Raw genomic sequence first — 68,760 nt, 5'->3', positions numbered from 1 at the left:
GTATCAGAGCCAGGTTTATGGTCAATTACGATTCCATAAAGTTGTGTCAGGTAGAGTTTCTTTTAAGAGTGTGTAGCATGCCACACTTATAAGAAAGAGGCTACAAGGCATTTAGGAATGTTTTACTTTCTTGGTATTCTATTTTCAAGCTTGGAGTCTAAGTTCTGGAACTCTTCTCTAATCCATGGTTATTCACTTTTCAGATCATGCCTCGACAATCTGGAACACAATGAAACTCTTCAAACCCATCTAGGGATAATATTGATGGGTACGTCCTACGTTTGGGGTTCATCTTTAATCTCAGGGTCCTATCACTGATAGTTCTGGAGTTCCTATAGGGTCTACTAGTCCTCCTCAGGGTAAGGTAACTAATGTGGAATTTCACCACTCTATGCATATTATTTGTTTATGTTGTTGTTGCTTAGGATGAGCGGGATCCATCTGTCGGGTTATCTACTAAGGCTACAAGGGTTAGTCAGTTAATGAAACTAAATCCTTCTACTTTTATTGGTGTAAAGGTGGAAAAGGATCCTCGGGATTTATTATTTGAAATGAAAAAGATATTCAGGGTGATGCTGGCTACTAATATAGAAGGCATAAACTTTGAAGCTTATAAGGTCAATGATGTTGCATACCAATGGTACAAAGAGTGGGATAGGAATAGATGATGTGGAGGAATGGTCCTTATGGGATGCCTTTTCTAGTGCTTTCTGGATTATTTCTTTCCTCAAGAGCTAAAGAAAGTGAAGATCGAAGAGTTTGTGAATCTTAAGCAAGGGAGAATACATGTCGAGGAATATGCCTTGAAATTTCATCAATTGTCAAGGTATTCTCCTAATTTGGTGACTCACATGAGAGAGAGGATGAGAAAGTTTGGTAATGGGCTATCTCTAGATTTGATCTTCAAAAGCAAAATTTCTTTGCTAATCAAGGATATGGACATTTTGAGGTTAGTTGTCCACATGCCACAGGTGGAGGATGAGAAGAGAAAATAGGCAAAGTTCGGAGATAGGCAAGGTAAGAGGAGTAGGTTTTCAGACCAAGGAGGTGATTGAGAAGGGGGTAAATGGCTGAAGAAGAACTGGGAGAGTTTTGGTTCCTTCTCTACTTCTAGCACTTTCAAGAATAGGGTGCCCAATCTCAGATGAGTGAGGGTCAATCGAATTCTTCATGCCCTCCTTGCCAGTTTTGTGGTCATATTTATCGGGGTTATTATGATGAAGAAAGGTACAAGTGTTTTAAATATGGCCAGTCAGGCGATATGCTCAAGGATTATATAATTGGTAAGGGATCTTCGATAGCGATCAAAGCTTCGGTTGCTTCATCTTTTGGTCCTATGCTTAGTGGTGCGGCTTTAGTGTTTGCTCCTATTTCTGGTACCGGAACTGGCTAAAATAGTTTGTATGATCTTGCATCTCAGCAGGAATCTGAGGTATCACCTGATGTCATTATTGGTACATTACAACTTTTTTCTTGTGACGTGTATTATCTATTTTATCTGGGGTCTACTCTTTATTATGTGACCCTATTTGTAGTTGTATGTATTGGTTTTGATCCTAAGGTTATGTCAGATCTTTTTTTCTTCCTACCCCGATAGGTTACTCAATTATTGCTAAGAGAGTCTATAGGGGTTGTGTGGTATCGATTTGTAGTAGGATGACTTTGGTGTATTTGTTTTAACTTGATATAATGGATTTTGATATTATTTTGGGGATGGATTGGTTACACTCTTGTTACGTATCCTTGGATTTTCGAACCTGTAAGGTTGTCTTTGGGTTATTAGGTAAATCGGTTATAGAGTAGGAGGGTGGTTCCCTAGATCCTAGGGGGAGGTTTATTTCTTATCTTAGTGCTCAAAGATTAATCACTAAAGGATGTCTTTATCACTTGGTCCGAGTTAAAGATTCTAACTCAAATGGTCCTTCTTTACAGTTAGTTCCGATGGTAAATGAGTTTCTTGAGGTCTTTTTAGATTATCTTCCTAGTGTTCCTCCGGATAGGGAAATAGAGTTTGGTATTGATTTGGTTTTGACCACTCCTCCAATATTTATTCCTCCTCATAGAATGGCTTCGGTTGAGTTGAGGGAACCCAAGGAGAAACTTAAGAATCTTCTGGATAAGGGGTTTACTCATCCTAGTGTATCCCCATAGGGTGCACTGGTATTGTTCGTGCACAAGAAGGATGGTTCTCTTCAAATGTGCATTGACTATCAGTAGTTTAATAAGGTAATGATCAAAAAAAATTATTCTCTTCTAAGGATAAATGACTTATTTGACCAGTTGCAAGGTGCCAAGTTCTTTTCTATGATAGATCTTCGGTCTGGGTATCATCATCTTAAGATTAGGGAGAAGGATATCCTTAAGATGGTTTTTCGTACTAGTATGGGCACTTTGAATTCTTGGTGATGTCATTTGGTTTGACTAATTCTCCGACGGCATTTATAGATTTGATGGACAGGGTTTTCAGGCATTTCTTAGATCTCTTCGTCATTGTATTTAGTGATGACATTCTAGTTTATTCCAAAAGTTAGGTGGATTATGCTAATCATCTCTGTGTGGTATTGCAGACTTTGAAGGAACAAGAGTTGTATCCCAAGTTCTCCAAGTGTGAGTTTTGGTTGAACATTATGACTTTTCTTGTTTATATTTTTTCTAGGGGGGATCATGGTGGATCTTCAAAAGGTTGTTGTGGTTAAAAGATGGCCTAGACCCACGTGACATTCAGAGCTTCTTAGGTTTAGCTGGTTATTATTAGCGGTTTGTGGAGAGATTTTCAATAATAGTTGCTCCTTTGACTAAGTTGACTCAGAAAAAGGTAAAGTTTTCTTGGTTGGATGCTTGTGAGGGGAGTTTCAAGAAGCTGAAAGATAAGCTAACTTCGGCTCTGGTCTTGACATTGCCTAAGGCCAGTGAAAGGCTTATGGTTTATTGTGATGCATCTAGGGTGGGACTTGGTTGTGTTTTGATGCAGCATGGGAAGGTGATTGTTTGGGCTTCTAAGAAGTTGAAGGTACATGAGAGGAATTATCCCACGCATGATTTGGAACTGTTGGCAATGGTTTTTGCTTTGAAAATCCGATGGCATTATCTGTATGGAGTGCACGTAGACATCTTTTTTGATCATAAGATTCTACAGTATGTATTCATTCAAAAAGAGCTAAATCTCTAGAAAAGGAGATAGTTGGAGCTTCTCAAAGACTATGACATGAGTCTTCACTATCATTGGATAAGGCTAACGTGGTTGTTGATACTCTTAGCAGGTTATCCATGGGGAGTTTGTCTCAAGTAGAGGAAAAAAGCGAGAATTAGTGAAAGATATTCACCACTTGGCTAATCTTGGAGTTTGTCTTTTAGACTTCGAAGATAGTAGGGTGATGGTATAGGAAGTGGTTTGGTCATCTCTGGGTGCAGAGATTAAGAAGAAGCAAGTGCTAGATCCTATCTTGATGAAAATCAAGAGTAATGTGGGTATACAAAAGGTAATGGTCTTTAAGATCAGTGGTGATGGTACTTTATGGTACCAAGGGAGGTTGTGTGTTCCTAATGTCGATGGTTTGAGGCTAAGTATATTGACTGTGGTGCATGAATCACGCTATGTTGTACATCCTGACTAGACAAAAATGTATCATGATCTCAAGGAAATGTTTTGGTGGAATGGTATGAAAAGAGATATGGTTAATTTTGTGGCCAAGTGCTTGGTATGTCAACAAGTTAAAGTTGAGCACTGAGACTTAATGGGTTATATCAAGAGATTGTTTTGCCCAAGTGGAAATGGGAGGTAATCAATATGGATTTCGTTACTGGTCTTCCTCGATCTCGAAATCAATATGATACAATTTAGGTTATTATGGATAAAATGACAAATTCTGCTCACTTTTTGCCAGTGAGGACTACATTTTTTATGAAGGACTATACAAAGTTATATCTTCAGGAGATTGTGAAGCTATATAGGGTACCTATTTTGATTATCTCTGATCGTGCTACGTAGTTTTCATACAATTTTTGGCAGTCTTTTTGAAGGGATTGAGTACTAAGATGAGTCTGAGTACTACTTTTCATCCTCAGACGGAGGGGCAAGCAGAAAGAACTATTTAGACATTGAAGGATATGCTTCGGGCATGTGTGATTGATTAGGGTGGTAGTTGGGTTGAGCATCTCCCTTTGGTATAGTTTGCTTACAACAATAGCTATCATTCTAGTATTGGTATGGCCCCTTTTGAGGCATTGTATAGTAAGAGGTATAGATCTCCTATTGGTTGGTTCGAGCTTAGTGAGGCGGATATTTTTAGTCAGGATTTGATGTATCAAGCTATGGAAAAGTTAAAGGTGATTCGGGATAGGCTTAAGGCTGCCCAAAGTCACCAAAAGTCCTATGCAGATGTAAGGCGTAGAGACTTAGAGTTTAAGGTATGAGATAAGGTGTTCCTTAAGGTATCTACCATGAAGGGAGTAATGCGGTTTTGCAAAAAAAAAGAAGCTTAGTCCCTGATATATTGGTCCTTATATGGTTTTACAGAGGGTTGGAAATATTGCTTATGAATAGGAGTTGTCTACTAGTTTGAACTCCATTTATCCAGTATTTCATGTCTCTATGTTGAGGAAGTGTCTTGGTGATCCTTCTTTGATTGTTTCTTTGGAGGGTTGGGTATCTTAGACTCTCTGTCTTATGAAGAGGTCCCAGTTGAGATCTTGGATAGGAAGGTTCATCGGTTGCGAATCAAGGATGTGGCTTCGATTAAGATTTTATGGCCGAACCATAAGGTAGAAGAAGGTACATAGAAAGCAGAGAAAGACATGATGTCCAAGTATTCGCATCTATTTTTTGCTCTTGGGATTCTTGTAGAAGGTATGTGTCTTCAACACATCTTTATTTTTTAAGTTTATTAAAGAAAAGATTAATATTTTTGCCTCTTTGTTTACAAACTTTGTTAAATATTAGAAATATATTTGATAATGCAAATGGCTCGTGCGTAAGAGTACCCCTACCTTATCCATCGTTCGAGGATGAATGTTCCTAGTGGGGGAGACTGAAACACCCTAGTTTCTGGGCCTTAGAAAATTTAATTGATTTTTGATTTCTGGGAAAGATATGACTAAGGGGAATGAGTCGTACACTTGGGTATGGGTAGTATGGTCCAGTCATACGCTAACCAATGTTGGTTGATGGAATGGATTTTGATTCCTGGAATAGGTATGACTTGGTGGTACGAGTTGTATTGGTAGATATGGGTCGTTTGGTTCTTTCACTTAACCTTAGACCTGGTAACTTAAGTTGAATTTGAGTAAGAGTGGCTCACCATGAGCCGTAATCCAGGGTATAAGTCGTACCCAGGACTTGTATGGTAGTCAGTGTTAAAACCTCATGGATTTATTCTGACAAGGGTTTGGTTTATGGGTACCAATCGTACACTTGAATACGACTTGGGTTTAGGTGTGTCATACCTTGAACAGTATTGGGTCCAAGGGGAAGCATAGGGAACGAGAGGTAGGTACCTTGATTAGGGTCAGCCGTACCCTATGACGGGAATTTGATGCAGTCTAAGTGAGGGCAATTGGTACATTTTCCCCTTTATCCTAATATGTTCCCACGACTTATATTGCACTTAGAAGGTTATTCTCCCTGTTATTCTATTCTTAAATGCTTGGAAAACACTCTTAAATCCTCTCTAGAGTTCTTGGGAAAAGGAACCTAAAGTTTCATCTTAAGGAGTAAATTGGAGCTTGTCTTTGTTATTTCTCTCCATCATCATGTTGGTTTAAGGCATGTTCTCTTCCCTCTTTGTTAGTTCCAACTAAAGGCATGGTTTTATACAATGTTTTTATGATTTTAATGTTGTATGATTTTGGGTTTTCAAATATGATTTGGGGGTTTTAGTTATAAATGCTTGGTTATGGTTTTCCCATGTTATAATTATGCTTTTATATGCATTAATGGTGGTTTTGTATTATTTATTACAAGGGAATGGTTCTTTGGTAATGGACTTTGGTTTGAAAATACTATGCCCCCAATGTGTTTGATAAAATGTCTTTAACAATGCTTTCACTATTATATTGGTTTTTCAATGGAACTTATGCATGGTTTAAACTTGGTAATGGAACCCTAAATGATATGAATGGTTTAAATTCTTTTAAATGGATTAGAAAGGCCTTGGTGTCCATGGTTGTGGTTAATTGGAAATCATGTGGGGTACACGGACATCCCCTAAGGATTGGCTAAGGACAATACTTCCAAGTTATTATAGGTATGACGATACCACTACTAATAACCTTGGTTAATAATAAAGGAATAATGGTTTGGTTGAAAAATGGTTTTAATTAGTCTTAAAGGATGGATGTGTAGCAAAACCATGTAAGGTGGGTGTTATAGGGGAATATAAACTGGAAACTCATATTTGTTGGTGTGAGGTTTGGTCCTGGAGACCGTTTTCATGATGTCACACTGTATATTTTGGGGGATGTACTAGTCACCCCAGGTTTTCTTCCTTGGTCGTGCAGTTTCAAGCACTGGGACCCTTTCAGCAAGGGGAGCTGAACCCATATAGCCCATGGGTAGCTTAGGATAGCAAAGTTACACAACTCGAGTAAAGTTTTTAATGGCATGCTAAATCTCGTTCCCTTTCCCGGCATGGTTATATATATTTTATATATATATATATATGAATGGTTGTGTGCATATGGATGATATTTACTTTATTTTATAAATATCATTATTTTATCCTTATCTTGATCTTACGCTAGCATTTACTTGCTAATCCATCTTCGGGCGCTCTATCCCCACGCGATGCAAGAACCGGCTGTTCCACCCCTCCTGCTTAGCATCCAGATATTTGGGGACAACATTTTGATTGAAGTGGTGGGCTTTCATCATTCCGAAATGCTCTATTTCATGGATGTTATTTTATACTTTAACTTGTTTATGGATATTGATTTTGGCTATGGTTGGGGGCATGTCCCAACTGAATTTTGGTATTCTTTTGGTTAGAGACTTTATGGTACTGCTAAGGGTTGGAATAGTCAGGTTGGTATTGGTGTTAGTCTTAGCATTGGTATTGGTATTGGTATTGGGGCTGATATTGAATAAAGATATTGTTAGTTGTTCCATCCCCTTTTATTTTGGGATTAATAATATTATGTATTGGAACTCATTTTGGTTATGGCCCTTGGTTCAATATAGGTTTGTCTTGGTGGTTTGGTTGGTACGGTTTGGTGGACGGGATTACTTTGTAGGGTTGGTCTAGGAATAGACCTATCCCAAAGTCAGTCCTTATCGAGTTACACTATCTTGTTATATGTTTGAAATTTAGCCAACTCAGGGCAGGCGACTGGAGGTTGGGTTTGGTAACAGGGATGGTCTTTGGTCTCGATCGTACTTGGGACACCCATTACAACAAGACACCGGGTCGGGTTAGGCTATTTATCCATCTCATGAAGAAAGATTCTCCTTTCAAATGGGACCAAGCTTGTAGTAAGGCCTTCAAAAGTTCAAATCATACTTGATGAAACCTCTAGTTCTTGAAGCACCTATAATGGGAAAACTATTGATACTTTATATCGCGGCACTTGAAAGGTCAGTTGGAGTACTACTAGCACAAGAAAATGGTAAAGGCAAATTGGCAAAGGAAACTCTTTTTACTATATGAGCAGAATGATGACACCGAATGAGCTGAATTATTTTCCAATTGAAAAGTTGTGGTTGGCATTGGCCTTCTCAATACAGAAGATGAAGCACTACTTTCAAGCTCATGTTATTCGTATTGTGTCTAGGGTAAATCCCATCAAGTTTGTAATGTCGAAACTAGTCCTTTCTGAATGACTTTCCAGATGGTACCTTTAGTTCCAATAGTTTGAGAACGTGTACGTTTCCCAAAAGCCTGTAAAAGGACAAGCATTGGTAGACGACCCGATACCTGATGATTGGGAACTGACCAATGAACTTCCGAATAAAGATACAATAGTTATTGAAGCCAGACCCCCGTGAATATGTACTTTGATGGTGTCGTACATCGAGGTGGAGCTAGTGCTGGTATGGCATTTGTCTTTCCACAAGGAGAGATTATCCCATACTATTTTACCCTGACAAACGTTACTCTAATAATGTTGCTGGATATCAAGCATTAATACTCGGACTTGAGATGACAATTGACATGAAACAACTATAATTACAAGTCTTTAGTGACTCTCAATTGGTAATTAAGCTACTATTGAAAGCTATGAAGTTAGAAAGCCTGAGCTACGACCATATCCTATTTATACTCAGAAGTTAATGGGATGTCTTGGATAAGTAACCCTACAGCATATGCCAAGGAAAGAAAATAAGCAAGATATTGCCCTAGGCACTTTAGCCTCAACTCTAACTCTTCCAAATCAAAGATGAGTTTCTATCTTCCAAGAATGGGTAGTATCGTCAATGAGTGAGGATGAAGATATAAAAAATAAGTTTGATCACCTTATCCCCGTGTCTGAAGCTGTAAAGAAAGATTGGTAATAACCGATCATTGACTACTTGTGCAATGGGATACTTCTAGAGGATCCAACAAGAAGGATTGACATTCGTCGTCGTACGCCTCGCTTTATATATTACAAAGGCACACAATACAGAAGATAATTTTTGGAGTTCTCTTATGATGTTTGGGATAGGAAAAAACAGTTCAAGCTTTGCAAGAAGTGCACTCGGGAGTTTGTAGATCTCATTAGTCTGGACCAAAGCTCTATTTTCACATTAAAAGAATAGGGTATTATTGGCCAATGATGGTGAAAGATTGCTTGGACTATGCTAGAAGATGTAAAGCTTGCCAACTCCATATGAATTTCATACACCAACCTCCTGAAGTATTACACCCAACTATAGCATCTTAGTCAGTCAATGCTTAAGTATTGGATATTGTTGAACCGCTGTCGAAATCTTCTGGTGGACATTTGTATATCTTGACCAGGATAGATTACTTCTCAAAATTGGCCAAAGTTGTTGCTCTCAAGGAAGTAAAGGAAGAAAATGTTGCAAATATCATCTGAGTGAATATCATCTACCACTTTGGAATTCCTCAGTACATAATAATCTATAATGGCAAGCCATTTGATAACAAGTTGATGAACAAGATTTGTGATCTCTTTGGTTTCAAGAAGCATAAGTTTTCTATATACCATGTTTCTGCCAATGGACTAGCTAAAGCATTCAATAAGATTTTATGCAGTTTGTTAAAGAAAGTCATCTCCAAATCCAAACAAGACTGGCAAGAGCAAATGTAAAAAGCTTAATGGGAATATAGAACTACTTATCGCATACCGACGTAAGCAAATCTATAAATACTTGCTATAGAAATTGAAGCAGTCCTGCCACTTGAGCGTCAAATACCTTCTTTAAGATAGGTTATTTAAGAAGGGCTCAATGACGAAGAGAATACTAAGCCGAGTATGGCGGAGTTAGTAGCTCTTAATGAGAAGAGGTTGGAGGCTCAGCAAAATCTCAAATGTTATCAAGCCCGTCTATCTTATTTATTCGACGAAAGAGTCTGCTTGAGGTATTTTCAAGTTGGAGATCAAGTTCTTGCAGTAAGAAGGACAATTATTACTTCTCATAACTCTGGGGGGCAAATTCACCTCAAAGTAGGATTGTAACGCCCCGAGTCTGTACCTCGGATGCTACATGGTGCTCACAATCCCGAAGGACCATAAGCTAACCCATGACTGATACCTGCTGCAATAACTGAATAGTAATACTGTAAATATGCAGAAATTAGGTAGAAAATATGTCATAAGGTTCAATACTATAGTAAAACTGAATACGGTATAAAAATACAAATACTGAAACATCTGTCTGAAAATACTCTAGTCTGAAAGCCTCTAAACTGTCTGAAATATGGAGTTGATGGGACAAGTCCCCAACTAACTTTCGGCTACTAAAATAAATTGAAATGAAGAAATAATAATCATGTCCTCGAACTATGAGGACTCACCACTAACTCTAACTGCTTAAATCTGTAACTGTTAGGGATGATCGAGAGCCCGTGCATCTGAACCTATGATATAAAACATCATAGAACAAAAGAAAAATATGCATCAGTACTTTGAATGTATTGGTATGCTAAGTGAGGTAAGATGATATGCATGTGTTCATAAGCATGAACAATACTGACTTAATAACATGAATATAAATGAATGAGAGTACATGCGTAAATACGTAAACTATAACTGAGATTGTGATAACACTGGATACTGAATTCTGAATTAATGATTTACTAATATCTGAGTTTATTGATACTGTGTAACTAATAACTGAGTGACTGTATCTGATAGTTTTGATCCTGTGGAACTATACTGAGTTTCGTACTGAACTGAGTTACTGTGCCTGACAACCTTGAATCTGTAAAACTGAATTGAGTTATATTCTGAGCCTGGAACTAAAACTAAGACAGTGGGAGGTAATCATCTAACCAACATGCCCCTCTCTGAACTAATTGGGGTCCAACCTGTAACCCCAGTTGGAAGGGTGTCAATACCGTCCCACGGATAAAGACAAGTTATGAGTTAACCTCTCTAATAGGAAGTTCTTTCGTCAACCCTTGCTGGCAGGAAAAACTCATATGAGATGTATTAACCCTCATAATATCTAGCAGGAAGATATCTCAACCAATGCTAGCTACGTAGTTCTATAATGCAGGGATCGCTACTAAGGGTCAAACCCTCTGCTGGTAGGAATGCCCTCATCCCTGGCCTAGCTCAGTGCTGAATCCTACTCCCAACTGAATAGACACTAAACTAATTTTCCTAGTTCATACTAGGCTTGACAAAACTGTTACTGAGTTTATTGAGTTCTATTAAATGAAGGAATACTACTTAATTCTATTAACTGATTGAGTTTACTGGGGTCTGAACTGAATGTTGGACTAGACTGGACATGATACTGAGTCTACTGAATTTTCCTGAGTCTTGTAACTGACTAAGAGTACTACTGATCGTAATGTGATTGAATTCTACTGATTGAGGCATTATTGAGATTATTCTGTAACTGACACTGGCTCTAGGTAAACAGCTAAGTTGTCGGGTATTAAATATCCCCAAGACTCGATAGCATAAAAAGTAAAGCATCACATGATCTTGCATAGCATAAAAATGCACACTTGCTCATAATGTATCTATAGAGGCATTTTATCAAACACTTGCAGGGCATAATATAATACTAAACAACATGTGAGCATCATGATTCAATTCTAATTTCACAATTTCAAGGGTTTAATCATGGATTCACACGAATCTATACACATAATAATTAATTCCACATAAAACATATAATAAATCATTAAATAGGAACCTTATTCAAATAATAATCATGAATACACATAAATTCCAATCATTGAAATCATGAAATCAAACTACTTGAGGTTTAAAAGAGTTTCTTGGACTCCAAGGGTGGAAGGAACCCTTGGATGAACACTTCACATACCTTGGTTACTAAATTCTTAAAGATTAATGGTGGAATCATGAGACTTGAATTTGAAATTCAATCACCTAGGGTTTTTGTTCTTGATCAATTTGAGAATAATAAATGAATTTAGCCTCTAAAGGGGATTAATCTCATATTTTGGGGGCTGATAAATGTGGGAAAAAGTCCCTATTACCCCTGAGAATATGGGTTTTTAATGACTGGAAACTGAACTGTCGACACGTAGACCGATGCGCCATATTGTTGGCATCAACATGATAGCCAATGCGTGTCGAGTTCGCATCAGTTCACTGGAAATTGCCACTGGGAGCCAAGAAAAATATTGATCGATGCGATGGCCAATGCACCGCACTAAGATGCATCGAGGCACTATTTTGGATTCCCAAACGTGGTTCAAACAAGGTCCAAAAAATATGAAAATCATTTGGAAATACCTACTGACATTCCTAACATGAATTAATCTAAAAATCGATACTTTAAGGTCATAAGAGTCGTGAAATAGAGTTGCCAACTTACAAAGACCAAAATAATACTAAGTCTAAATACTTAGCTAAAATTTTTTAAGTTTGGGACCACTTAGCAAGCTTAAAAGACTGAGTTGAGCTTAGGATTTTGTGGGGTCTTACAAGGATGGACCATATGTCCTACAAAAAGTATATTCAAATGTTGCTTACAAGCTTGTCGATGTAGATGGCATGAAAATTGTTCCTACCAACACCAAGTTATTGAAAAAGTACTATCCTTGATGGAAGATGACACTCCTTAAGGCAGGAGTATAAACTTCATGTTCACTCCTTGAATACAAGAGTATAAACTATGTATGACTCAAAAGAAAAAAGAGTTTTCTAGGATGAAAACCTCAAAAGAGGTGGCCTAGGCAAAAGTTAGGATGCAAAAAAAACACTCACCCAAAACTACATTGTGACTTGATCCTCTTCACTAAGGTATGTAGGCACTTGGAATTTTAGTTTGTGTTTAGTTGCATAAGCCCTAATAAAAATACGTTCCCTCTTGATCTATCATATAAAAGTTAAGTCTCCAAGTATACTCATCAAATTTTGGACTTGCACCAAGTATTGTTGGCTCAATGGGGACAAACTCCAATGGAATATAAGCTTCGTTCACAGAAGTTAAATTTTTCAAATTTACCAAGTCTTCAAGTTGGAATTTGCAAATTTGAAACATCAAAGCCTTCAAAGTCTAATAGCTAAAATCTTTAGATGTCCAATGTCTATAAGTTGAACGCTTCAGAGTTTACATGCTGGAACATTCAACGTCACCATATTGAAGTTACATGTTCAAGAGTTTATCCTTAAAAGGATATCAAAATTCCCATGCCCTAAGGTGGACAAAATTTGTCCCTTTGCATCTTAAGTTGTCCTCTCGCGGGTTTATCCTTAAAAGGATCTCAAAATTACCATGCCTTAAGGTGGACAAAATTTATTCCTTTTCACCTTAAGCTGGACTCTCGCGAGTTCATGCTTAAAAGGATCTCAAAATTTGCATGCCTTAAAATGGACAAAATTTATCCCTTTATACCTTAAGATGGCCTCTCGCGGGTTTATCCTTAAAAGGATATCAAAATTTTCATGCTAAGGTAAACAAAATTTATCCCTTTGCACGTTAAGATGACCTCTCGCAGGTTCATCCTTAAAATGATCTCAAAATTTTTCTGCCTTAAGGTGGAAAAAATTTGTCTCTTTGCACCATAACTGGGCCTCTCATGGGTTCATCCTTAAAAGGATCTCAAAATTTTCATGCCTTAAGGTGGAAAAAATTTGTTCCTTTACACTTTAAGTTGGCCTCTCACGGGTTCATCGTTGAAAGAATCTCAAAATTTTTATGCCTTAAGGTGGACAAAATTTGTCCCTTTACACCTTAAGCTGGTCCCTTCATGGATTTATCCTTAAGTATATTAAAATTTTCATGCCTTAAGGTAGATAATATTTTCCCTTTTGCTCATGCCTTAAGGTAGATAATATTTTCCCTTTTGCTCATGCCTTAAGGTAGATAATATTTGCCCCTTTACACCCTAAGCTGACATTTCGACATATTTTTTATGTAAAGGGCTCATACTTAAGGAAGACCATTGCATAAGTACATCGGTGAAAGGGACTATACTTAAAGACGAACTCATTAGGTCGCAAGGTGATGGAGGGGAGGTAAAAATCTCATTCCTCAAGCTGACCTATCGTTAATTTCATTTATTTCAATCCTACAAAAAAGGAGCGGAAAAGACAAATACAAAAAAAAACACAAATAGAAGAGATATTACCTGTAGAGTGTTACACCAACTTGGATTGACATATGATGTTTTGGTGAGAATGAAGCCCTCAAAATTTAGTTTGAAGCAATCAAAACGCCCTTTGATAGTGATGTTCTCATATCAAAATATAAATTATTTGGTGGGGCGATGTAATAACACTCAACTTACACGTCAATTAAGTGCAAGGCGATCGTCGTTAATATATTTACCCAACTTTGGAGCTGAGGCCGAATCCACGGGGAACAATATGAGTGGCAATCAAACTAATTCAAAATGATAGATACAAGTTAAATTCAAACAAATATTACAAGAAGTTAAAATGGGGTAGATAAGTTCCTACACTAGTATTTCTTTTTGAGTTTTTCTAGTATTTATTTCTTTTTGAGTTTTTCTAGTATAAATCTGGGGCTACAGATAATTAGAGTTTTAACTACTATGCATGGATATTAGGATTATGCATTACTAAGGAGTGACATATGGGAGATAATTGTCAACATCACTTCAATAATTCATATATGGATAGGCTTGGTTATAAGTTTTTATGTTAGTTATTCAACAAAACACCGAATGTTCACCCATTGATTCTTTCGAATACCAAATGGTGTGTTCAACAATTAGCAACCACAATCTCAATCAGGGCATCCCTATTTCTAGGATGACACCCATGGCATAGTTAACCTCACATTAACCCTTATGTCTAAGATAGTGAAAATTTAGCAAACTACACGCATAATTGTTTATCATTCCTTTGGTCCCCATATCCCTCTTTTGAAGATGATATAGATTCCTAAAGTTCACCTAAAACCCTTCTTTCAAAGATGGCATTGAACTCTCTAGATCTTGGAGATTTCACTCATCAAACCCATGTGGGTATTTGGAGCTTTGACCCAACAAAAAAGCATAGCAATAATAGAACCTATAAACATGAATTACCAAAGAGATGCTAACAATAACAACCCATACACACTTTAACCCCTATTCACATATAACCCCAAGAGGGATATTTAGCTACAGATAAGATAAATAAGCATAGATATACCTATAATCTCCATTGAATCAAAGCTGTGGAAGATCTAAGCGAATGTTACTTCAAACTAGGCTCTCCCAAAATATCAACAGTGGACGTGAGAAAATCTTTCACTTAGAAAGTCTCCAATGTATTCTTCACCAAAAATTTACTCAATATTTTCTTCTCCAAAAATAGAGGCTACAAAGTCTAAAGCTAAAACCAAGAAAATTAGGGAAAAAGAAATGTGATAGAATAAATGAAACATGAAATTAGGGTTTGAGTCTTTTTATTCAAGTTCAACTCAGCACATGCAATTACAGTTTTACCCTTAGGCTGAATATTTCTGCCAAGCCGCGATCGTGCAAGTCTAGCTATGACCATGGCTATGTGACCGCGATTGAATTCTGTGGGCGTGGTTGATTTACCATCTTGACTGACCTCGACTGCGGCCAATAGACCGCGACCACGATAACTGAGGGTATTTCACTGCAAGTCTTCATCTGTACTTTTTCTGCTCCCTTTTGATCATTTCAAGCTCCAATCCACATCTCTTTGTCTTTTCAACTCCTATACCTGTGAAGAGTGGATATTAGTGCATTAAATCACAATTATGTCTCATCTACTCATTTGAAACAAGCTAATGTGTACTAATACTGAGTGCGAATGAGTGGTAAAATCACCACTCATCAACACCCCCAACTTAAAGCATTTGTTTGTCCTCAAACAACACTAACTTATACCAAGAGACATAATTATTTATGCCCAAACTTTATGCCTTAAAGGTTATAGCAACTTCGATTTGAATCGCAACCACAAGTAGTTCATTGCACATGTGCTATACTAATTTCCCAACACCCCTCATTATAAAATGCAATACTCAAGGAATACATAAGACTTGAACGAGCAATCAAGAAACAAAGACTCATACTTTAGAAGTGGCTTATCTTTGAATAGTACTGAACTATACTCTATTCGACTCATTGTTCGGGAGGTGATAAAAGTCACTCACCTCAACTTGTTTACATGTCATCCTCATAAGAAAGAGAATTTCCACACACCAAACAACCGAATAGGCAACAAGAAAATTTAAGTGCAAGAACTCTCCCCTCACAAAAGAAATCCCAATGCAACAAGTATCATGCCATAGGCTTGCCCCTATTTTCAATCACCACTACAAAGAAAGTAAATGGTCGGAAATCTCAAAGGTCTTTCTAAGGTTTTAACCTAGGTTCATGTTAGGATTGTATATCATTTAGGAACAATATGACTACACCCTACCTTGAACATCTACGTCACACTTCACAATCTTTCTCTCTCGACTAAGGGCCACTCTTTTTTATTTATTTTTTTTGTTTGTTAAACACCTACCTTTTTTCCTTTGTTCACCACTACTCTTATACTTTCGTTTCCTTGCACTCTTGTGCAATTCATTCTTTTGTGGGATCCTTTTTTTTCTAAACATTAGTTTTCAACACTTGGGTACATTTGGCATTCCACTAATACTTTATGGCCCCAAACTCACTCCCATCGATCTTTTATACCCCCAAATTAGGCTTTTAGTCTCAAATTTCTTTTTTGAGTTCAAGGAGGGTGTGGTTCAAAAGAGGGATTAAAGAATGGTTTATGACTTATAATGCATTTGCCAAAGAAAGGTCCAACAACTCAAAGTGGGTAACTAAGGATTTTCTTTATGCATGGGAAGGATTTTTAGGCTAGAGTGGGTTCCAAAATCACAAGTACGGCCTAAGATCATTTCTCCAACCAAATACAATAAAAATTAGTTTTAAAATACTAATAGGGAAAGTTCTAGATAACATAAGTATACAAGATATAGATGCAATAGTCTTACCACATATGGCAAGCCAAATTCGCTAGGGGAGCTCAAATGTCCCTCCCAATAGAAAAAATCATGGAGTATCTATTTCTAATTTACAAGTCAAAATCTATGAAGCCATAAAAAGAGAAAGGGATGTGTTATCACATTGCTCACGTCCATGCCCTTGATTTTTCAAAATATTTGGATTGGGGGGGGGGGTATTTATTATATTGAAATAGCAACACACACAATTTACTAAACTATGGCTCCAACCAAAGCCTTAGTCTCACATCTTGGCTCAAGAATGGGTAAAATAACTATATGGCTACTCAAACTTTGCTGATAGTGTGTAAACTGATCCTAACTTTTACAAAATGCAATGCCACAGGTACTCAAACTTCCCTTGCATTCTTGACATATATGCTACGGGTAATTATAATTCCCCTACACCTATGTCTCAAAACTCAAATGCAACGCTAGAAAAAAGCGAAAATTCAAAATTAAACAAAAACTAAAACTAGCATGCAAAACATAATAATCATAAAAGCAGGCACTATCAACATTCCCAAAAGTATAGTATCCACAGCATAAACTAAAAATATTATCCAAAACATCATACCAAAACAAGCAAAGTAAATATCCAGGGCACATCCCCAACTTAAAGAATGCAGTGACCTCACTGTAAGTGCAATCAAAGAAAGTAAAAAGGGGCTCCCTGGATATGCATCACCAGTCGCTCTTCTCTGTTGACTCTGAATCTTCACCACCATCCTCAGCATTTGACCACTCAGTAGGTGCCTCATCATCACTGTCAAGATTGGAAGAAGGGAGTTTGGCATTAAGCTTCAGGCCTTTAACCCCTTTTTATAGTTTGTTGAAGAATTTATCCCTTTTCTTCTCTTGCTTCAGCATATTCTCGTATGAGGTCTTGAGATACCTGTGAGATGATACCAGGGCTAAGTAGCTCTCTCTAGACTGGCAACTGTAGCACTCTATGTCTCCTGTTCCTCTTTGTATTTCTTATAATCTACCACAGATACATATGAATGATGTCTAGTGGATGGCTCCCCTGGTCCTTGAGGTAAACTACTAATAGCTCTCTAATGGCTCTGGCATCAACATTCAAATTATCTAAAGGTCCAGTTATGGGTGGCCTACAAGATTTGGGCTCCTCAACTGCTGACCTTCCTAAGTCAACTTTTTGTTTCTTGTTATACCCAGATGCATCTTTACCCATTATTTTGAGTGGAGTGATATGAGTACTTGGTTTTACCCAGGTATATATAGGATATTGTTCTACCTCTGTTCTTTTGGACAATTCAGTAATAAGTGAAGGGAAAGAAAGAAGTGTACCACCCTAAATCTTGTATTGCCTCCATTCCTCAAGTATAATTTGGCCCACATTCATATCAATCCCAATCATCAGGCATGCCACCATGCAAGCTTGCAACTCGATGATAGATGTCATGTGGGTGAATAATGAGACCCTACTATAGATAATGTGTAACCAGATTTTAACCTCTGCAGAGAATTTATTCGTAGTGATCCCTCTCTCGAAAGTAGCCTAGAAAACCTCTCTATCTGGGCAGAGAATGTTAGCCATCTAGGTGACTGGATCATGAACCTTTTCTTCAAAATCTTCTATGTTAGTATCCTGAAGCACGTGTACTTTATTAACTTGTTGCACTCCAAAATGCACATGCCTTCCCCGAATCTTCATCACTAGGTTCGCGAGGGAGATAACGCTCAGATTTGCATAAAACTCCTACACCTATTGTTCATTTGAATCACAAGTATCCAAGACAAATCATATCCATCCAGATGCATCAAGCCTGTTAAAAAATCCTGGATACTATTCTGGGACCCCCTCGATGTTGGTGCCTCTCTCCAATAATAACTTGGCTCTTTGAAGGTCATTGTCGTACTGCTTTTGACATTCTGGGGACATAAATTGTGTGTTTTCATAATCTCCCATTATGAGACTTAGAACCTATAAGCAATTCCACTCAGGAAAATATCAGCATCATTACGCTAAAAACAAGCTAACACTAGCAGATGAGTGCATGTGGTAGTGTTATGGGAAGCTTTGAGGGTAGCAAAGAATTTGTAGAAATTTTGAAGTCTTCCAAAATTAGCCTTCAGGTATAGTGATTGTGGAGTATTATCCATAATTATGGTGATGAAATTGTGGTCATTGGAGCCGCGATCGCGGTACTCGAGGCCTAGGGTGGCAGTTTCTGCCCAGTATTTAAAATTCAATCTTGACCCTAATTCTTCAGTTAAACTAGGCTGGACAAAATTAAAAACAATGAAATTAAATCTAGAGTGCATGTTCATGGCCACGAATTTAAGAGACATGCACATAGAAGTTAAAGGGGCATTTGATCGATCACACGGTCTACGCTTCAATATATGCATTTTAGGGCCTAATTTTTGGGTACTCATGACTTCCTCAATCATGTGTGCACCAATTACAATCGCTAACCATGACACTAATCATTATCAAGAATACATTTTGTAACGGAAATGCTAATTTGGGCTATTTTCTACACTATAAGTTCTAAACATGCAATTTCACATCAAAATCAAAGGGAGTTCGACAACTTATTGAATTAGTCAATGCAAACTGATCAATTGGTGCTTAAAGATGCAATAGGATCCCAATAATTGAGAGGAATTTGAAAGAGGGGTATGAGAGAAAATGGGCGAATGGTGGTCTTTTAAATTGAATTGATCGCGGTCGCGGTCCTAGTTCTATGATCACAGTCAAGCGGCCTCCGTGATCGCGGTGGCATGGACCACAAGTTGCGGTAACTGAGACCTATCAACAGAGTTTTCTGCATATTTTTGTTCAATCCAACTTACCAATTTCACACGTTTCTTTCTCAAATTCGATCAAAATATCTCGGTACCCACATTTTATGGATTATGCATGCACAAAAACAAGAATAAAAATGAACTCTACTCTAACATGCATAAATATAAAGGATACGTGCCACTTTTCATAGAATGATTGGTGCCTCCCATCGAGCGCTTAGTTTAATGTCATAGTACAACACCTTCATTCCTCCTTTTTGTGTTTCTACTTAGAAGATTTGAATCTCCGACCCAGATTTCGTTCACCATGCAGTGAATGGCAAAGGGGCAAAAAATTTAAATCTTCTAAGATGAAACTTGGAAGATGTGGAGAAATGAAAAGAAAGCTTCGATCTTGCCATTTAAAGATTTGAACCTTTTACCCAATTTCACATCAAATTTTCGAATTGGTTCTGTGGGTAAAATCATGTACATCAATTAGTCGTTCCTTATGCTTCGAAAGTTGATTTTCTTGTCCATTGATGTGTAGGGCTCCATATGCTCCATTGGAATGTCAAATTTCAAAATATAAGGGTGGAACTTCCTCTCTCCAAAATTCATCTTTAGCTTGAGTAGATAGACTTTCGTCTAATACAACAAGCATAATATTTAAAAGTGGTTAGAATGGGGTCCCTCCCTTAATTTAGGAATTACACCCAACTTAGCATAGTCACCCCGAAATAAGCTAGAGTCATTATAAGGGATTTGCTTGGCTTCTTCTTCTAACTCTAGTCCCATTTTCTTTATTATGGTTTCTTCTCCCTCATATGAGTTGGACGATTGGGAAGCCATTGAGGAATCTTCATCGAATCTTTTCTATCAAGCTCATTATCATAGCTTGGCTTTTCTTCATGATAAAATTCCTCTTGAGCAATGGAAAAGGTAGTGATATTTTCAAGCTTTTCTTATTTGCCCATTATCTCTTCTTTGACACTTGCCCATTCCTTATACATGTATTTTATATCCTCCCCCATTGCATCTACTCAATCCAAGATGTCTAGTAACCTTGGGTCACAGCTATTGGACTCGTTGCATTTCTCTTCCGATTTCTCATCATATGACCTAATAAAATCATAAGAAGAACTAGCAATTCGGTTAGTATAATAGGGGGATGGGGTGTTTGGACGCTCATCCCAATGCCCTTGTAGACGTCCACGCATGGGCAACCATATTCCCAACGAAATGATATGGAGAAATCTCTCCCCGAGGAGCATACCTACAATCTCTCCTGAAGTATGGTCTGTAACAATACGAACATGGAGGGTCACGATATGACTTTCAACTATTCAACTCACATTTGTTAGAAGATGCCATCAAGAAAAGTAAAAATAAAATAAAATCTACCTACAAAGAAAAAATCACAAACATATATATACAAGATTGAATTCAAGCAAGTAGTTAAAATTTCAAACTAACTTAATACACCAAATGTTCCCCGACAACAGCGTCATTTTTTATAACGCTCAACTTACACGTCAATTAAGTGCAAGGCGGTTGTCGTCAATATATTTACCTAAATTTGGAGTCAGGGTTGAATCCACAGGGAACAATGTGAGTGGCGATCAAATTAATTTGAAATGATACATACAAATTAAATTCAAACAAATGTTACAAAAAGTTAAAATAGGGGGATAGGTTCCTACACTAGTATTTCTTTTTGCATTTTTCTAGTATAAATTTGAGGCTACGAATAATTAGAGTCTTAACTATTATGCACGGATCTTGGGATTATGCGTTACTAAGGGAGTGACATATGGGATCTAATTGTCAACATCACTTTAATAATTCAAATATGGATAGGCTTGGTTATAAGTTTTTATGTTAGTCTTTCAACAAAACACCAAACGTTTACCCATTGATTCTTTCGAATACCAAATGGGTGTGTCCAACAATTAGCAAGTACAACCTTAATCAAGGCATCCCTATTTCTAGGATGACACCCATGGCATAGTTAACCTCACATTCACCCTTATGTATAAGATAGTTAAAATTTAGCAAACTGCACGCATAATTGTCTATCATTGCTTTGGTAACCATAGCCCTCTTTCAAAGATGATATGGATTTCTAAAGTTTACCCAAAACTCTTCTTTCAAAGATGGCATTGAACTTTCTAGAGCATAGAGCTTTCACTCATCAAACCCATGTGGGTATTTGAAGATTCATCCATCAAATCCCAACCAAAATAGCATAGCAATAATAGAACCCATAAATATAAACTACCAAAGAGATGCTAAAAATAACAACCCACACACACTTTAACCCTTATTCACACATAACCCCAAGAGGGAAATTTAGCAACACATAAGATAAATAAGCATAGATATACCTATAATCTCCATTGAATTAAAATTGTAGAAGATCTAAGTGAATGTTACTTCAAACTAGGCTCTCCCACAATATCAACAATGGATGTGAGAAAATCTTCCACTTAGAAAGTCCCCAATGTATTCTTCACCCAAAATTTACAGAATATTTTCTTCTTCAAAAATAGAGGCTACAAAGTCTCAAGATAAAACCTAAAATATTAGAGAAGAAGGGATGTGATGGAATGAATGATACATGAAATTAGGGTTTGAGTCTTTTTGTTCAAGTTAGGCTCAGCACATGCAATTACAGTTTTGCCCTTGGGCTAAACATTTTCGCCAAGCTGCGATCGCACAAGTATGGTTACGACCGCGGCTATGTGATCTCTATTGACTTCTGCGATCGCAGTTTATTTACCATATTAATTAACCATGACCGCGGCCAATGGACCACGACCGTGGTAATTGAGGCTATTTTACTGCAGGTCTGCAAATGCACTTTTTCTACTCCCTTTTGATCATTTCAAGCTCCAATCCACATCTCTTTGTCTTTTCAACTCCTATACCTGTAAAGAATGGAAATTAGTGCAATAAATCACAATTATGTCTTATCTACTCATTTTAAAAAAGGTAATGTGCACTAAAACTGAATGCGAATGAGTGGTAAAATCACCACTCATCACGATATAAATATAAAATTTTCCGCTAGGCAGAATTTAGAATCGACTTTAAAATTTTTATATAGAATGATCCATGAGGCTTTAAACTTTGAATCTTGTATATTTATGATATCTATAGAATCAAGCGGATCATGATATCGATACTCCCGAATTAAGATATAAATTTTTTGGTGTCTTCGCGCAAATCTGAAATTGCTGGAACATCAGAATCCAATGTTGATTTTGGGGTAACACCTGAAAAGATCTTGAAGGTATTAAATTTTGAATTTTAGTTATGTTATATATCTTTGTGTTTATCTTCACAATAATTAAGCGTCTTGTGATTTCATCCCTTCTACTTCAAGCTATGAAAGTTTTGACAAAGACGCGCAGATCTGAAATTTTCAGTATGATAAAATTAAGGGTTAACTTCAAAATATTATTGAGAATTATATTGAATGATTTTAAATCTAAATTTTTTTTATGTTACAGATCATGAAGTCTAGTTTTTGTAATATCAAACGTTTTATAATTTTGATATTACTACAATGAGTTATGAATTTTCAACCACTAACATGCTGGGCTGAAAAAAGGTGACGAAAAATAAAAGATAAATAGAAGGGAAAGAAATTACCTCAACATTATTCATGGCTTGGAAACCCCAAAATTGATATTGAAAAGTTTGGGAACCTACATCCTTTTATAGAGTTATTAGGTGGTTGTTTCCTTCTCCAATATAAATTCAAATTGAAAGAGTTTCCGTTTCCAATAGAAATTCAAATTGGAGATTGTTTCCTTCTTCAATATAAATTCAAATTGAGGGTTGTTTCCTTCTCCAATATAAATTCAAATTGAATATGTTTCCATCTCTAATATAAATTTAAATTGGAGGTTTTTTTCTTCTTCAATATAAATTCAAAGTGAAGGTTGTTTTCATCTCCAATATAAATTTAAATTCAAAGAATTTTATTTTCGATTAAGTAAAGTGATGAAAAGTTATTCAAAATCTATTTGGAATTGGACAAAGTCAAGATATCCTAGTGGAAGTGGACATCATTAAGAAATTCATTATTGGAGTTGGATATCATGTCTCACCAATGGATCTTACGTATAGAAATTCATAAAATAAAGCGGGACTAAAAAAAGAGAATTTTTGAGAGACAATATCAATATGCAAATTGCATGGTTCATCTTTAAATTTTCTCAGCTAATGAAATGGGGTGTTCATATGTATGAAAATCTTTGAATCACAAAGGAAGTATGTTTAAATAATCATACTTCGAGTCTAGTCACTAAAGTATAGACTCAACCAGTCTTCAAGTTGGGGATATTTTGTGGGCAATGAAATTTTATTAAATTGAAATCTGTACGAAATTTGAATTATACTAATTTCAAAATATATTACTCCCAAATTGATATTGTGGATTTATATAATTATTTGGGACTAATATAATTGGATTAATTATTTAAGTCCAAACATTTATGGATTTAATAAAAGTTCAGTTTTTATTGGACTAGCCCATTCATTTGAGCTACAAATGATGAGTCCACTTTGCTAAGCCTCGGATATTTTCATAATCTTGAGGCCCAAATAACCATCACGTGTCAAATGGCATGGCATGTCAAGTCAAGTGAAGGAATAAGATCATGTCATATGTCAAAATGATGCAGCAGACCTAGTGAAATCAAAAACCCATAAAAGTGTCATGTCACTTAAATCTGATTAGTTAAAAAAAGTTCATCTTCACCACGACTCTTTCCTTCCCACAACTATAACTTGGGGTCTGATAACTGAGAATGAAATCAACAACTCTAACAAGAAGCAAGAGAAAGCTCACGGGTCAAACGTCACAATTCCTCTACAAAGCTCAAGAATTCAAATTCAGTTCATCAAGATTCAAGATCAAGATCGCAAGATTCAAGAAAAAGCCCAAAATCCCTTGAATTCAAGAACAAGTCACGATCAAATCCATCATATCAACAAATCAAGTTCAAATTCAAGATCAAGTTCGAAGCCCTTAAATTTATATTTGAAAAGGCGAATCAGAGAAATCATAGAGAATATAACACTCACATATTGAAATCAATAAAACGATTGTTGCAATATTTTTCTTATCGCGATTATTTATTTTCTCGATTTTGAAATTTTATTGTCTAACAATTTTAATTGGCCCTTATTGATTTAGCACTCCCCTTAAGAAATATTTAATAGAGGTTTATTTTACTAAAGTAACTCTATTAGTTATGCATTGAAAATACAAATTTGAATATATACACTTTACATAGTCATTTAATGATAAGCATAGTATTGAAAAAACAAAATAAACTTCTCTTGATTTTAATTATTGGACAACTAAAATAAAATAAATATTTTTAGCAAGAGGACTAACTAATATACTCCCTCCGTCCCAAATTACCCATTCCAAATTGAGATGGCACAAGTATTAAGAAAATAATGATTAGTAATGTAATTTTACCATTTTTCCCCTATTAATTATGTCATGCTGTTAGTTCCAATATTGATGGAGTTATTATATGGCTGGTAGCAAAGCATTTTTTGCATGGATTATTAGGATTATAGGATTACCAAAGTCTTTACCATATTTTAAAGATTTGATAATTCAATGCTAGTAACAATAAGTAATCAATTACTAAGGGTATAATGGAAAGAAAAATTGTCTTGTCTTGATTAATAAAACAAGACAAGTAAAATAAGAAATCAAATTAGAAAATTTGAGATGGGTAATTTGAGACGGATTAAGTAAAAAGGTGGGAATACTATAAAAATGCACATAGCCCAATACTTTAAATTGATAGCTTGTTTGGATGTAATAATTGTTGACACCTAATTTTTGCCCCTCGCGACTAAGTTTATTTTCGAGTTTCTTCGATTTTTGAATAAAATTACAACATTTATTTTATCTAAATAAAAATCTTTTCTAAGTATTTATTTAGGTAAATTTATCATTTTAAGTAGCGATTATATATTATTGTATTCAATTATATAAAATTTTATAATTTTGTTACTTAAATATTTATTTTACAAAAAATCAAATTTTAATCAAGGCTTATCTTGAAAATAAATTCAAATGATTAAAATCTTGATTTAAATAGAATTTATTCTCAAAAATAATTTATTTGAATAAATATATGTTTGATTTATCAAGAAGTTCGGAATTAAAAGAAGTATTAATTTGTATTGAATTTTAATTTAATTTAGCCAATCTATTATATTTGGCCATAATTGAAATTAAATTGGCCATAATTGCAATGCAATCCGTTAATTGATTTTAAAATTGGTCAAAATTTAATAAATATGGCTAAATGTTAAATCTCAATTGGGGTTATATTTTAAATAACTCCAAAATTTCCAAAACTCTCATAACTTCTACCCAATTCCCATCAAAAAATAATTTTAAATTGTACTACATTATACTACTTCCTCCCAACTTTGCCCTTTCCCAATTTTGAAATTCAAAAAATGTATTAGATTGTACAATTCCCCCCAACCTTTTTCCTTTTTCCAAATTCCAACTTGAAATTCAAAAATTGTACTACATTGTACAATTTTCCTCCATATTATCTTCCACCTCACCTTATGTTCAATTTTAAAATTTCAAAAACACCCCTAAATGGCTTTTCTCCCACATTGGTGGATGACAAGAAATAAATCTTCATCTTTTCCTATAAATACTTTTCTCCCACATTAGTGGAGGAGAGGAAATAAAACTCCATTCTCTTCTATAAATACTACCACTACTTTGATAGAAAGGGTGGTTGAAAAGTAATAAAAAAAAAAGGTTAGAAAGGTGAAAAAATTCTTTTGAGCAAAATAGTTATTTTTATTTAGTAAAAATTTTTGTTTCATAGAGTTGGTTGGCTAATCAAAATTTTGAGTTGCCGGCAATGTTTTTCGGTGGTGGTTGATTCCAATGAAGCTCGTAGTCTCGTTTTGCTATCCCCAAAAAGGTAAACACACCATTCCTTTTTTTAGTTTTATTATCGTTTTCTTCTTCGTCTTTTTCTTCTTCGTAGTTCGTAGTTATAATTTTATTTGTTGGGATTGTTTGTTGTAGATTTCCTTGAAGGCCATAGGACGTTATGGTATCGATAATTTAATTATTTTCATGATCATGATATATAAATGAGCTAGCAATAGTTATACGTGTCTTTTTTTACTTTATTCTTTGATTATTATAGATAAAGTTTCAATCTTTGCTTAAAAGATGTACTTATGCTTTGTTTAAACTCATTGTTAGTGGATATGTTTGTTTTTAGCATGTAAAGTTATTTTCTTTATGTTGAAAAGAATAGTTAATATTGATTGTTTCGTCTTTTCACATTTTTCTTTGATTATTTGGGATAAAGTTTAGATCTTTGCTCGAAAAACATATTCATGTCTTATTTAAAATCAATGTTGGTGGATATGTTTATTTTTAGCATGTAAAGTTATTTTCTTTATGTTGAAAAGAATAGTTAATATTGATTGTTTTGCCTTTTGACTTTATTCTTTGATTATTTTGGATAAAGTTTAGATCTTTGCTAAAAAAACATACTCATGTCTTGTTTAAACTCATTGTTGGTAGATATGTTTATTTTTAGCATGTAAAATTATTTCCTTTATGTTGAAAAAAATAATTAATATTGATTGTTTTGCCTTTTAACTTTATTCTTTGATTGTTATATATAAAGTTTTGATCTTTGCTCAAAAGACAAACTCATGTCTTGTTTAAATTCATTGTTGGCAGATATATTTGTTTTAGCATGTAAAGTTATTTCTTTTATATCGAAAAAATAGTTATTATTGTTTGTTTCACCTTAATAAAAAATAGTAATTGATTAAATCAAGAATTTGTCATTTGCCTGTTAATTATTTTAAGGGATTTCCAAAATTTCCATATAAAAGATGAAGTGCTAGCTTTATTTTCCATCCAAGATGTTTATTCCTTTTTTTTGTCGCATGTTATTTTGTTAAAATGATGAGGAAGTTCAGATTTTTGTGGCTAAATAGAATTATTTAGATATTTTTGAGTCATGCATAGTTTGATTGTTGAACGATATTTCACTTTTAGAAATGCTAAACTTTTATTCTAATTTTCTTTCACCTTTGGATTGTTATATGTGTTTTTTATGTGTGTAAAGATTTGATTTGTGTCTTTCTTTGATTCATAATATCAAAAGAGAATCAACAATGTCTTAAAAATATAAATCATAGGTCCTTACACGTTTTTTCCTAAAATGTTGGTTGAAATTTAGATGTATGAATTTTCGTTAATGTCGCCTTAATTGAAATTTAAAGATTCTCTTTCTTAAAAAGTTAGCCTTTATTTTATTTTGTTATATGGTTAGTGTCTGTGTTTGTTCAATTTTAGAATTCATGATTATTTTTCTTATTGCCTCATTCCTCTACTTTCGCAAGCTTACGTTGTTTGTTTCTCGCATTAATTTATTGAATATGACATTCTTCCTTTTACCTTTATTCATTCTTAATATGAACATAAATCATGAGGCATACAAGTGGGTGTCTTTGCTTTGCATTTTATCTATTGACTTTCATTCTTGTTATACATGTGCAAGTGTGCTTATCATTGTCATTCAAAAATTGATTCTTGATAATTTCTTTTGCTTTGAAATATGTCAAATTTATGCCTTGAACGTATATTAATTTCTTTATCTTTTCTTTGCATGCAAAAAATGTCTTGACTCCAAATGGACTCCTCTTCTCTTGTATTTCGTAATGGGCCAATGAGACTCACCTCTTTGAGTCAAGTCTGAAGTTTAAACCCGAGGTTCACTACATGGCGTGAGGGTGCTAGAAGATAGATGAAGAAGGAAAATGGGTCAAAATCCATTGATGAAGTCACTAAGAGACTTGAAAAGTCTCGATTTTTGTTATTGTCTTCTTTTTATTTATTCATTTAGCCATTTATTTATTCATTCATTTGGGCCTGGAAGCCAAAGTTGTATTTTAATACAGGTGAAGCGGGTTTTGGGCCAAAAGGTCTAGAGAAAAATAGTTTAGGACAGGTTACGGGTCAAGGCCCGACATTTAGATTAGGACATGTGCAAGTGGGTCAAAAGCCCAATTAGATTAGGACAGAGTCTATTGATATGGGCCCAATGACCTAAGTTTTTTTTTTTCTCTCTTCCCCCCCCCCCCCCCCCGCCCCTTTTACATGCTTTGTTATTAGTTTGTTTAGACTTAGTTAAAATCCCTACCAAGTCGTCCAAATCTATTTTACACAAGTTTTTTCCTAAAATCAATCACCTTTTCAACAATCAATCTTTTTGAAGTTAGTCAAAAGATATTTTCAAACAGTTCGGATAACCGCAAGTTAGCAGACGTTTTAGGTGCCTTAAAACCTTCCTAAAGCGTTAATAGGAACCATTTACCTAAAATCTCTAACTTAAATGATTTTTTCCTGTTTTGAACCATCTAAGTACTTCATAAAGGTGTGCTTAATTTCTTTTCAAATAAATTAATTGACGACTCTCAAATAAGTCAAAATTTCCTCAAAACAATAATTTCTTTAAGTTTGCGTGTTTATTTGGTGCATAGGTTGATTATGGGAAGAAGCTGGTTAACTCTCCCTGGTTTGTATTTCTCTCTTGGTGATTTAATGAAATCTTTAATTGCCAAAAATAAATAAATAAATAAATATCACTACAAGAAGTTTGAAGGACTTGAAGGAAATGATCTTGAGAAAGAAAATATTTTGTTTCCTTCAATGACCCACGACATGAAAAAGCAATAATAATATACTATTCAATTTAATTTCACAATTCAGAGATTGATACGTACACAATCTTATTCCTATTTCATGAAGATAGAGAAATTATTTTTGATAGACCTCAATTCATGTAAAGCATTACAAGAAGCATAAAATTAATATTACCAATAAATTTGACAATTGGTAACGTTAACTTGTAGAGTTAAAAATCAATCAATCATGTTGAATTCGGCAAGTTTTCAGCCCGGAAGAGTTTGAACCTTCTCAATTGATACTGCTCAAATCTCTGTCTGGCATGTTTGACGTAGTCAAAGCTATCATCATTCCTTGCATTTGTAACCTGAATAAGTAACATAAAATGGACAATAATTTAGGAAAAAGCAAAATTGAGAGAAAAAAAAAAATACTATTTCCTCAGTATTATATTAGTTGTAACATTTTTCTTTTAATTTGCAAGTCCGATTAAAAAAAAAAAAAAATAGCAGTTATTTTTGTACTTGTAATTTACCAAATTATGCATTCTATTTAAGAACAAGACTAAGCTAAATGTTTTTATTGGTATTTGAACAATTATGGTGCCAATAAATTATTAGTTGTTTAATTATTTTATGCAATCTACTCTCTTCGTCTAATAATTTTATCCACTATACTAAATATAGATGTCCAATGATACTTATTCAGTTTGAAAAATTATTGGATAATTTATATTTTTCTACCCATTTTCCCTTGCTTAAATATTGTTCATCACTCAAATACATTTTTCAAGACATTAAATTTATTATATTCAAAGAATGATATAGTAAAATTATTCTTATTATTTATTATTTTTTAACCTATGTGTCAAGTTAATAATGGACATGTATTGTTGAACGGAGTGATCAATATCGGTTACTTTCAAGAATACTTGATATTTAAAGCAAAATACAATAAAATTGATTAAATTTATTCTGACTTTCTTAAATCATGACAAGTAATTTCGGACAAATGAGTTTTACTGATTCAAATTTCAAAATACATGTAATTTTAGAAAATCAAGAATTAATTATTTTTTCTCCTCCTTTATTTACTCGAGAAAAATTGAGAGGGCAGTACATGTGATAGTTTATATAATTTAAAAAATTCACTACGAGAAGAATAACACAAGATAATAAATAACATTGAAAATATAGAATTAGATATACATTACAGTACAGATAGGATAAATTATTATACAGAAATTTGTAACTCTGCAATTACTACAGGATAAAATAATTAATGAATATATCTTACGAAAAAAGTAAATCATTAAAAGATATTGAAACAAAATTTAAGAAATATCCACGCACAAATAAAAATAAATTCACTAGAAACCTAATAAATCTATTAGATCTATTAAATCCGTGCAACCCCTTACAAATGGTATCCCATTTTTTAAATTTAAATAAAAAGTGTGAGGTATAGTGAGGTGAAGGCTTTTCTAAAATCTATCTATATTCCTTTAAAGTCTTTTTTTATTTACCTAATTCACTAAGTCGTTTGGTTGGAAAATAGTTATCTCGAAATAATTAATTTCAGGATTAGTTATCTCGAGATTATCAGGGATAACTTATTCCACCATCCATATGGGATAACTTATCTCATCACTATACTGTTAGGGGTCGTTTGGTTGGGAAATAGTTATCCCGAGATAACTAATTCCGGAATTAGTTATCCCGGAATTACCCAGAATAACTTATCCCACCATGCATATGGGATAAGTTATCCCATCACTATGGTGTAAATGGTGGGATAAGCTATCCCTGTATTAATTAATCCCTCCAACCAAACATGGGATAAAATGATACTTCATTTTATCTCAGAATTACTTATCCCTTATACCTCATACCAAATGACCCCTAAATGATGGGATAAGTTATTCCGGTATTAGCTAATACCTCCAACTAAACATGAGATAAAATAATCTTTCATTTTATTCCGAAACTACTTATCCCTTATACCTCATACCAAACGACCCGAACTAGTTTTCAAAATATACACCAGCCCCTTTCTTTCTCTTCTTTAATTCAACTCATTCATGTTTTCTTCTTTTTCAAATTCTCGATCTCTCCATAGCCTTTTGGCATTTGAGTCTTTCTCAAATTAAGAAAATCCTCATCTAATTCAATAAAATGTTAGAAATTTAATAATTGGGCATCTAAGTTTTCTTCAATTAAGAAAAAGCTTCTCCAAATTCAACAAAACGTCAGAAATTTAATAATTGAACATCTGAATCTTTCTCTAATTAAGCAAAAATCTTCATCAAATTCAACTTTAATAATTGGGCATCTGAGTCTTTCTCAAATTAAGTAAAATATTCACCAAATTCAATAAAATACTAGAAATTTAACAATTGAGCAAATGGGTTTTTCCAAAATTAAGCAAAATCTTCACCAAATTCAATAATGGAGGAATAATGCGGTTCATAAATTTGCAATGACACCGACTAGTTGTCCCTAATTTTGAGGAATCAACAAAATGGGTACGATTTCAAAATGTTAATTTCTTTCAAAAATTTGAAAGAAAAGAAAAATTATTGTAGACACATAACTTTTTGTCCTCCTTTAATTTTTACCTAATTTTAGCATCAAAAATTTAGTTTTGTCTAATATTTTTTTTTTTCAACTTTTATTTTCATTTTGAATAGATTTTATTTGAAAATTTGTACAAAAAGATTTTCTATAGAAAATAGAGTTGCATTTTAGGATATGTTTTATTTTTAATTAAAAATAATAAGAAATTTTTTAAAAATATGCTTTTCTTTTAATTTAGATTTTAATAAATAAGCTAGTAATTTTTATTATTCTCTTAATTATATTTTTTTCTAGGCTAATTATAAACTTTTCATATATTTTCTTAATATAAAAAAATTAAGTAACTAATATTTTTATCATCATCATCATCAACATTATTATTATCATTTACTTTTTTATCTTTAAAAAAAATAGTAAAACTATCCAACTTCCCCGCACATTCCCCAACACATGCATGTGTGTGTGTTGTGACGTGTAGATAAAAGATTTTAAATGATACTTGACAACTTAAGGGCAAATATTAATCCAAAATTGAATGTTAGGAGCAAATATAATCAAAAAGTATAATGAAGGGAAAACATGACCTTTTTGAATGTACAAGAGTAAATGTAATCCTTTTTTCTTATTAAAATGAGAAAAGACATGATTTTCCTCCTGAACTTGTCGCCTCAACTCATTTTAACATTTAAACTAAACTTCTGTTTATTTACCCCCTTAACATCTTTAAAGTGTATTAGTTTAACCCCTCAAAATTGAATACCACTTTCACAACGGAGAGTGTGTTACACTCGCCTACACATCATCGTCACGTCAACATCACGTCGAAGCCTTGTCATTGCCACGTAAGAAATTACTATTTTCCTAAAAAAAAGTTAATCTCCCACTTATTATTTTTATATATTTTTTAAATAAAATATATATATATATATATATTATTTTATTTATATAAAAAAGATATATATTATTTTATTTATATATATATATATATAATTATATATATTTAAATAAAAAAGGCATCCCCACCCCTATTTTCTTTCTTCTTCACACACCCTCACCCCACCATCCTCACCCGCTACCCCCACCCCCATTTTCTTTCTTCTTCACACACCTCCCACCCCGCCCACCCCACCCTCTCCTCTTCCAGCCCTCATCCTCCTACCCTGCCAGCACAGCCCTCCTTCTTCTTCCCTCAAAAAGTTCATTCCCTTTCTTCTTTCCTCAAAAAATCAATCAAGAGCTCATTGATGGCGGATCTCAGCCAGAAGCAACTTGTTTACGATTTCTGTAACCATCTGCAGTCTAATTCCTCCACCACAGATATGGTGGTTCCCTTCATGATCCATATCCCTAAACCAAAACCAAAAGTGCCATCATCTTCTAAAATGTTCTCTTGTCTCTATTGTTCTCGCAAATTTTGCACTTGGAGGACACCAGAATGCTCATAAGCGTGAAAGAGTCGCTTCTCGCCGTAATATGTTCTCCACCACTTTTACTACTACAGAATCTTCTGACCATATGATCCGACTTCATTTTCTTCAGAACAACCACAATAACGACATGGACCCCTCTTCAAACATTAACCCCTTCTCTTCTTCTTCATCTTCTCATGATGGTTTTTATACTCCTCCACCACCACCAAATCTTGGACATCATATATTTATGAATTTCCAGTGACAATTTTCAGTAATATTTCAATGGAGGAAAATGTTTTGCAGAAGAAAGAAGAAAGGTGTTCATTTTTTTATTTTTTATTTTTAATTTCTATTATATTTTAAATATATTATTATTGAAATTAATTTTTTTTATAAATAAACGCGCCTTTTTTTAATTGAAAATGTCACGTCAGCATTAGGGGTGAAACTAATACACTTTAAAGATGTTAAGGGGGGAGGGGGTAAATAAACAGAAGTTAAGTTTAAGTGTTAAAGTGAGTTGGAAGGACAAGTTCAGGAGGAAAAAAATGTTTTTTCTCTATTAAAATTGATAAGTTAAAGTGAACAAAGAGAGAGTATTTGTACAAATTCTTTCAATCAACCCGTCTAGTATAAACTATTATGGTATATTGAGAATTATAAATGAAGGGCTTAAAAGACAGGTAATATTTATTTATAAATTAATAAACTAAAATTAGACACAATTTTTTTATTCATGAATTAATATATCATAGACTGCAATCAAGCATGAGAGTATGTTAAGAATTATAAGTAAAAGGCTAAAAAATAGGTAATACTTATAAATAAATAAAATTAGACTAAATCTTTAGTTACTCTTGTCAATTAATCAGTATATCATAGACCGCAATCGAACATGAGGGCATATTAAGAATTAGGATGTATGATTTAAGAAAATAAATAAATAACTAAATAAATAAATACATAAATGAGCAATCACACTTCAAGAATTGTAATACTACTTATTACAATATAATATAATCCACATAAATTGACGAGGGTGATAAAAATAATTTTTGGATGATTAATGGTATTATAAACCTTGTAAAATGAATAAAAGGGATAATAATTAAACAAATAAAATTGAATGGATAAGCATCACTTCAAACATTGTAATAATACTTATTACAACATATGATAGTCCATATAGATTGGTTAGATTGATCCAAGGAGTTTTTAGATGAGCAATAATATTACAAATCATAACATTCATATAAAGATGTTCTTAAAGCATAACATTGTTATAAGAAAGTGGTAAGTATTGTCATTGTTCATCCAGAATTTTTTTTGACCACACTAATCAATTTATGTAGACTATAATATGTTGTAGTGAGTGACATTACAATGTTTGAAATGATGTTTGCCATTTATTTTATTTATTTAATTATTACCTTTTTTTTTTAGTCATTTTACTTGTCTTAGCCGCCAATGTTGCAATAAGTAGTATTACAATGTTTGAAGTGATGTTTGTCAATTTATTTTTTTATTTATTTAATTATCTTCTTTTTTTAATCATATATCCTCATGTATGATGGCAATCTATGATATACTGATTCATGACAAAGAAGAATTAAAGGTCTATTTTTTTTTTTACGTGAACTCTCATATGGTGTAATAAGTAGCATTATATTGTTTGAAATGTAATTCATTGCATAATTTAATTTAATTTAATTTATTATTATTACTATTTTTAATTATTTTCTTGTGATTCTCTATATATTTGCCTAGTTGATTGTAGACTACCTAAGACGTCTATGATATACTTATCCATAGACGATTACTGTACAATGTGAAAGCTCTTGTCTATTACAAATGATCATGTTTAGTATATACCAATCATGCAAATTCAACATCAATATTAAGCATATGAAATCTCACAAGTCTATCTTTCTTTATGAAAAGTAATGTATTTTTCCTTATCATTCGTAACATAGCTAAGACTGGGCATTTGGTTGGTTCGATTTAAGGAATTCGATTTGATTTTCAATTTGACAATAATGAAAATGGAAGTTGAACTGAAATAACTTTGACTCAAATGAATTTTTATAATTTCGATTTGATAATTCAATTTGAATAGTATATTATCGAGTCTTTTCTCTATATACCATAATTGAGCTTTCAAAATTATATCAATTTTGTATTATATTAGTTTTTAACAATTGAGTTTTTGATATCTAATTTCAAAAACATTCAATTAATTAAGTAATATATTTCAGTTAAACTAAAAAAAATAGTACAACAGTACCATTCATAAACAAACACAATCTCCAACATTTAGCAGTAAAGAAAAAAAATTTTCATCAACCCAATTTCACATTTGTTAGTTAAGAAGTGATTTAAACTGTATTGATGTTGATGTCGACGATTAATACCGGAGAAACTCAATTTGTATGATTGAAATTTCATATATCATGAACAAAAGAGAATTTTTTTTATAAAAGTACAACAAATCGTAAATTATTAAAAGTTAAAGCTCCAAATATCTAAAAACGTGAAATTTTATAATAATCAAAACAAACTTATTTCACAGAACTATTTAAAGTTAAAAATTGAAGCTCCAAAATCACATTAAGAGAAAAATTTAACAACTTTATCAAATTTTATAAGATCGTTAAAAGTTTAAATGTTAAAAACTTGAAGCTCTAACCAAATTTGAATTTTGAAAAAGGCAAAAATAGAACCTAATAACTAAATTATTAAAAATTAATATCTAAATCGACCAAAAAAAAATAGAAAAACGAAACTGAAATTGAAAAAAAAAAAATTAATTCAATCGATTTTTTTTATTCAAATTGAGATGTGTCCGGTTGGGTACTTCCTTGTATTAAATGATGGGATTATTGTTTTAATAAAATAAATAAGGTATTGAAAATCAAAATCGAACTGGATGACTAAATTTTTAAAAATTAAAATCAAAATCGATCGAAAAATAAAAAATAAAATTGGTTTTTTGAAAAAAATCAGTTCAATTGGTTTTTTGGTTCAAATCGAAATGTGCTCAGGTATGGAATTTTCTAATAAATGGTGAAATTATTTTTTAAATAAAATAAATAGGATATTAAATAGTTATGATTTAAGGGCAGAGGCTTCTTTGTATTAGTACAAACTTTGGAATTAAAAAGAAAAATAAGAAAAGGGTGGAGTAAGGGTGATATCATGATTGGTGGGTATATGCTCAATACTTTCAAACTTGTGTCTAAAATAGTAATTGAGTTTGGAAAGTAGCTTTCAAGCCTACTTACCCTACTTACTCTAGTACTACTATTTTCATGCCAAAATAATTATCCTGTTTTAAGTTTTGAGAGTCAAATTATTTGAGCTTTGACAATTATTTTATAATATGTTTTCTTATCATTTTGTTATAAAAGACTCACAAATTATAGTAATTTTTGCATAGTTTTTGAATATTTGAATTATAATTTTAAAATTTTAAATTAATTTAATTAAATTTAGATTAAAATTGAGTTCTAATTATTTATTGAGAAGCGAACTAATATAATTATTTTGGAATAGAAGAGGTAAATGTGCAGAGAGATTAGTGTAGTGAAAGGAAAAATAGAATGAAAGAGAGATCAAAGAATAAATAGTTAAATTAACTATTAAATTAATATTTTTTTTTTGAAAAGATCCTAGAAGACAAACATGACAAGTGAAATGAATGGAAGGAAGTATTTCTCCGTTCCTTTTTTTTTAGGAAAGTATTTAATTGGACACAATTTTTTATTTTTTATTTTAAATGGAAACTCGTGTGATTTTTATTTCTTTTTAAAAATTGAAACTCGTGTGATAATAAGTTTCAATTTCGTCTTACCGAGATGATTCCCCAGAGTCCATATATCAAATGACTTGCAAGTGTATATTTCTCTGCATCATCAGCCAATTGTTCCACTTCTAATTCACTTGGCTCGCACCCTATATATGGCAAGACATTTGATTTAATTCAAACACATGTATTGGTGAAAGTAACTAGTAAAACCTAACATTAACCATTGATCTTTTTCTTTCTTTTCTTTTACAAAAAATTGTGATAATTTCTCATATGGTTCCTTAATTATAAGTTATTATCTCTGAAGGTCACTTTCTTTGATGATGAAAATTGAAATTACAAAAAAAAAAAAAAAGAATGTGACTTTTTGAAACAATAACTATTAGTTAAGTGATCATCTCAGAGATCAATTCACAACCACGGAATGGTATAAGAAATTAAGCACGGGAAATTGAAAAAAAAAAATAATATTAATAACTAACCTGCAGAAGTAAGATACATTCTGATAAAATTATGCCGTTCCTCTAGACCTATAGTAGAAGTAATTATTTGCTTCATTTTCTGCAATTAATGTTTTACAATTGGATGCAGAAAAAAACAGTTTAATTATTGAAATTAATTGGTAAAATTACCAGGATATTTGCTGAAGTCCATAAGATGAGGTGTATCAGAATAATAATCTGATGCCATTTCACAAAAGTAATTGGCAAAATCATAGGCAATTGGATTATAGCCAGAGAATTCGTAATCCTGTTAAATTTAGTCATAATAAGAATAAATAAATGAATAATCACAAGAATAAATTCGCACATTCATGAAAGTATGATTCTAGCTGTGACATGTTGGCTTTTGTGTTTGTCCTATGAGTGTATCAGATCATCAGGTTCACCAATATTGATTGTAATGGGATGGTTGAGTTTCTTCCATTCTTAATCAGAAATTTTGGGGTTAAGTCTTAGTTAAGAAAAAATTATATTGCAAAATGGGCACTGTAACACTCAATTCAGATGTAGTCGGATTTCAATAAGAATAACGGACATCGAATTCGAAACATAAAAAAAAAGAGCATGAGGTTCACGTACAAGTTAAGTTTCTTATTGTTTCTTATTCGATATCTATATCTATTTTGAGGTCCTATAAATTTGGATTTACGTTGTGTAATTTGGTTGTAGAAATAAGTTTTTATCAAAAGTAATTTTATTCTCAAAACTCAATATAAGATCTCTCTGATTAAGATTAAAGGGACATTTATCATTCCATCACAATCTTTTAATTAGTTAGTGTTTACTATAATAAATACGGAGATAGATTATGCATTGATCGATAATGAACAAATCATTCTTATACATGAACTTGTTTAAATAGTATTTTTAATTTTAAATAATTTAATCGGTGCATTGTTTAATACACATTTTGTTCCTCGTAAAATAATACATTACTTGATAAAAATATTATTCAATAATATTAACCAAACACTGCATTAATTATGTGGCGAATATTATTTTCTGATGCATCTCGTCAAACACGATGTTATCTCATGCACAATTTTATTTAGTTTAGAGATTATTTTGTAAATACAACAATATTCAAATGAGCCTTAGAAAAGAAGAAAAAGGGGAAGAATACTCACAATAAGGGTAAGACTTTGAGTTGTTTCATTGAACAACATGTTGCCATAATGCAAGTCATTGTGACAAAAAGCAATGACTTGAGACTCCGTTGACAATATATTTTCCATAGAGTTGATTTCTTCTTCTAAATTGCCCAAGGAAAACTCCATTATATGTTCATGGGAGCACTTCTTCTTGGCGTTGCTCAACCAACTCCTACAAAATTATTATAATAAAAAATAGAAAACGCCTTTTAGGTTTATTCAGTAAAACCAATAAAAAAATGAGAAAAAAAATAATTTTCTCGTAATCCTTGATAAGCTTATTGAATTTTTGGTAGAATTTTTAAAATTTTACAAATAAAAGAGCAAGTCGAAGGAGAATTTCCCTTTACAAATAAGAGAAAATGCAAATATACCCCTCAACTTTGCAATTTAGAGAAAATAAACTTTTTATTGAAAAATCGATGTATATATATCTCATCGTCTAACAAATGATGCATATATATCCTTTCTGTCAACATGCCTATATTTTTTATGACTTAAAAAGAAATTCTAAATCAGATTTTAAAATTCAAAAAATGATACATATTTTTAAAATTATCTCGCCCATATGTATTTCCCCTTCCAGACCTGATCTAGTCCTGACTCAAATGAAAAATCCCTTTTCTATTCAATCATAAAATGGATTTTGTTGGTCAGGATTGGATGGGTAAAGAAAATGTGTAAAGTAATTTTTTTTGAGTCCGGTATCATTTTTGTAATTTAAAAATTAATTTTAAGATTTTCTTTTTTAAAAATTCAGTAGGTTAACAAAAAGGATAAATATGCATCAATTATTAGTTGATAAAGGTATATAGGCATTTTTTGTTAAACGATGAGGATATATATATACACACACCACTTTTTTAATGAAAAATATACGCTCTGTAAATCACAAAGTTGAGGGATATGTGTGTCTATTTAAATATTGATACCTCAATCTATCCCATATTATAACATGCTTTGGACCAGGCCTTTCAAGGCTATGGAATTTTCTTACTTTTGCTGCCACCAAAGCTGAGATTTCTGGAATGCGAAGCTCATAAGGAAATAGTGTCTGAAAAAACGAAAACGAAACAATTTCTTCTAAGAGGTACACATACACTATTAAGAAAAACATAAATTTAACAACCAATAAACTTTGTAGTTGAACAATAAATTCGTGGTTAATTCTATCTAATGAAGGATTAGCGACATATTATAAAAAAAGATGTTATAAATGAGCAATCAACAGTTTAACGAAGTTCATACTAGCTAGTTTCATTTTTTGGTGGTGTACCAAATATATATATATATATGCTTTTGCAATTCCACTAATTGATAGAAGGAAATTTGCTTATGCCGTCGACTACTAGAAAATAATAATTTTCTGTATTGTCTTACTTTTCTAAGTTTTCTTTTTACTCGGCTATAAAAAAAATATTTCTTTTCTTTTATGAAAATTCTAATTCTAACATTTCAAATGACAGATTTAAGATCACAAAATTTAAGATCATTGTTATACATTTTATATATCTTTAATTTAATATTACAAAATTTAAAAATGTGCTTTATTTTCTTAAACTATAGATCAATTAAAAACGAACAACAATTTTTTTTTTTTTTTTTTGGTAGAAACAAACAACAAAAGTTATCAAAAGTTAATTTGTCAAAATGCATCACATAAATTAAGACTTACTGATACTAAATTCTGAGACCAATCAAAATATACATCACATATAATAAGACTCAGGGTACACAAAATTTAGCAAAAGTAAATTTATACATACCCTGCCACGGATGAACTCTTCAACTCTCCCATTTGGTAGACAACCATAAAGTTTAGGTCCTTCACCTTGTTGAGATAACCACTCAAATGTTGCAACTTCCTCTTTTCTATTCACAAAAATCTCCATTCCTTTCCCATAAATTCTAACCAATACCTCTCTATCACCACTTTGATATTCCTCTTTTGATATTGCCCATCTTATCTTATAAAGTTTATTAAGAAATCCAGCACCATCTAAAGGGGAAATTTCCAAACTCCTATCAATATCTTCTTCTAAATTATCCCCCCATTCTAAAGCTAAAGATTTGAGTATATTCACTAGCTCTTCAGAAAATTTGCCTTTCTCTATTGGGGCCATAGAAAGAAGAGACAAAATGGACAAAGAAAGTTTGTCTCTCTCTATATGTATATATATATATATATATATATATATAACAAAATAGATGAAAAGAGTTGAAAAGAAAAACTTAGTACCAAGGGTAATGGAAACTTGATCACTTCTTAATGGAGAACGTGGATGTACATAATTCCTATCTGTAGATCATAATACTCTGGCCCTTATAATGTAGGATAAAGACTTTGATTCATGTGCTGCTATATTTAATTGAGGGCAGGGTCAGAGGGGTTAAGGGGGTCCAACGACTCAACCCCCATCATTGAAATACTATATTATCAAAATAGGATAAAAATCATTTATTGAAATCGTTTGACATAATTTTTTTTTAATTCTCTCGTTTGAATTCCTAATTCCACTATTGATGGATAACATACATATCGCTGTAATATAATATATTTTGGTATAATTCTTTTAGCTTTCATATTAAAGTTCCTTGCATCTTTTTGATAAAAGAAAGGTTCCTTTCATGTGGCACAAATTAGTCAGCGAAGAATTCCATGGTATGCCAACCATTAGTTGTTCGACAATTATGTGTTTGACTTTCATATTCTTTTCTTGTCTTGTTAATCACTTCTTCTGTTCCACAATAAGCGAATTGTTGGAGTATTTTTAAGTGTTCAAAATAAGTGAATGATTCATAATTCAATGTAAATATTGAAATATTTTTCCAAATTTATGTTGAAACTTTTTTTTCAAATTTACCCTCCATTAAATGTGCATTGGGAGTGATGTATCATTATTAAAATTTTGAAATTTGAAGAGGGTAAAAATTAAAAAAAAATGATAAATTTATATCTTTTTTTTCTTTTTAAAATATGTATGCCAAAATCCAACAATTAATTTATTGTGGAACGGAGGGAATATTATACTATATAATAATGTTGGAATTATTTCCCTTACCCTTTACACTTTTTTTGGATAACTAGTTTAGTATACGTGTTTTGCACGTATATGAATACTCCTAATTTTATTTAAAATTATTTAACAGACACTTAGATTTATATTATAATCAAATTCACATAAAAATATTAGTTTTCTTCAAAGTAGAGTTTGATACTATATACGACTCTACTTATATTAAAATAAATAACTGATAGAAATATTTATAACCTGTCACTTTAATGATCGTAAAATTTGTAAGTGTGATTCTTTGGACATGACAATGATAGTCTTTTCTTCGCCCCTTTTTTTTTTCAAAAATTATTTTTTCTTCTTTTGCTCATAATTCATAGAGAAAGAAGAACTTTAGGTCCAAAACAAATAAGAACATACATATCATCAACTGAGTGTCGTATACAATTGCTACGAATTATAATTAGAAGCATAACCTTTGATTTTTAGCCAATATCGCAATTGATTATTATCATTTGATCCACTTCATTCCTTGACAATGTCACATGGTTCTTCTCTTTTTTTTTTGGATCAAAATTTTCAGCTGAAAGAACACAAAAAATATTAGAACTAATTGTATGCAAAAGGAAGAAAAAAGTTGAATCAAAACCAAATAAAAAAGCAAATGAACAAAAAAAAGTGCGGACTATATTATTGAGAGCTAAATCTTTTTTCACAAAAAGTTACTTAAATAGAATTATATAAGGTAGTATTTTAATTGATTTAAAAGTGTACTAAATATTAAGAGTTTTACTTCTTTTAAATAAGTAAATAATTATATAAGGTAGTATTTTAATTGATCTAAAAAAATAAAATAGTAACACTTTTACATCTATATTTATATCTATAATCTAATCAGAAAAAGACTCCTAAAATAAGAGATTTAGATAACGACTCATTAGAATAGAAAAATAATTCCTAAATAGAAGAATTAGAAAAAGACTCAATTATTAAAAGTTTATGTCATCCTCCTACTTTCGGAAAATAAAAACTTTAAAAATTGTCATTTATTTGTCAAACAACATTGCCTTATGGGCTTCTCCAATTAAAATCCACCTTTAAAAAACCATCAAAAAATTACCTTATTTTTAACAAAACAAAACTATCGTAGGTACCCAAAAAACCTTCCTTAATTTTGGAAAATTTAAAATTTAAAATTATCAAGGAGTCATTGTTACAAAATAAGAGTCGATAAAAATTTGGTACTTTTTAAATTTTGGGATAATACTCAAAAAAATACCTGAACTTTGATCGGATTTTCAGTTGAGCATACTGAACTTTGCGGGGGACCTATTACCTCCCTATACTTTGCCCACTTGGACCATTGCGTGTAAGTCACGCGCATTGAGCGCGTGAAAGTGTTAAAAAACGTTATAAACCCCTTTTTTTTTTGTCAAATAGCCCCTCAAATTTCATTATAAACCTTTATTTTATTTTTTCTATTAAAATAATACTCAGATAATCACTGTCTTCACTCCACATATAGTGAAGACACTAACCATACACACACACATTTCCATAGAATCGAGAGAGGGAGAGAGAATCGAGAGAGACAGTGAGAAATTGAGAGAAAACAAGTCGTTCCTTAATTTTTCGGCGATCAGGGCTCGACAGAACTCCGGCAACAACCGAATCTGGGAAACATAAACTACTAATTTTGTGATTTGAATAAAATTATTGAAGAAAGTTTTTGATTTGAATTTGAAATTTGGAAAAAAAATTTCTTAAAAAAATAGTATGAACTAAATAAAAGCCAAATTTCAAGAATTAAGAATCAAAATTTTGGTGAAAAATGGTGAAAAATGACGATTACCAGTGTTGTTTGTAGGAGAATATGGAATTATTTGTAGTATTACTGGTATTTTGAAATTATTTGTAGTATTACCATTGTTGTTTGTAGGAGGAATATGGTTGTAATGGTGAAAATGGAGAAGAAAGAGATTGCCAGTGTTGTTTGTAGGAGGAATATGGAATTATTTGTAGTATTATCAGTATTTTAGAATTATTTGTACTATTACTATTGTTGTTTGTATGAGGAATATGGTTGTAATGGTGGAAATGATGAAAATGGAGAAGAAAGAGCGCGTGTTTACATCTCCAGTTGTCAAAATTGGGTATAGCGTTTTTGGTGGTGGTGGTGGTGGTGGTGGAGGGGGGGGGGGGGGGGGGGGAATTAATTCCACTTAAAAAAGTCTAGGTGGGTAATAGGACCTCCGCAAAGTTTAGTATGTTCAATTGGAAATTTGGTCAAAGTTCAGGTATTTTTCTGAGTATTATCCCTTAAATTTTTCTTATGTTAACGCTTTTATTAAGCCTTTCCTTATTAGAGTTATGCACCTAAAATTTAGGATTCTTTTGAATTAGCGTTTATATAGAAAAAGTCAATACATAGCTCTAATAAGGAAAGATTTAATAACTAAATTTTAATGAATTTTTAAATTTTAAAAATTATTAAAAAATAGCAAAAAGATAATTTTGTCTATTGCAAAGTGTTTTAATGAAGGGTAAAAAGTTCAAATCACTTTTCTAAGGTCTTCACACTTTTAATATATTATAGATATAGATGTAAAAGTAAAAAAAAATTGTGGGTCATTTTTCCTATCCCACTCTCTTGTTTTATACTACTACGATATACGAAAAATAAAACATCCCTCATTAATTAGAAGGACAATTTTTTTTCCATTATTATATTGGATTGTCTTCTATTAAGATTTTAAAGGACTAATAAAAAGATGTATCACATACAAATAAGAAGTGGACTTGCAAGATAAAACAAATCAATTTGCACCTCCCAGCTACCCCGACTACTCCACACACAAAATATACGTGAGGTTTAATCTGTCATGATCTAATTTCACGAGTCATGATGACACTTACTTTAATCCCCCCAGTAGGTAAGTCAAGTCATTGCCCAAAATGAGAAGTAATGGGCTAGTTGGTGAAAGGTATACTAAATACAAAAATTAAGCATACATATAGATTGCAAGCGATAAAATATAGGCATGATAGCATATATAAGTAGAAAGAGAGAAAAGAGCAAAAGTGTATCCCACGACCTAATAAAGTCAGTACAAGAGCCACTACTCAAAAGAATAAGAGTATTAATAGTATCCAAATACAACTAGTCTCGAAAGGAAAGACTATCCAAAAGTAACTGAAGGGGAGAGAATCAGCTTCGGCGCATGAGAGCTCACCCTATCTTCGAACTCTAGAATGCACTGGATAGAACGTCAGTAACAACAGGTAGTACTTAGAGCTGCAGTAGAATAAGATGCAGAAGGTAGCATGGGTACCAAAACGAAGGGTACTCAGTAGGCATTATTGGCTGATTGAGCTAAATCATAATAAAAGCACAATAAAATGTAAGAACGTAATCTAAAGTCAAGAAAAAAAGGTAAACCTTAAATAATGCTCTGATTGACAGATAAAAAATAATAAGATAAATGATACCAAAAAGAATACAAGCTAATTACAGCCTAACTAGGCCCTCAATAAGTCCAAAAAGCAAAAATAAAAGAACGATAATCCAACCGAGCCCCCATAAGTTTGATGGATACAATCAAGAGAAAAGTATCGACACTAATAACTATATAATTGCTGACCACCAAAACTATATTTGTGAATCCTTTTGTACCATAAATACCAAACTCGAACCAGATCCTTAATCATTATAAGTGAACCATAATTACTTGAAACGAACTCAAATATCATAAGTGACTAGTAAATATCAGACTCAAGCTGATCTTTAAGTATCACAAGCAAAAAGTAAGTGCCGGACTCAAACCGGTCTTTAAGTATCATAGGTGAATAGTAAATGTCAAACTCAAACTAGTCTTTAAGTATCATAAGTGAATAGTAAGTGTCGGACTCAAACTGATCTTTAGAGTAAGAAGAAGGTAACAAGTCTAATCAAGAGTTAGAAGGATGTCTAAATCATACCAAGGCTGAAAAATATATTCAGAATGATGAAAGGTCTTTTAGATCATACAAGGAGCTAACTATGATATTTGAACTAAAATAGGACCGAGAGGCCCGCTACTAAATCTCAAAAGTCTATACTAAGGTAATTTCTATACAAACTAGACTAGGACTTCCAATCTCTACTACAAAGTGTCAAATAAGTCTAACGAATCCTAATATCACAATTTAATTCATGGAAAGGATGAATGGGCCAATTCTACCTAAAAACGGCTCACTAATCGGCTAAATACTTCAAATTTCACTAAACATACAAACAAGGCATAATTTTCAACTAAAATCTAGCATGATACCACATCAATACCATAATATAGCTCAAGCTATGAGGAAAGTAAACCTAGCATACCTGGACGTCGGCCAATGCCCAAGAAAGTCCATTAAATCAGAGTTTTTTTCTTCTGAGAACCACCTTACGATGCCACGGTATCAAAATAATGACCTACACATTAATATGAGAATAAAAATACCCACATTGTATATAAATGATTCGGATCCAAAATCGACCTAAAAATTTATGGGGGGCCTTCTTGCAAAATTATAATTTTGAGACCGCCAAACGTCTCTCTAAGCTCAAGGATCATTTATTCTTAAAAATGAGTGAAACCCATGCAAAATTACACCCTCAAATCAGCCCACAAGGAATTAGGAGTTTTGGTTTAAAATGGAATGTTAAATATGAAACTAAAGGAACCTTACGATAATCCTTCATGAGAAAACGTCCCCACTAACTGTCCAACTCACCCCAAACATCCATATATCGATCCTCTTACTCTCTTAGCTCTCTAAGATTTTTAATGAAACTTTGGACTTATGAAAATAAAAGAGAATCAAGTTTGACAACTATATATACTACCAGGAGTCCCATCATCACGAACGTGGGGACCCCATCATGAATACAGGCCTCAACCCAACTTACCCTTCATAAACGCGAAGACAAGATTGTGCATGTTATGGCCAATAAACTTGGCTTTCATGAACGTGACCAAAGTCATCGCAATCGTGATAGCAATTGCCTGGGCTTTAGCGAATGTGAAGGCCATTTTTGGCCTGCACCAGTTGAACTTAGCATTTGTCAACTTTCTAATTGGACCCTCAAAATTTATTTGGAATCTCGTGAACGCAAATGAACTATGCTACCCTTACTAAATTTGACATTTAGGGCTCAACGATGCCGTTAAAATTTTCATCAAGGATTATTTTGATGAAATATAGTCCCACACATTGTTTAACCAAAATCCACCCAATAGTTCAAAACGAGTCCGAAAGCCTCGAGGCCCAAACTAAATATTTCTCTCACCTAAAATTAAGATTTTGGATTTAACGAGAACTATCAAAATTAGCATCCAAGATTGTTAACCTAAAGTTTAAGAACAATACTCGATTATCAACAATGAAAACTTCAAAATAGGAAATTTAAATTTGATACCTAATTATCAACAATGAAAATTTCATAGCGAGAAATTATCTCTAAGAACCAAATGAACTGCCCAGTAATCGAACTGTCAGCTCCAACAAGTCATAAATGACTTAGGGTAGCTAGGAGAAAGTTCTAGATGGTGAAATAGTATGGAAACACATAAAATGACCTTTAAAGATCATTATAATATGCATCACTAAAAAGACTTTCGTTCGTAAAAGTAAGGGGTTAAGGTGTATCTGAAGGCTCAAACGAGTAGGGATACTAGGTTCATATCTTATTTTTGATCTCCCAGGCGGCCTTTTCAATTGGGTGGTGTCTCCACTGAACCTTAACTATTGGAATCTCTCTTAAGCGCAACCTCCTGAAAAACCTGATCAATATAAGAGTTAGATCCTCCATAAATGTCAACCTTTCATTCAACTGTACTGAGTTCTATCAAAGCACGTGAGACTCATTTGAGATAAAATAACGCAACATAGAGACATAGAAAACTAGGGGCAAGACCAACTCATACACTGCCTCTCCAACTGTCTGAAGTATCTTAAATTACCCAATATACCTGGAGCTAAGCTTTTCCCTCCTTCCAAAGCACATCACTCCCTTCATGGGTGATATCCGAAAGAAAAACCCAATTATAAACTCTAAACTGCACAAAGTGTATGATCAACATAACTTTTCTGCATACTCTGAGATGCCCTTAACCTATTTTGAATTAACCAAACTTTATCTAATGACTCATGAAGCAAGTTAGTATTACGAGGCCTAACCTTGGAGGTCTCAAACGAACCTATCAACGATCAACAATGCCTATCATATAAAGCCTTAAATGGTGTCATCTTAATACTCGAATGGTTGCTATTATTATTATTGGTAAACTCTTCCAAGGCTAAGTGCTTCTCCGACTAACCTTGAAAGTCCATAACATAAGTCCGATTTCACTATCCATCTGTATGAGGGTGAAAGTCAGTGCTAAGGTCCACTTGATTACCCATCTTTTCCTAAAAATACCTCCATATGATAGAAGTGAATACTGAGACTTTGTCTAAAATACTAAATATGGGTACTCCATACAGACAAACTATCTCACGAACATAGATAGAGTAAATCTCTCAACATTGAAATACATTTGAATAGGGAGGAAATGAGCCAATTTGGTTAATCGATCTATAGTGACCCAAATGCCGTTGGAACCAAAAGAATTGTGAGGCAACCCACTGATAAAGTTTATAGTGATCCACTCCCACTTCTACTCAGGAATGGGTATCTTTGATCAAGGCCACTAGTTCTCTAATGCTAGGCCTTTACCTACTAACAACATAGGCAGCGAGCCACGAAGTCTGCTACATCTTTATTCATGCCACTCCACCAATAATGTTGTCTTAAATCCCTATACATTTTAGTTGTACCAGGGTAAATAAAATATCTGGAGCTATGAGCTTCCTACAATATAAGCTAAATCAATTCGCCAACTCTTAAAATATAAATACAATTATCATACCTCAAAATACCCTTTGAATCCAAGGTAGCCTTCATGGATTCACCCCTCAAAACCTGATTACAAATGTTATAAAGTCTACTATCCTCAAACTGAGGACTCCAAATCTACTAAAAAAAGGTATACCTAGTCTCAACACTGGTTAGGATCCTCCTGGAGTCTAAAATATTAAGTCGAACAATTAAGTTAGCTAAGGACTGAATATCCTAAGCCAACGACCTCTCCAAAACTAAAATTAAAGCCACACTACCCATACTCACTGCCTTCCGGCTCAAGGCATCTACTACCGGATTTTGCCTTGCCTGAATAATATAAAATAGAGATATCATAGTCCAAAAATAACTCAATCTATCTGTGTTATCTCGAGTTAAGCTCTTAGTGGGTCATAATATACTGAAGACTATGATGGTGGATCTAGATTTTAAAATGAAAACCAGACAACTAATGCCTATAAATCTATGTGAAAACTATCATCGCTAGCTTCAAATCATCAGTAAGGTAGTCGCACTCATGCACCTTTAGCTACCTAAATGCATAAGCAATAACTCAACCCCATTGTATCAGAACATATCTTAAACCAACATCAAAAGCATGATAATACACTATAAATTCTAGCATAAAGAGTTAAAATAGGAGCTGAAGTGAGCCATCCCTTGAGCTTTAGGAAACTTGATTCACACTCCCTGGACCACTCAAAAGAAACATCCTTTCTAGTCAATCTAATCATCGAAACTACAATAGTAGCAAAACCTTCAATGAACTACTTTTAATAACCTGCCAAACTAATAAAACTATAAACCTCAATTAAAGATATAGGTCTTGTCCAATCATGAATAGCCTCAATCTGTAGTAAATCCACTATAGTCCCATTCTTAACTACCACATGTTCTAGGAATGTAATGGGCTTGAGTCAAAACTCGAACCTTGATAATTTGATATAAAGCCTTTGATCTCTCAAAGTTTGGAGCACAATTCTCTAATGTACTCGTGATTCTCTCTACTCCTTGAATACACATAGATGTCATTAATGAAAATAGTCATAAAGAAGTCTAAATAGGGTCTGGATAATTGGTTCATCAAATCCATGAATGCGACTAGGGCATTGGTCAACCTAAAAAACATTACCAGGAAATCATAATGGCCATAACGTGTCCTAAAGGCTGTATAGGGATGTCCTTAACTCAAATCCTTAATTGATGGTAATCTAATCTCCAATCAATCTTAAAAAACATGGTTGCTCCCTGAAGCTGGTCAAACAAGTCATTAATACTATGGATAGAATACTTATTCTTTAATATCACAATATTCAGTTGCATGTTGTCAATATACATACATATAGACCTATTTTTTCTTCAAAAATAAGATATGGTCATCCTAAGGCGATATACTTGGCCTAATAAAACCCCTACCCAGAAGATCCTGAATTTAGGAATTCATCTTCTTAAGATCGGTAAGAGCCATATGAAGGTCCATATAAATAGGTTGGGTGCCCGACTCAAGATCAATAACAAACTCAATATCATGTTTAATAGAAAGTCCAAGTAGATTGGTAGAAAAAACAACACAAAAATAACGGACTATAGGAACAAAATTAAATAAAGTACTCTCCATACTAACATCATCAATATAAAAAATATAAGACTCACAAGTGTAACACCCCATTTTCAAGTAAGTGTATTGGCGTATTCAAGTACGTGTATTGGTCTTATTTATATGGAATTAATTTATTTTTTATTTTATTTATACCAAAATTTGCCCGTCGATAGTTCCATGCGAAGGTTATTGAATAAGCTTTCCAACAATATACAGATTTTCAAAAATAGATAGGTTTCAAATATACTCGAGCATGTTTGAAACTATAAAACAGTGGTTGGGATATTTAGGAATAGTAAATGTGCAGAAAAATTTCCTGCGCACAAACTACTGAGGCCAGCCAAATTTTTGGGTCAACTTCGAACGATCATAAATCCCTTAATATAAGGAATTGGGAGAGCTGCGACCTACAAAAAGAGATATCTTTGAGTCTTCTTTCCAATGCAATTGGTTTCATCCAAATCAAACTTCTGAGTAAGGAGTTATACTTGTTTTACTTCAGCCTATCAAAATAGATTTGTAGGGTCAAGTTCAAACGACCATAACTCCTTGTACAGGACGAACTGGGTGGCCTACTTTATATAAAATGAAAGCCCTTTGAATTATTCTTCCAACTATACCAATTTAACCCAAATCCGTTATCAGAGTAAAGAGTTATGATTGATATACTTTAGCTTATCAAAATAGTCCACCAAAGGACAGATTTGACATTATTTAAATTTTAAAGGCATTTTGGTCATTTCCTATTATATTATGGATGGGAATATGTGTATATATACATGTATATGAGTTCAAAAACTCATTTTCATCATCAATCATTGAGAAAGAATAAACCCTAGCCAAATTTGATCTTTAAATTACTTTTGATTCAACCGTAGGAATTCCAAAGTAATCCGATAACTACGTTTGTCATCTCGAGAGCTTTGAACGACACCTATTATTTGCGCAAATAGGATTGCATAATAAAGAGGTGAATTCTAAGGTATGAAAATTGTTTTTATTTGTTCTTTTCCATATGTATATGTGTGATAGAGGGTTATGTGTATTGGTTGTTATTGAAAGGTGATGGAAATAGGGTTATTGTCTATTTTTCATGGTTTGGTTGTATTGAATTATAAAAGGTGGATATGGTAATTGAGTTATGGAAGGTGGATATGGTAATTGAGTTATGGAAGGTGGATATAGTGATATACTATTGAATTGATGATTATTTATGTCTATGGCTCAATTTGGTTTAATGGATTGGTTGGAAAGATAAATGAATCCAAACTTAATATTGGAGGATGTTGTATGAATATGCATGAAATGTGAATGCAATTGGAGTATAAGAGGGTTAAAGTGACACCCTTTATGGTGTAATTAAGGCTTACTACTCAACCACTAGTTTGGTGAATTCAAATAATTGAATTGTGACGTTTGGTTGCTAATACTAGATTGCTATATATGTTCATTGTAGATAAGTAATCTGAAAAGACGGAAAGTCCATTTGCGACTAGTATTGAAGGTTGACAGTCAGGTATGTAAAGCATACTCTATACCATATCTTTGGCATGAAAGTGAACAATTGTTCTATTAAGAAAGTTTCCAAAGTTATTCAATAACATGTGATCCATAATAATTTTGTATGATGTCCTACGTTACCAATGAACTTGTTTCCACCCTACAAGATGTCAAGACATTCCAATACTTACTTGTTTTCCAAATCTTACATGTTTATTGCACTAATGAATGTCATAAGGTATCCGGTTACTCAAACAAGATCCATGTGCTATTAATGACTCCAAAACATTTTATTGATATACCAATAAGTTCCTACTTCATTGTTATGGCATTGATGACTCCAAGACACTTTATTGATGTGCCAATGAGTTCTTACTTCATTGTTATTGCATTAATGGTCTATTTATATGTCTCTTATTGATGTATCATTATTTCAAAGTATCAAAAATGTGGTGGCGACCGAAATAACAATCTCAAAGATTAATTGAACTAAGTGATGGGAGTTCTGTCTTATCAGGTGGTATCCTAGGGGCATAAGACTATCATGGGTCGATCCCTATTTATGTGTTTATGGGTGGTATCCCAGGGGCATAAGCCTATCATGGGTCAATCCCAGTTGATATGTACTAGAGGCCGCCTAATGGTCACAGCACAGTACAGTAATGATTACAAAGATGATAAGAACGAAGGTAAAGTGATTGAATAAATAAATGTACAGGTTGTCACAAGTTCTAGTAAGTGTGGTCCACTCCTATTACGATTTATTCACTTATTTTTGATTTTTATTGAGCTCCTATATCATATGTGATTATCTACAGCTTTACATACTCAGTATATATTTCGTACTGACGTCCCCCATGAGGGACCTACATTTCATGCTGCAGGCACAGGTACCTCAGCTCATACACCGCATAAGTAGGAGCCAGGATATCCAGCTACTTTGGGTGAGCTCCAGTTTGCTTCGAGGCTTTTCGTGTTATATCCATTCACTTTTGGTATTATATAGAAGTTAGTTATATAGCAGGGTGTGTCCCTACCTTAGTTAAACTTTGTGTATTATCTAGAGGCTTTGTAGACCTAATGTACAGTCAAGGTGGTATTTTGTTAATAGACGTGATGGCTCCAATGGCCAAGTATTGTATATACATATATATGTGTGATCGAGCTTATACAGGTGATTAGTTCCTTTTATATGCGACATGATGCTATTCAAATTTTGGGTTGTCATAGAGGTATGTATGGGAAGTATAAGGTTATGAGATGGTTCTCCGGGGCCTCCTCGGTTATGGGTGCCAGTCCGCCCCAATATGATTTAAGGCGTGACAAAAGTGGTATCAGAGAAGTTCGTCCAATTGTGTCTACAAAGCCGTGTCTACGTAGAGTTTTGTTTATCGGTGTGTCGTGTACCGCATCTATAAATAGGAGGCTATGGACATTTAGGAATTGTTTCTTTTCTTCATATCTTAGATCGTGCGATAGAGCCTATATTGTATATGAAGTCATAGTTGACCACTGAATTCGTTTGTTTCTTTTATTATAGTAATGATGCCGGTTACCAGAATTTAGAATACCGGTAAGCAAGTAGATGTAGCTACCGGAGAGAGGACTAGTGAGTCACCCACTATACCAGCTAATCAAAGTAAGGCTCCAGCTGAGCATGCATCAGAAACTTCTTCCACTTCGGAAGAAATAAGGGGGAGGAGAACTATATCCCTAGAGCCACCTATTAATGCTGCTGATCAAGATTTTAGAAATGCAGTAAAACCTTTGACTCATATAGTTGTTGGGCAAGCTCAAGGGCAAGCCATTCCTACCACGGGCCCTAGTGGTACAGATAGGGAGGCTAGCCTTTGAACACAGGATTTTCTTAAGATAGATCCTCCCACATTTACTAGATCAAATTTTAACGAGGACCCACAGGACTTTATTGATCAAATTTAAAGGGCCTTAGATGTTATGCATGTAACGGGTAGAGAGACAGTGGAGTTAGCGGCGTATAGATTCAAAGGGAAGGCTATATATTGGTACGAGGACTGGAAATGATCTAGGGGTATTGATACACCCCCATCTACTTGGAAAGAGTTCAAAAAGGCATTTCTTGATCATTATCTTCCATTCAAGATTCGTCAGGGGAATATAAGAGTGAGGGAGTACAATCTCTAATTTAATTCCTTGTCGAGATATGCTCCAAATTTGTAGCTACTATGGATGACAGAGTTCATCAATATGTGGATAGGCTGAATTCATATCTAGTTAGAGATTGTACTATTACCGCTTTGAACAAAGATATGGACATAGCGAGGATCCAAGCTTTTGCGTAGAAAATAGAAGATCAGAGGCAGAGGAGAAGAACACAAGAATTAGAAAGAGGATATTCTAAGAGGTCCAGATTTACAAGGCAGTTCATGGCATCCCAAGGAGGGTTCAGACCACAGTTTTCTGCTAGACTACCTAGGCCATTATCTTCTTATTCTGCAGCTAGTACCCCACCATAGTTCCAAGGGTCCAGAGGAAATCAATTTGGCCACATAAGTGAGAGTCAGAGTTCGCAGACAGTGGGGTAACAAGGGCAAGGGAATATGAGCCAATCGAGACCTTCTCGAGAACCATGCAATAAATGTGGAAGGTATTATTTGGGCGCATGTTGGATGGGGACCAATTTTGCTTTTGGTGTGGTATATCAGGGCATATGATGAGAGAATGCCCATGAAGGGTCATAGGGGGTATGGCACGACCTACGAGGTCATTTGTTGTATCATCATCATCGATGCCTTATTTAGGAAGGGGTGCACAACCAATGGGTCATGTTAAAGGTGATAGAGGAGCCACGAGTTCTAGTGGGTCTCAAAATTGTACGTATGCTCTAGCAGATCGATAGAATTTAGAGTCTTCCCCAGATATGGTTACGGGTACACTGTCTATCTTTTCATTCGATGTATATGCCTTAATTGATCCCGGTTCTACATTATCTTATATTACTCCATTGGTTGCTGGAAAGTTTAAAAGAATACTCAAACTGTTAGTTAAGCCATTTGAAGTGTCCACACCGGTTGGGGAATCTCTTATAGCTAGAAGGGTTTACCGAAACTGCATAGTAACTGTTTGTGGTCGTGATATGATGGCTGATCTTGTGGAGTTAGAAATGGTAGATTTTGATGTTATAATGGGTCTGCACTGGTTGGCTTCTTGTTATGCCATAATTGATTGCTGCACGAAAAAGGTATATTTCCATTTTCTAAATAAATCAGTCCTTGAATAAAAAGGTGAAATTAGCGCGCCAAGAGGTAGATTTATTTCTTATTTTAAGGCAAGAAGAATGATTTCCAAGGGATACATATATCATTTAGATAGAGTAAGAGATACAGAAGCGAAGCCACCAACTCTTCACGCTGTTCCGATGGTAAATGAATTTTCTGATGTATTTTCTGAAGATCTTCCAGGTTTGGCTCCTGAATGAGAAGTAGAGTTTGGTATTGATGTAATACCAGGAAACCAACCAATATCCATTCCTCATATAGAATGGCCCCAGCAGAATTACGAGAATTGAAAGAGCAATTGAAAGATTTGCTAGAGAAGGGATTCATAAGGCCTAGTATGTCCCCCTGGGGAGCACCAGTGTTATTTGTGCGCAAAAAAAAATAGCTCGCTGAGGATGTGTATTGATTATCGGAAATTGAATAAGGTGACTATTAAGAATAAATATTCTTTCCCAAGAATTGATGATTTATTTGATTAGTTACAGGGCACCAAGTGTTTTTCTAAGATTGATTTGAGGTCAGGTTACCACCAAGTGAGGGTCAAAGAGAAGGATATAACCAAGACAGATTTCCGAACATGGTATGGTCATTATGAGTTTCTAGTTATGTCATTTGGGCTAACAAATGCACCCGCATCTTTTATGGATTTGATGAATAGGATGTTTAAGCCATTCCTGAATGTATTTGTGATAGTTTTTATAGATGATATTCTTGTTTATTCTAGATCAGAAGAGGACCATGCCAATCACTTACAACAGGCATTGCAGACTCTTTGTGATTGTAAGCTTTATGCAAAGTTCTCTAAATGTGAGTTTTGGTTAAAGTCGGTGGCATTTTTGGGTCATATTGTATCTAGTGAAGGGATAAAGGTTGATGCTCAAAAGATAGAAGCTGTGAAGAACTGGCCAAGGCCCACAACGCCTACGGAGATTCATAGTTTTCTCGGATTGCTCGGTTATTATAGAAGGTTTGTTGAAGGATTTTCTTCTATTCCAGCACCCTTAACCAAGCTAACCCATAAAGCATCCAAATTCCAATGGAATGATGCCTGTGAGAAGAGTTTTCAAGATTTAAAGAACAAGTTGATTTCTACACCCGTGTTGGTACTTCCAGAAGGCACCGAAGGGTATATAGTGTATTGTGATGCTTCCAGAATTAGTTTAGGATATGTATTGATGCAGCATGGTAAGGTAATAACATATGCTTCTAGACAATTGCGGCCACATGAGAAAAATTATCCTACACACGATCTTGAGCTGGCAGCAGTTATTTTTTGCTTTAAAAATATGGCGCCACTACTTATATGGGGTTCATGTTGATATATATACTGACCGTAAGAGCTTGCAATATATTTTTAATCAGAAGGATCTAAATTTAAGGCAGCGGAGATGGCTGGAACTATTAAAGGACTACTATATTAATATCTTGTACCATCCAGGGAAAGTAAATGTGGTAGCTAATGCGTTAAGTCGTAAGTCTATGATGGAGCCTATAGAAAGGCAAGGGATGATTAAAGATCTTCACCAGTTAGCTAGTTTGGGAGGTCGCCTTCTTGAAACTCCGGATAAAGAGCTTATTGTACATAATGCTGCAGAATCTTCATTAGCAGCTGAAGTGAAAGAGAAGCAATATACAGATCCTATTTTACTACATCTTAAGGAGAACGTTCAGAGTGGTGCGACTAAGGCATTTTAGCTTATGCGAGAAGGAGTACTTTCGTGCCAAAACTGATTGTGTGTGTCGGATGTAGACGGGCTAAGAAAGAAGATTATGAAAGAGGCACATTGTTCAAGGTATTCCATTCATCCAGGATCAACCAAAATGTATCAAGATTTGAAAGATATGTATTGGTGGAATGACATGAAGAAAAGCATTGCAGAATTTGTAGCTGAATGTCCAAATTGTCAAAGATTTAAAGTTGAGCACTAAAAACTCGGAGGTTATATGCAATGCATTAATCTTCCAAGCTGGAAGTGGGACATAATCAACATGGATTTCGTTATTGGTTTGCCTCGTACATCCCGGAAGTTTGATTCTATATGGGTGATTGTTGATAGGCTTACCAAATCTGCACATTTCCTACCAGTTAGGACCACTTACACAGTTGAAGAGTATGCGAAGCTGTACATTAATGAGAGAGTCCGATTACATGGAGTGCCAATCTCTATTATATCAGATTGGGGAACCCAATTTACCGCAAACTTTTGGAAGTCTTTTCATAGGTGTTTGGGAACACAAGTGAAGTTGATTACAACTTTTCACCATCAAACAGATGGACAAGCAGAACGTACCATCCAAACACTTGAATATATGCTACGAGCTTGTGTAATATATTTTAAGGGCAACTGGGATGATCATTTACCTCTTATTGAGTTTGCCTACAATAAAACTATCATTCAAGTATCAAAATGGAACCATATGAAGCTTTATATGAAAAGAAGTATAGATCACCAATAGGATGGTTCGAAGTGGGTGAAACTCTTTTGTTCAGACCGGATCTTGTTTATCAAGCCATAGAGAAGGTTAAAGTAATTCAGCAACGACTGAAAACAACCCAAAGTCGACACAAGTCATATGTGGATAGTAGAAGGAGAGGACTAGAGTTTTCTATAGGTGATTGGGTATTTTTGAAGGTATCACTAATGAAAGAGGTGATGAGATTTAGCAAGAAAGGGAAGTTGAGTCCATGTTATATAGGCCCATATAAGATCACTCGAAGGTTTGGACAAGTTGTATATGAATTACAGTTACCCCAAGAGCTCTCATCAGTACATCCGGTATTTCATGTGTCAATGCTTTGGAAGTGCATCGGAGATCCATCATATATCACTTCTACTGAGGATGTGCAAGTTGCAGAAGATCTTACCTATGAGGAAGTGCCTATTGCTATTCTAGATCGCCAAGTTAAGAAGATGAGAAATAAAGAGATAGCATCTGTGAAAGTACGTTGGAGAAATCGTCAAAGGGAAGAGATTACATGGGAAGCTAAGGAAACAATGAAATCTAAGTACCCTCATTTGTTCAAAGATGAAGAGTAAGTTCAAGAAACGGAGTTAGAACATTAACAAGTAAGTTTTTTTTATATATGCATCGTATTTATGTGATGATGTGAATATTAATGATGGACTTGAACTTGTTTTGGTTGAATAACTACACTAACATCCGAGGACGAATGTCCTAAAGGGGGGAAGGATGTAATACCCCATATTCAAGTACGTGTATTGACGTATTCAAGTACGTGTATTGGTCTTATTTATATGGAATTATTTTTTATTTTATTTATACCGAAATTTGCCCGTCGATGGTTCCATGCAAAGGTTAATGAATAAGCTTTCCAATGATATAAAGATTTCCAAAAACGGATAGGTTTTGGATATAATCGAGCATGTTCAAAACTATAAAACGGTAGCTGAGATATTTGGGAATAGTAATTGTGCAGGAAAATTTCCTGCACACAAACTACTGAGGCCAGCAAAATTTTTGGGTCAAATTCGAACGATCATAACTCTCTTAATATAATGAAATGGGAGAGCTTCAAACTATTAAAATAAATATCTTTGAGTCTTCTTTCCAATGCAATTGGTTTCATCCAAATCCAACGTTTGAGTAAGGAGTTATACTCGTTTTACTTCAGCCTATCAAAATAGATTTTTAGGGTCAACTTCAAATGGCCATAACTCCTTGTACAGGACGAACTGGGTGGCCTAATTTATATGAAATGAAAGCCCTTTGAATTATCCTTCCAAAGATACCAATTTCACCCAAATACGATATCGGAGAAAATAGTTATGGTCCATCTGCTTTAGCTTAACAAAACAGTCCACCAAAGGACAGATCTGACATTATTTAACTTTTAAAGGTATTTTGGTCATTTCCTATTATATTATTGATGGGAATATGTGTATATATACATGTATATGAGTTCAAAAACTCATTTTCATCAACAATAATTGAGAAAAAACAAACCCTAGCCAAATTTGACCTTTAAATTCCTTTTGATTTAACTGTAGAAATTCCAAAGTAATCCAATAACTGCGTTTGTTATCTCGAGAGCTTTGAACGACACCTATTATTTGTTCAAACAGGATTACATAATCAAGAGGTGAATTATAAGGTATGAATATTGCTTGCCTTTGTTTTTTCCATATGTATATGTGTGATAGAGGATTATATGTATTGGTTGTTATTGAAAGATGATGGAAATAGGGTTATGGACTATTTTGCATGGTTTGGTTGTATTGAATTGTGGAAGGTGGATATGGTAATTGTGTTATGGAAGGTGGATATGGTAATTGAGTTATGGAAGGTGGATATAGTGATATACTATTGAATTGATGATTATTTATGTCTATGACTCAATTTGGTTTAATGGATTGGTTGGAAGGATAAATGAATCCAAACTTGATATTGGAGGATGTTGTATGAATATGCATGGCATGTGAATATAATTGGATTATAAGAGGGTTAAAGTGACACCCTTTATGGTGTAATTAAGGCTTACTACTCAACCACTAGTTTGGTGAATTCAAATAATTAAATTGTGACGTTTGGTTGCTAATACTAGATTGCTATATATGTTCATTATAGATAAGTAATCCGAAAAGTCGGGAAGTCCATTTGGGACTAGTATTGAAGGTTGACAGTCAGGTATGTAAAGAATACTCTATACCATATCTTTGGCATGAAAGTGACAATTGTTCTATTAAGAAAGTTTCCAAAGTTATTCAATAACATGTGATCCATAATAATTTTGTATGATGTCCTACGTTACCAATGAACTTGTTTCCACCCTACAAGATGTCAAGACATTCCAATACTTACTTGTTTTCCAAATCTTACATGTTTATTGCACTAATGAATGTCATAAGGTATCCGGTTACTCAAACAAGATCCATGTGCTATTAATGACTCCAAATATTTCATTGATATACCAATAAGTTCCTACTTCATTATTATGGCATTGATGACTCCAAAACACTTTACTGATGTGCCAATGTGTTCTTACTTCATTGTTATTGCATTGATGGTTTATTTATATGTCTCTTATTGATGTATCATTGTTTCAAAGTATCAAAAGTACGGTGGTGACCGAAATAACAATCTCAAAGATTAATTGAACTAAGTGATGGGAGTTCTATCTTATCAGGTGGTATCCCATGGGCATAAGCCTATCATGGGTCAATCCCTATTTATGTGTTTATGGGTGGTATCCCAGGGGCATAAGTCTATCATGGGTCGATCCTAGTTGATATGTATTGGAGGTAGCCTAATGGTCACAACACAGTACAGTAATGATTATGAAAATGATAAGAACGAAGGTAAAGTGATTGAATAAATAAATGTACAGGTTGTCATAAATTCTAGTAAGTGTGGTTCACTCCTATTATGATTTATTCACTTGTTTCTGATTTCTATTGAGCTCCTATATCATATGTGATTATCTACAGCTTTACATACTCAGTACATATTTCGTATTGACGTCCCCCATGGGGGACCTGCATTTCATGCTGCAGTAAAGGTACCTCAGCTCATACACCGCACAAGTAGGAGCCAAGATATCCAACTGCTTTTGGTGAGCTCCAGTTTTCTTTGGGGCTTTCCGTGTCATATCCAGTCACTTTTGGTATTGTATAGAAGTTAGTTATATGGCGGGGTGTGTCCCGACTTTAGTTAAACTTTGTGTATTGTCTAGAGACTTTGTAGACCTAATTACAGTCAATGTGGTGTTTTGTTAATAGACGTGATGGCTTCAATGGCCAAGTGTTGTATATACATATATATGTGTGCTCGAGCTTATACAGGTGATTATTTCCTTTTATATGCGACATGATGCTGTCTGAATTTTGGGTTGTCATAGAGGTATGAATGGGATGTATAAGGTTATGTGCTAGTTTTCCCGGGTCTCCTCGGTTACGGGTGACAATCCGCCCCAATAGGATTTGAGTCATGACAATAAGCCCTCGAATCTCAGCTTGATTATAAGAAATAATCTCCATTGGTGCATGGCTAATAGAATCCTGCCACACAACTAAAGTTATGCCAGGCATCGTTAATGTAACAGTCTTAGAAAAATAATCCAAGACTGTATGATAAAGGCATAACCAATCTATGACAAGAATCATAACAAATTCCATTATATCTAACATAAAAAGAACAACCTGAGTATCTTTCATGACCCAAGATTACCCCCTTAATTACAACATGGTGCTTAAAGTCGCAAATGACCCCAAGCTAACCTATGACCTGGAATAACACTAAAAATACTTAAATAAATAATGTGTAAACACAATGTGGAAGATAAAATAAATAATGAAATACTAAATCAATCAATAACAATATCTGGTTTTAAAACCACAAAAGATAAACATCTAGCTATATGTTTGAGAGCCTCTAATAAAATGAGTTATTGGGATAAGCCCCTAGCTAACTCTAACTATCTAAAACTAAAATTAAATTAAATGTAATACTGATACTAGTCCTCGAATGACAAGGACTCACCAAAGTACTACTACTAATGTAGTAGGATATCATACAAAACATGATCTAAATGAATATCAAGACCTATATTATTTGACAACATAGCACAAAAAAAGCATTCGATCAACACTTTGAATATAATAAGTATGTGAGATAGGAAATAACTGATATAGGCCAAAAATATCACATGTAACATATTAAACTGATGCAATACCAAGTAATAAACATGTACTAGATGATGAAATTAATATGTGAATACAAGGTCATACAAGTATCTAAATCTAAATTTTGGGTTGTGGGATGTGGATTGTGGTAGAAGTTAATAATTGCCATACCCTAATTTAAGCTAACCAAGGTCCAACCTGTAACCCAAGCTAGAAGGGTGTTCAGTACCATGCTAAGGGTACGAATACTAATTGACGTAGATCCACTAAACTGGTGTCCAAAAAGACTAAGCTGTCAAGCCTGGTCTAATGAGTGACCCTTTAGAACCTACAAGGGTGTCGTAGTTTTTGGACTTAGGGACTTCTACTAAAGGTATAGATATTACTGATGGGTGAGCTTTCATCCCTGCATTCGCTCGGTGCTGAATACTACTCCTAACTTAATGGCACTGATAATTGAAATGGTCAGTAATAGAAATATTTTGAAAAATTAAAATAAATGCACTATCTGAGAGTATTCAAAACATGTAAACTAGAGGATATAATACTCATAATGCATAAAATCCTAGGTCATCGGGTGTTCATAGCCCACAATATCTGAAGAATACACCTAATATGATAATTCCATTAACTGAGTGAATTAAGAAATTTAATAACTCAAGTTCAATAACCATGGATTTCACAATAAAATAAGGGTTTATAATTTTGAACATGTAATTGTACCAAAATTCATATTAAAGCATATGTTTATAACTCAATTAGATCAAGGAACTATATTATCAAGGAATTCACAATATTCGTGAACCCTAAGCTCTAAGAAATGAATTAAATTGAGAAATTTAGTTAACTTTGGGATTCAATGGGTGAAAGGAGACACATTGATGAATTCCCACATACCTGGAGATGAAAACCCTAGAAAAACATTTAAACTTGGAACTTGAAAAATATGAATCGTAGTTTTCCTTGGAGGAAGATAAATTGCTAAATATCTTTATTTGAGGCTAGTAGCAAATAAAATAGGTAATGAAGGACTTAGGGAAATATTTAATTTAATAATAAGCCTTGGAGGAACTTACATGATGCCTTTTTGATGTTAAAAGAGTGGAAAAAGACTAATGTGCCCTTTTAAATTCATAACTGAAGAGCTAGTGAAAGAGGAGCGTGAGACCTTCCCACTATCATGGGACCACCTAAAATCGTGGGTGGTGTTCATGGTTGGGAGATGGATATGAGTTCTCTTAAATCTACCATATTATACTTGGTATGACTATGGGACCTGCTATGATCGTACCTTGGTTCGTAGGTTGAAGGTTCCAATTGGATCAACTTTAGAAGTTAAGATCCTACCTAAGATCGTGGTTTCTAACCACGATCATGGTTCTCTATCATGGTTGAAAGGTATAATTTTCATATTTAAGATGTTTGGTACTGTTTATATAAGTATGAAGCATTGTATGGTCATACAATGTCAACAGGATCATACCTATGGTCGTAGGTTCTCACTGATAATACTTCACTAAAATTGCCATAATATATTCCTACGATATCCGATTTAGACAAAAATGGATGTGCTAGAAAGTTAATTCAAATATATATAATTTGGTGGGTCTTGATATCATAAATACTTCTGAATCTAGGATCTATGCTTATTTGAATTGACTATAGCAAGATTTTTCTCAAGGAATCAATCGGTCAGGAAGGTTTTGACTTGGCCATGAGATGGAGTTACTTGTGGACTCAATACATATCTAAATCACTTCCCATAGCACCAAAACATGTTTTTTTAATTTTACATGTACTTCTAGCATGGTTCTAATCATAGCTTGGACTTTTAGGGTGCTAAAATATATTTCCTCTTGGGTCATTCATCTCCCACTAAAAATTAAGCAAGCTAAATTGCTAACGAAAGAAATAAAATTCCAACATTGACTTTCTAAGAGTTGAATACTGACATAACGACTGAATCTGTAATTGAAACATGAACTGAACCAAACTTATGAATACATGCTATGATAGGAGAATAACTAGGTGACATGGGACAAAAACAATTAATTAATTAAGTAAAAACTATTACCTCAAGCTGAAGCTGAGTTAAAAGGGAAATGATTGGAGTAATTGGTTATCATATCTGTTTATACTTTCCAAGTATCTCCCTCAACTAATTGCTTTTTCGAAATAACCTTTACCAAAAAGATTTCTTTATTCCTCAACTTGCGAACCTGATAATAAAGTATCTCAACTGGTACCTCTTGGTATGAGAGACTATCTTTCATACCCATACTCTCAAAGGGTACAATTGATATGGGATCACTAATTATTTCTTGAACAAGGAAACATAAAAGATTGAATGCACAGATTCTAAGTCTACATGCAACTCTAACTGTTGGAACCCTTGGGGGTTGCTCCACATAGTGAGGGACTAGGTCCCTCAAAGTCAATCACACACGATAGAACAGTAAAGCAACTATGATGTCTTGGAAAAACTAATGCAGTGCAGAAAGGTAAAATTACCAGAATTTCATATGGAAACCTAGGAAGGGAAAAACCACGACTTGCCCTCATAACCATCGAAGAAATCCACTATAATCAACCACCTAATTATAGTCTAGATTTCAGCCTACCTCTGGGATCCTTTTGCTTGTAGAAACTCTACTATAAGCTCATCTTGGTAACTCTACCAAGCACTCTTTCTACTGATCAACTCTAATCAGCAACAAACATAGGAAACTTTACCTAAGAACTCACAAAAGAAAACACTACTCTTATATCATGATTAGTTTGATTACAAATCAGTACTCACTCAAGAACAATTTCAATTTAAGTTTATATAAATAGCTAAGAACTTGAGCAGTGCTGATATGGGGGTTTTTGCTGCCTCTCTTCACTCTTTTTAATTTAAAAAAACTACTTGATGAAAAGGCATCTCTTTTCTTTTATAGCCGAGTGATGATTAGGGCTGAATGATCATTGGAACAACTGTTCTAGTCAGTACAGAGTAGCACCTGTAAGTTTATTACACAAGATGATAAAATTGTAGATGTACTGTATCTTAAACATCTAGGGACCTGGTCCCTTGTAGTTAGATGCTCATCATCAAAAGTACATATAGCAATTTCCCTTTTTTTTAATAATGACAAACCAACCATTCAACTTTGAGCATCAATGCGCATTCATCACATTTAATCAGAGTGATAACCACCAGAAGATGAATGTTCCCTCTATCATCATCATGCATCAGAGGGACCTAGTCCCTTATTGTCATTTGTAGCAAAAACTTTGATTTCTTCCCCCTATCATCATGCACCTTGTTTTAGTGTATTTTTATACTTTTTTTATTCATCTATTAGGCACATCACTTACCCCCCATCATTATGCACCACATGATCACACATACTTCTTAGCTCATTTTATGATACCTGGCCCCTGTAGATCACACTCATAACACCTGGTCCTTGCACACAAAGTCAGTATTCCCTCTTTTGGTATTATTAAAAAATATTGATTGTAAACCAAGAGTAAAGATAAGTTCAATTTAATTAACTCATGACCACTGGGGAAACACTAGCATGAAGAGCAACTTTAAAAGTAAAGGAGACAAATGAGATAGACAAGCTAAATTCATTCATTTTCAAAACAAAGTTTAGTAGAAATACAGTCAAACTAAAATAATGCATCAAATAAAATGTTTTCAAGAGCAAACACAGGGAGAAAAATATGAAACTGATATTGGATTGATTTAAGGAAAAGGATAATAAGACTTAAGTAGAGGGAGGTTTGGAGGATAGTGACTTAAGAAGTATCTCCATTCTTGCATTTTCATCATTGTGGGCATCCAACAATTGTTTAGTGAGAACTTTTACTTCAACATTCAATCCTTGAATTTCACCAGTCAGTTCTTCCACTTGTGCTAGAAGTTTTGCATTTTCAGCTATAAGCTTATCAGTGGTACCTGGTCCCTCAGACGGCAACTTATGATTTTGCAACTTTAGATGCCCTATCTTAGCATCTTTGGCATCCAACATAATACTTAAATCCTCTATTTATTTGCCCAAACTTTCGTGAACAACTAGCAACTTAGATACTTGGGACATAGATCAAGTTTTTCCCTCTGTGGATTCATTCTCCATAAGGGTTGTCAGGCTAATCACCTGCTTTGATTTTCAAGGTGTTCCTTTAGTTCCATATACATCATAGTATTTAAACACCTTGTTCGAGTGATATCCATATGGCATTCCATGTTTGCCTTCCTTTTCATGAATCACTTTATGTATATGCTCTATCATTAGAGCTAGAAGACTTATCAATTCAAATTTACTCAAGGATTAAATTAAGAACAAGTCAACACTTTAATAAATTGTTCTTTTTTTAGATTTTGGCATCCGAACCTTATTGATAAACTCATATACCAATTGATAGTCACTTTTTAGAAACTTCTTTTTCACTGTAGCTGTTGAGGTTCCTCCTAACTTTGATGTATCAATCATGAACTCAATGGTAGGCTGTTGATATACTATAGTTCTTATTCCAACAATAGTTACATCCATGATTCTTCCCAGGGTTTCTTTATCCAGCTTAAGAACCTTTCCTTGCACCTATGAAGACAAACACAAACTATCCTTTGAGAATTCTATAGTGTGGTACAATTCTCTCACTTCTTCTTCATAGACAATGAGTGCTGATTTTTCTAGAAAGTGCAACCAACTCTGATGCCTCACATACTCCACCAATTCTGCCATCCCTAGTTTTTCATAGATTTTTGGATCAACTACTCTCCTATATAGAACCTTTTGTATTCTCAGGTTCTCAATCCTCCTTTATCTAGAAAATCTATTCTTTTCTAAGTTCTTTTTACTTTTATTGGGCTCACTACTTGGCTCTCCCTTTTCATAATTTATTCTCTTCATAGGAATGGGTCCGTCAGAATCTTTTCTTTTCTTGATAGCTATATGTTTTTACCTCATTCCAGTGGATCTACCAGTTTTTGACTTAGAGGACCTGGTCCTCTCATCATACTCAACTTTCATTTTTCTTTCTTTAGTAGCAGTAGTAACTAATGAATCTATATTTTCTTCTTTCTCAACCTCCACAAATTCTACATGTTCTTCCTCCTCTACTGCTATTGATTTTCTCAGCCATTTTCTTTTTATGGTTGGAGCTTTGTTGGCCTTCATAAGATCTTTCATTATTTTATTTTTAGAACCTCTTGTAGAATAGCTTCTAGTTATTTTCATCTTCGAGTTTATCACTTTCTCCTTATCTATACTTTCTCTTAGTTTTTTCACTGACCATCTTAGAGGTATTTTATCCTCATCCTCTTCATCCTTTTTATGTGGTGGTAACAATATATCCTTTCTCTTATTTTCTTTATCTTTATCACCTACTTCCTATTTTTTTCATTTACTGAGCTTTTCTTGGTATCATATGCAAGTAGGAGTAGATTCTCAGCTACCTAATTTTTATTGGAGGACTGATCAACCTTTTTCACTAAGTATTAGGCAAAAATAGGGTTTGAATCTGAGGGTGTTTGAGAGTCTGGCGCTTGTTGTGTTTTAGAGGGTTCAATATTTTTCAATTTTTTGGATGACTCAAGAATTTGGAAAATTTTATGCAATTTTGAATTACCTGGAGAAGAGGGAGTTTCAGGTCGAGATATTTCATGTTCTATTGGTTGTCTAAATCCCTAGTTTGGATTCTCAATCATGATAGGTTGAGCATAAGGTTCTGAGATTAAGGAGGATAAGATTGACTCGATTGAGGGTTTTGAACATTCTAAGGAGGATTTGGTTTGTTGTTAAGGATTGATGATTGTAACACCTAGATTTGCTGAACCAGAATGCTACACGGTACTCATGACCCCGAGGGACAACAAGCTAACCCATGACTGATATCTGTACCTGTATACTGCAAATCATGATATAATAATGCGGAATACATAGAACTGTAAGGGCATAAAGTTCAACTGAATACAATCATATGGGTAAAACTACCCAAAACAACTCAATCTGAATATAAATCTGAACATAAATCTAAAAGCCTCTAAACTATTTGAATAAGGAGTTAAAGGAACATGTTTCCAACTAACTCCATAAAATTGAACTGATGAAATAAATAAATGAATCGAATCATATTATCCTCGAATCAATGAGGACTCACTGTGGCTCTGCGACAGGAATGCTACCGCTACTGCTGGGCTGGAGCTCATGTCTCAGAACCTATAGTGTAACATGAAAAGAAAGCACCATAGTGAAAATACGTCAGTACAACTGGAGTACTGAGTATATGAGGAAGGTAGGCTGAACATAAAGGGTTTTATGCATGAACAACACTGACTGACTAATATAAACGTGGGAGTGCAAACACACATATATAGAAATTGGGACCATGAATACGTGATAGCATGACCTATAAGCTAATACATGGTTTACTGATAACTATCATGACTGATACTGAAACTGATAACATGGACGACTGTATCTAACAGTCCTGTATATACTAAAATCTGAAGAATGCCCTGAGTTCTTTTACTGAGACTAATACTAAAACTGTCGGAAGTAGTGTTTAACCGACATGCCCTATGTATACCGTTATAGCTAAGCTGGGGTCGAATCTCGCCCCGACTGGAGGGGTGTTAATACCATGCCATGAGTAAGAACAGCATGTGAGTGACCCTTATCTGGCAGGTACTCAATGAGAATGGTGGGAACCCTAAACTGACGGGTTAAGCCACCTTATTAACCCTAATATGATGGGTTAAGATATCTCAACCTACACTGGCTACGTAGTTCTGGAACACAAGGATGAATACTAAGAATCACACCCTGAACTGACAGGTGAGTTTCCATCCTTGGGTTCACTTGGTGCTAACCTCTACTCCCATCTGGAGGGACTCGACATGAATAACTGACTGTGTGTGACTTAATCTTACTGAATTCAATTGACTGGCGGAATATTACTGATATATGAAAACTGTCTAAGATCATGAGATTTTCTTGAGTCACATGACTGACTGAAGTCTATGGAATCATAGCTTGAGTTTGGATATCGTGAAACATGACATGGCTATAGGCACACAACTATAGTTTTCGAGTACAAGTACCCCTAGGACTTGATGGAAGGAAACTGACACACATGACTGACTTGATTATAAGAGTAGAGTCCATAATTTATAATATCATAAGTAGGGATCTCATACTAGGCATGGTTATCAACAATGTATTGCATGGAAAGGATTTCATATCACATGGAAGTACTTGCACAATCTTAATATCATGTTCATTGCATAATCATATTGTCAACACATACCAATAGCATGGAAGTTCATG

At 33.9% G+C, this 68,760-nt stretch overlaps 1 protein-coding gene across 2 annotated transcripts; it reads right to left on the bottom strand.

Moving 5' to 3' along the window:
• Positions 1–29,091: 29,091 nt before the first annotated feature.
• On the bottom strand, positions 29,092–41,065 carry LOC107851537 (probable choline kinase 3). 2 transcript variants are annotated; one of them, XM_016696600.2, is made up of 7 exons: positions 40,268–41,062; positions 39,434–39,555; positions 38,478–38,673; positions 37,480–37,597; positions 37,330–37,377; positions 36,893–36,993; positions 29,092–29,421 (listed from the first exon to the last, which is right to left on the bottom strand). In XM_016696600.2, exons 1-7 carry the CDS (start codon positions 40,622–40,624, stop codon positions 29,299–29,301), a joined length of 1,065 nt encoding a protein of 354 aa, XP_016552086.1. In that variant the 5' UTR covers positions 40,625–41,062; the 3' UTR covers positions 29,092–29,298. The 2 variants fall into 2 exon arrangements, with proteins under 2 accessions (XP_016552086.1, XP_016552087.1); XM_016696601.2 differs by lacking the exon at positions 37,330–37,377 and having other exon boundaries at positions 40,268–41,065.
• Between the last annotated feature and the right edge of the window lie 27,695 nt (positions 41,066–68,760).

The sequence above is a fragment of the Capsicum annuum genome, chromosome 12 (genome assembly GCF_002878395.1).
Source record: "Capsicum annuum cultivar UCD-10X-F1 chromosome 12, UCD10Xv1.1, whole genome shotgun sequence".
Classification (NCBI taxonomy): Eukaryota; Viridiplantae; Streptophyta; class Magnoliopsida; order Solanales; family Solanaceae; genus Capsicum; species Capsicum annuum.
This window is presented reverse-complemented; position numbering and strand designations above follow the sequence as displayed.

What these genes read in the sequence shown, in the direction of transcription:
- LOC107851537 (XM_016696600.2), bottom strand. Translation starts at nt 40,624, where the DNA reads ATGGCCCCAATAGAGAAAGGCAAATTTTCTGAAGAGCTAGTGAATATA. An exon ending in AAGAGTTCATCCGTGGCAGG is followed by an intron (nt 39,556 to 40,267) that starts GTATGTATAAAT and finishes TCGTTTTTTCAG; the next exon opens with ACACTATTTCCTTATGAGCT. An exon ending in GGACTTCAGCAAATATCCTG is followed by an intron (nt 37,378 to 37,479) that starts GTAATTTTACCA and finishes CTTCTACTATAG; the next exon opens with GTCTAGAGGAACGGCATAAT.